The sequence below is a fragment of the Schistocerca nitens genome, chromosome 1 (assembly GCF_023898315.1).
Source record: "Schistocerca nitens isolate TAMUIC-IGC-003100 chromosome 1, iqSchNite1.1, whole genome shotgun sequence".
Lineage (NCBI taxonomy): Eukaryota > Metazoa > Arthropoda > Insecta > Orthoptera > Acrididae > Schistocerca > Schistocerca nitens.
The window spans coordinates 1,165,483,837-1,165,555,925 of NC_064614.1; positions in this window are offsets into that span (position 1 = coordinate 1,165,483,837).

A 72,089-nucleotide genomic window follows, 5' to 3' on the forward strand; every position below is an offset into this window, starting at 1 on the left:
AATATAAAGATTACAAATTATTACAAATCAACATTTAAGCACAGCTCTCCAGCATCAAATAACACAAATAACAACAGCTATAGATGGATATGAAGGTGTTTTACGTATTTTATAACATCACTCGTCGCTGTGAGGAAATCTTCGAAAGGGCCCTTACAGGCACGTTCGGGACATGTCGGCACAACATGAGCAACTGTCTGTTGTTCCGCACCAGTCACAGGAAGGTGACGGGGACTTGCCCCAGTTGTAGAGAGTGTCTCCGTATTGTCCATGGTCCGTTCCGATGCGGCTCAAGATAGTCGAATTTTCCCGAGGCTGGTCGAATCCTGGGGGTTTCTTCTGGATGCAGTGCAGCTTCAGGCATTGCGAGGAACAATTTTGTTGCCAGCAGCGTTTCCTTTCGTCGATGGGATTGAATTCAGTTTGGCTGTGATAAGAGTGGAATGTCTTGATCTTAGTCTATTTCGATCCGCAGGGAATGCGTCGTCCACTACTGGAGGGTCGGTGTTTCAGCGATCTTCTTGTATTCATGCAGTAGAGCGCTCTCCCGTCTGGCATCAGGAGGTGGAATGTGGCTCAAGACAGGTATCCGGTATGTGGGAATAGATCATATTGATCCACTAATGATGCACATGGCCTCGTTTAAGTTCAACGTCTATCTTTTTTACTTGTGAACTATTTAGCCACACTGGCTCACATTACTGGTGAATCTACCAAACCGAATGCTGATATTCGGAGAGTGTCTGCTGACGATCCGCAACGAGAGCCACAGAGTTTCTGGAGAATGTTCTTTCTGGTTTTGAGCTTATCAGATGTTCGTGTCAAGTTCTCCGTAAAAGAAAGTGTCCTATCTAACGTGATCCCAAGGTATTTTGGGTGCATATTATGTTGAAGTTTGTCTCCTACAAAATCTGTGTGCTAATCTATTAGACAAATTAAAACGAGAAACTTCTGTTTTACTTGAGTTTGGTTGTAACATCCATTTGGGTAAATAGTCGCTTAAATCAGAAGTTAGGATTTCTTCAGTTCTTTCAAAAGTTTTGGGTTGGGTAGCTATTGCCCAGTCGTCTGCATAGCCACACATTCTGGACTGTGTTGGAGGGATATCAGATATGCGAGGCGCGACAATAAAGTAATGAGACTGATTTTCTTTGCAAGATGTGGCAACCCTGCAGGCTTACGTACGCACAATATCTATGATCTCGGTTTATAATCTGCTTCTAGTCCAAGCAGCACACCGATGCAATGTCTCAGTCGTGAAATGTGCTGCAATAAGTTAACATGTGCTTGTGTCTCTCGTCACGGAAATGGAACCGCATAATATTGCGCAACGGTATGCCATTTCCTTTTGCGTTAAATTGGGTGAAAACGCGACTACAACTTACAGTAAGCTTCAGAAGGCTTTTTGAGAGAAGGTTACGTCATGAGCTCAAGTTTTTCGTTGGCATAAAATGTTTAGTGAAGGCAGAATGAATGTTGAATATGAAGACCGAGGTGGACGAGCATCAACCTCACGGACGGATGTAAACTTGGCCAGGGCGCGTGAACTCGTACCATCTGATCGAAGATTGTCCGTAAACATAATTGCAGAAGAACTGAACATCAATCGAGAAACGGTTCGTCTAGTAATAACTGAAGATCTTGGTATGAGAAAGATTTGCGCAAAAATTGTTATCAAAAATCTCACACCACAACATCGAGAAATACGGAAAAATGTGGCAGCCGATCTGTTAGAGCAAACGGAAATCAATCCAGAATTGTTGAATCGTGTTATCACTGGTGATGGAAGTTGGTTTCTTCAGTACGATCCAGAGACAAAACGCCTAAGTTTGGAATGGTGCTCAAAGACCCAGACCAAAAAATCCTCGCATGTCAAAGTCAAAAGTGAAATGCATGCTCGTGCGCTTCTTTGATTCCAAGGGAATTGTTCATAAAGAGTGGGTGCCTCCTGGACAAACATTTAACCAATATTATTACAAAGATATTTTAGAAAGACTCCGCAGAAGAGTGCGTGCTGATATTGCTGATAATAGGATTCTGCATCACGATAATGCACCATCCCATACTGCTCTGTCGGTACAGCAATTTTTAGCCTCAAAACAAATGTCAGTGCTACCACAGCCACCTTATGCACCAGATATCACTCCGTGTGACTTTTTTCTATTTCCAAGAGTTAAAACGGCGGTCAAGGGACACCATTTGCAAACAACACAAGATGTCCAAAAAGTTGGAGACATTACAGAAATTAAGTTCCAGAAATGTTACCATCAATGGCAGAAGCGCTGCAAAAAGTGTGTGCAATCACGAGGGAACTACTTTGAAGGAGACAACACTAAACTTGAGTAAAACGGTAAGCAACATTTTTTTTCACATCAACCTCATTACTGTATTGTCGCACCTCGTATATAAATTAAACAAGAGAGGAGTAAGGATGAATCCCTGTGGTAAGCCACATTCAGTTCTTTTGGACAGCTAGTGCCTTTTTCTGCAGTTACTGGAAATGTCCTTATGTAAGACTTGGCATTAGGATTTACTGATGCCTTCAATGTTAATGTGACATATCCTGATGACTGGTCAAAAGTTAATAGCTGGAGCGTCCTGAAACGTTTGAGTACATGTCTTGTGACAGATTCATTTTAGCCAGGAGAATATCTGGCTACCTCTGCTTATTGGCTTTAGATATTTTCCTTTAATTCTGCTGACATTTTTGTTCCCAACAGGATAACCACTGTGGTGATACATCTGATAAGTGTGTCTGGCTGTTGAAAGAATAAGCAAATATTCGCACTTCTAAAATGAAAGAAATATGTTGAGTGCACATTCTGATCAGGCATGGTAGATACAGCCTTCAAGTAGTTTTTTTCAACATTAGAGTTACAAATCTTCATTTACAGAACGTTATTTAATTTGAAGTCTCCACCGCACCATCTGATTTACCTATTAGTTTTATTATCTCTTTTAAAAAATGAAATCATTAGCCTTTTCTGAGTTTGTTCGGCAGTGTAGTTTTTGTGTTGCTATCAAGCATATCTGTCGGTATTATAGAGGCTCTTCTTCGCATCCTCAAAGGTTTTCCAGCTTACAAGCTGTATATGAGGCAGCAGGCTTTTTAGTACCCTAATTTTGTTTTATGGTGACAAAATGTATAATAACCAACAGAAAATTCCAGTTTTGTTTGGTACCGGTAAACTACCTTGTACAAAAATTATAAGTCTCGAACTATGTATCTCAGAATTATATAATTTTGCAGTGGGGTGTGTGGAAGAATATAATCTGCTTAGTCCTCAAATACTGCATGATTATAGTCCGAATAATTTGTGTGCTGTGAATTACGCTGTTTAAATATGAATTTGTAGTTACCAATTGAATAACCTGGCTTATCGTGTTAAACATTTAAAAGTAGATTATGACTGCTTTTTAAATTTTTAAATTCGGCATATAACTGTGCGAAACATTGAAAATCAAATTATGTTGCCCCTGGAAGTGATTAGATAGCCAACCTGCACTTTCAGGTATGCCGGGGTTGGCCTTTTGTTGATGTGGATGTGAATCATGTTCTACCACAAGCAATGGAAGAGATCATGACTGCGATTGCTATCATCGTACGATCTGCCGTCTGTTAACAATACCTTAATAATGGTGTCCTTCAGATATTTCCAGGCACTACAGCCTTCCTTCAGTTTCGATTAAAACTAAAATTCATCAGTTGCTTCCATTACTTAATTTTTAAATTGTATTATTTTATTTTCGGTATGTTGATTATACATAACTTCAGTGTATCATAACTGATTTTCGTGCCTTATTTAAAGTTGCTCTATTAAGGTCTCCCATTAATATTTGAAGTTTATATGTGCTAGATACAAACATAACAATGTCATCGGCATAGCAAAGACTGTTCAAGGGAATTCTTTTAAGGCGTTTTCCTCTACCTTTTTCCCGTTTTGTAGAGGTGAAAACTTCCGCTGCGGGATTTCAGAATAGTTTGCTGCGTAATCCTCTTGCTTGAATCCTCTGTCGGCTCTGAGTAAGTCACAAATACGATTAATCTGAATAAAACATAAGAGCTGCTGTCTGTATTCCTGAGTACACTGTGCACTGTCACACCGTCTTGTTATGCCTCAGCGACTCGCAAACTAAAAGCACACGCACACGCACACACACACACACACACACACACACACACACACTTGGCAGCGGGTGGTCTACCTTCTGGTTTGCCAGGACAGGCACCTTAAATCCAAAAACCTACTCTGTCTCGCCTCACTATCAGTAATCCGTCCTATCGACAATCAAACAGGCCGATTTGTTTGTTGTCCACTGAATTTCTGGCAGCCGTCACGAGAGGCACCTCATGCGCCACCAGCAGAGTGCACATTCACGGTTGCAGTGCTGCAATCGTGGACACAGCTTTCATCCGCATTATCACCTGCCCCCAACCGGACATCGAACTAATTCAAGTCGGGGCCCTTTGTGCAGTTATGCCGACCGCTGCCACGATTCCTCAATGAGTCCCTCTTTGAAGCGTGCTGCAGTTTCCACGCCGACCTCAGACTTAGTTGCATTCCACGTTTAACCTGCCCATGATTGCGTGGTAGCCTGACAGTGATGCGCCCAACACAAGTTTTGTAAACGACTTTTGTTTGCTTACCCGTCTTCCCGCTGTGCTACGCTACGTAGCAGTCTATTCTGTACACTTTCATTGCAGTGTTATGCGTAGGGTTGCGAAGTTGTTGAAAAGTCTTTTTTTTTTTTTTTTTTTTTACCAGAATATCACAAGATGAGACTCATCGAAATATCTATTAATTTTTGGTGATTGTAGGCAGAAGTGATGGATTTCGTCTGTTCTTTATTTCCTTTTCGCCGTATTCCGCGCTTGTTCATTTGTTTCGACATGAAAGTTTTTCTCAGCAAATCCACCCTATTTCATCTCGTACTACCTATTCTCAATTCGAACCATCATCAGAACACCTCCAAAACATGTTTTCTGTAGTAAGCAGAATCATCTTTTGCATGCCCTACTAAAGTGGGGTATTGGAAGTCCAGTTTCTGTAACCTTAGTCTGTTCGAGGCAAATATGATCACAGTTATAGCAGTTTTAACTACTTTTTCCACGATCCTATTGCGAGTTCGCTGAATTCATTCTAACTGATCAAACTAGTTCTTTCTAAATTCCCCAAAGGCATATTAACAAACACGAAGTTCTCCTTCCATATTACATTAATCTAAGAAGTATATGTTTCAAAGACGAAGCTTTTTCTTCCATGCTAAGCTTTCTTCACACGACGTTGCATATCACCTGAATGTGGTTTTTAATATCCACTGAGCCATGATGTTCTTATTTTAGTCAATGTGTGCCCCAAATTTAGAAAGCCTATATACTGCTAAATGGCCTCAAGTCCTTAATTTACCTCTCTACACACAAGTCAGCCACTAAGTATTTGTCCCCTTTAAAAATATTTATCGAGTGATGAAACTGATGGTCAGATTTAGAAACATGACGTAACATACTCGAGCTTCCCGATTGAGTATTTAGTAACTTTTTAGACAGTTTGCATTGCGAGATACCTATCGCTTTCTTTGATGTTGCGTCTCAAATAGACGACAACTTTTCCTTTGGTTGACTAGGCAACCCTTTCATGGCTAGCATAGATTCGTGTTCTTAATTCCGCCTCAGCATCGTTTAAATCTGGTTTGTTCATTTTTCTCCTCTCATCGTATGCTAAATGAGCTGCAGTGAGACTACCTACCGTTTCGCAAACATATATCTGGGCGTTCTGTAGTTATATCGCATTGACAGCGCTACTTGTCGGATGCAGCGAGCTGAATGAGTACCGTGAAACCCACCAGGCTTGCAGAAACCCAACTTGGCCTGCTTTTACCTCAGTGCTTGAGTACACATGAACCCTTGTATGTTCGATGCGGCAAGTTGACCTGCTTTAATGAATATGGAGGACAATGGGGCAGACGAGCTGGAAGGAGAATTTGTACACCTCGGATTGCAGCCAGCACACCGACCTCGGAGAGCATTCTGCATAGTTACTTTTAGCCATCACCCTTCTCGTTATCACAATGCAGAACTGGCTTCCACTATTGGGTAACCCAGACGAGGTATTATGGACAACTGTGTTGTTCTTCGGACTCAGACATTCTGCTAATTTTCCTTGAAGCTGATATTCATTAAGACACATTATTATTTACCTGAAAAGGTGTGTCTGTCGGCTAGAAGTTATCGTTAGTTTCAGGTGTTTGTAACACCGCAATCGATTGTGAGCAATCGGTACAGTGCAACTTTATTTAAGAAGTGTCTACTCGTCACTAGTTAAGTTCTTTGGATCATTGGAGGGAGGTGGTACTTTAAGATGTATAATTTGTTTAACGTAATAGTGTGCTTAAATAATAGAATTTTATTAAATATGTTCGTTTATGCATGAGGAAGTGCAATGTAAAAACTGGTTCATAATTAGGGATTTTTGTATTGTGTGATATAAAAGACAGTATTTCCCCTCTGCTACGGAACTGGTTTGGCGCGCAAAGAAAACGTGAAAGTGGCGGTCAGGCTGAGCAGGAAGTGAGAGAGCACAGCAGAAAGTCAGTGACCAGCAGTTTTGGAGTCAACATTGCAGGTGCAGAGCGAGGCATTCGGTATCCTCGTCTATGATGGAACGGCCTCGGATGTGGTTACTGCTATAAAAGGCTGCTCTCGCATTGGGAGTGGCTCCAAAATTAATATTTACGTAACCAAGAAGAAATGAAATAGAGATATATACCCTGCCTGAGGAGAGACCAGGTAGCCGCCACGTGCTCACCACTGCTATTGCGCCACTGCTCCAACAACTTCACGAGGTTAGAACTGTATATCAGAGTGAACCAGTGTGTTTGTGTGTGTTTAATTTTGCAATAACAGTTCTGGTGTTGCAAAAACTGGTATTTGAACCATGAAATTTTCCTCTTCAATCAACCAAGCAGGGTCCTTTCCTCAAAGTACTTAAGTCCGAGTATCCTGTTTGTGAAAAACTGGTGTTAATATATTTTATTTTACGTAGAATTTATGGAAAGCTCCAATTTCGTTTGAATAGCATCTAATTTTCAAGTGTCATTGTTTAATGCGTAGGAAAATGTAGACTGCCAGTGAAAACTACTAGCTTCACGAGTAACATAAGGGGCACATAATATTTAACAGATGAAAAGTTTTTAATTTACTATGAAATATTTCAATAGGAACGTGCCAAATGCTTTGTAGTAAAATGTGATTGGTTAAAATAACTTACTTCACAAGTGATGAAGGAGATAGAAAAATTTGAAACCTCTTGAATATTTACTTTAATTTGAACCTCTCTTACCAACCTAGATAAAAATATTGCTAGTGTATATTGTTTTCAAGCTTTAAGGGCTAAATGATCTTCATGCGAGGATTTTCTGTAAAGTGTGCTTATTTGTGGGTAAAGGAGTGATTAGTTTGTAGGATTCCACTATAATATTTAATAAGAGAATAAGTCAAATTGATAGTAGGTTTCTGTTAATGCACCTGAAACACTGACGAAGTGGAATGCATGTGAAATGTGAGTATTGCGAATTTTATTGCATTTGTGATATGTATAAGTGTGTTAACCTAAATTGAACTCTGGTCAGATGCTAATTAGTCTCGTTATAGTCTTTGAGAACATATTTTGTGCTGAATTATTTAAAGACTGAAGTAATTGTAGTCAGCACGGAGAAAGCCTTTATTTTGGTTCCGTGAATGTCAGTCTTTGCAATTGAGTACTACTGCTACCCACTGTATAGCATCGTCTCGTTATTGTAGGTGCTCATTGCACTTTTCTGAGAAAGAATCTATGAATGTCACTTTTGCAGGAGTTTATGCAAATCCATTGAAAATAATGTTTTCACATTATTATGCCTAATTAGGCAGGCGAACGTTTATTATTTCATTTACGTTAAATCTGTTACTGTAATTTCTTACCAAATTTTAGTCTTTCTCTTGTCTACCAACTGCTACCCTTACGAATTTCAAGTTCACACACAGTGAAATTAAAAAATCCTCCCTGAGGGTAACACTGTACTGTGCAGGTTTAAACCATTTTTGTTAATTACTAATCCGCGGTAGTGTTACACTTGGATTTCCTGTGACAGGACTAAAAGTTCAATTACTAAGAACCAGGTAGCACGCACCGCCAGCAGTGTTACGTGTTCAACCCTCCTTCTTCATGACTGAAAGAATTGTGAAGTTTGTTTATTTAATGATAATAAAACTCTTGGTTCTGTCTACTGGGGAGCATATTCTTTCTGGTACGCACCGTCAACGGCCATTTCAGATATCTAGTATCATTAGGTTGAAACTGACAAGGGTTCCTCCATACTGTACATCACGGATTTTGATGCGATTCAAATATGTTGTACAGGTACTTTCTCTGAGTACCTGGCTATCCGGTTTTTTAGCGACGGGCCTTGGTTTTTGAGAAAATCGATTTTGAAGATCATTGCGTGCTTTGTATACCCGTAACATTACGTATATTTCGACCAAGTCAGTGTAGTACAGCGGTAAAGGTTAACGGAGACCGCGCTGGAGGTTCCGTGTTCGAATCCTGTTCGTGTACTTTTTTTTTAAATAGACCGAATTTTTCAGTTTTATTTCAAATAATATCAGCAAACATTGTAAAGTTTGCGAAATTATAAAGATATATTCAGTTATTAATTTTTTTTTCAAATGTTCATTTCGTTTGTGGTTCACATCATATTCTTCCAGTTCATCTTCTTCGTTGGAATCTATCAATTCATAATTAATAATCATCTGTCTTTCGGCGATACACATCTCATCGCCAATTGCAATGGAATTGGCAGATATCACGCTACGTGGTTTCGAGAGTCTAATCGCGGAGTAGATTTTCGGCGTATTTAATGGCATTTGTGATTTCGCCTTTTGATTCTTCGTTCGACTCTTCTACTTGTGGATCTTCTGCAGAAACATTTGGTTCTTCCATTTCACAGAATTTTTCTAACTCACGGCACTAGAGACGACAGATTTCAACGAAGAAGATGAATTGGGAGAACATGATGTGAACCACAAACGAAATGAATATTTGAAAAAATTAATAACTGAATATATCTTTATAATTTCGCACACCTTACACTGTTTGTTGATATTATTTGAAATGAAATTGAAAAAATCGGTCGACTTTGAAAGAAAAAAAGTACACGAACAGGATTCGGACACGGTAGTTGTGAACCTTTACCGCTGCGCTACGCTGTCTTGCTCGAAATGCGTGTAATGTTACGGGTATACAAAGCACTCAATGAACTTCAAAATCGGTTTCCTCAAAAACCAAGGTCCATAGCTGAAGGACCGGATAGCCAGGTACTCAGGGTGAGTGCCTCTACAACATATTTGAAGCACATCAAAATCCGTGATTTACTCTGTGGAGGGTCTCCTTGTGAGTCAAAACTTATCTCGCATTTTAAAACTGGGCAAAATGAAGTACGAGACAGGACTTTAGAAGCAAAGCGAAAGCCGTGCTCTTGGCGTCGTTTTCTTGCGAAGCTGTCGGTCCTCAAGTGCCGATCTTTGCAAGGCGATAACGCGGTCGTGAAGCACCAGCCGCGGCTTCTCTTGAGCATGATTGAGCGGTGCTGCCGGCAGCTGTGAGTCAAGCTCATTGTTAACATATAAACCAGTGGTCGCCAAAATTTTGACGCTCCTCAGCGACCATACAATTTTCAAATCGTACTCCTGAGCTACCAGAATAAACAACGAGAGAAATATGAATTTTTTAAAAAATCTTACATTTGTTTAATCCGTTACACTAACGCTTCTAATAAACATGAAATGAATTTTAATTACACTGTATATAAAGAAAAGAAATTTAATTTCACGTAAGAAAACTACAAATATAAGGAAGATTTTTCCTATTTCGTAATTATCAAACACCATTCTTGGAATAACAGGCAACTGAGCTATAACGACTTTATCAGTTAGGTCGTCAGGTTGTGGGGGAAAATAATTGGAGCGATTAAAGTCTGTTTTTATTTGTGAAACAACATCGGAACTCGTAACTTCAACCTTTCTTTTTACTGTAATTGCATAAATCCGTACAGATTTAGCAGCAAATATTAATGCAATTGTATTTTTAAACTATCAAATAATGAATCTGCAGCTTCTAAAATGCAGTTTTGTTTAATTCAGTGCAGTGATTTTTGCTATTCAGACTGACGCCTCAGTTGCTGCTCTGTTACCGTCTATTGGTTTGAAATAAGTTCATTGTTGAGCATTAAGTACCGATTTTGGCTGCGTTACTTTTTCTTTCCTTTGAGCAGACCCCAGTGGCAAATCGTCCTCAGCCCCTGAATGGACGATTTTGAATTAATGTTCGACGTTCCCTTTCTTGTCAAATGGTACACCTGCACAGCACAGTGAACAAATTTGTTCTTTACCTGGGTAAAGAAGTAATCGATTTCTCATTCTAAATGGAGGTGGTAAGCTCTTTGCTTGCCCAAGTCATCATTAGAAACAAACCTAATTTAGCATCAGTACGTAAATCAATCTGTCCTCATTAGCGTATGTCTGATACAAACACGAAAAACATGACGTGCACAACCTCATGCAGATAGTCTACTATGAGGATGAAAATGTAGTATTATTGAGTGACAACGGCAGTTTGGCGGCAGAAGCGAGCAGCTGTGAGCGCGGTCTGAGATAGCGAATGTCAGCGTTACATTGATCTACCGTAAATGTCCCCGCGAGGCACTAGTGGGTCACGTTCGAGGATTTGGCGATCACTGATACTAGTGGTCTACGTTTCCTCTTAGAACTCCGACCTCGCCGGTCTTGTTTACCTTCCGCTCGCCATAGCGTTTCGAGTCGTAGCAATTTGTTGTCTACGTAGCGTTGTGACATTTGTGAGTGGTTATTTGTAGTTGTACCGTCTTTTTTGCTAGTTTTAACTATGTATTGCTAGCGATTCCGTGCGCTTCGTTGACAAGATGTCCAAGTTGATCCCATGTAAAGGTACTGTTACTTTCGAAAAGTCTACCCGTCATGTGCAGACAGGTTCCCTCGAAATTCGACATTGGTTAGTGGAAACGTTTGATGTTACTTCAGATCAGATTTGCAGCGCGTATTTTGACTCTGAGCTTCATGTTTTCTTTACAAAATTCGTGAACCCCCTCCAAGTAGACAGGTTGTTACTTGAACATGGCAATCAGGTTTCTTCCCGTCACAGAGATGGGTGAGTTAGTGTTTTACTCCTTGCCAATGCTGATGTTCAATGTACCAATTTGCGGTGTAGCAACAACACCGTTTAGGATACAGAAAGTTAATTTTGTGCAATATTCTCAGCACAAGTTACAGCCACGTGTAGGCCCGATTGCAGTGAGTTACGCATACCAAAAGTTGCGAAGGCAAATAGAGGCCACAGGGGCGTATATATCCCAGAGAAGCCACACATGGCAGTTTGCATGATGCAAGTCACAGGCAGAAGGGGCCGATTGGCCAACATAGCGTGTTATGGGCACGTGACGCGAATCAGCATGCTTGGCAAAACAGAGGTGCACAGCTCAGTGTAAATAGGTGCCGTTTTCCAACGAGATTCATTCCAGTGTGGCAGCTCTCTTGGATGGCGGGGCGTGTCACACCACCGGGCTACACGCAGCAATGAATGGTGAGCCAGTGTCCCAGTCCACGGCGTTTCTTTGGTTCGACGCTCTGAGGCCAAAGCGTGGTCCACAGCCAGCCAGCGGCAGGCCACTCTGCGACCTGCTGCCGTGGGCAGTCGTCTCGGCTCCCGACACACGGTGGAGACATCCCGAGGCGAGGGCCGCGGATACGGACGCCAGATCACAGGCGCTCGTTGTCACCGCGTTCTTAGCCCCGCCTGCGAGGAGGGCGCAGCTGGCCGCCTGCAACTCACACTGAGCAGTGCTGAGTCGGCAGGCACGCAGACTGCCAAGTCCACTGCGACATCCTGATGATGACACAACTCCGCTGGCGTACAAAGCTGGCTCGACACAGCATTGCATTACTTGTGGGAACACATTTTTGTTATCACAGTAAGTGTTAGTATATTTGGGGCAGTAAGATTTATTATTTTTATGGCATTTAATTACTTTTGTATTGGATTGTGTATGATGTTACTGAGTATGATAATACGGAGCTGTAGGATGTCAGGTTATTCTTGTACTTAGTTGTTTTGTTTATGGATTGACTGGGAACGAAAGCAACAGAATGGCAGAGTCTAGGACACAAGGTGTGTTGGAATCAGAAGTAGTACAGAGTTTGTTGGAAAAGGTAACACAATTGACAGCAGACAATACACAGTTGAGAAATGAATTAACATCTAGAAGTGAGCGGGAAACTGCATTGGATGAGTCATAGTTGCCTAGAGTGAAGGAAATTGATCCAGCTGCTGCGAGTTTGATTATTCCGTATTCTGGGGAGGCATCTCAGGATGTGCGTTCGTTTGTGGAGGACTTGGAAATTTCTGCTGTGATGAATTGTTGGTCTGATGGACAGTTGTTACATGTAGCCAAGATTAGATTAACGGGTGAAGCGAAGACATATGTTAGGAGTTCTGAGGCCTTAAGGGAGGCAGGACAGTTTAAGTAGTTAAAGGTAGGGCTTTTACAAAGGTACAAGAAACAGAAAAGCGCTCGGTACTTTAGAAAGAGGTTAAGTACAATGACAAAGAGGCAGGGGGAGACGAAGGGGAAATTTGTGGACAGGATAAGGGAAATTTATTACTATTCTTACGAGTTGGGTCAGAGCGATCAAGCGAATAGTCTTCTGTTGCAGGAGGCTGAGCAAAGAGCACTTGATGTATTTTTGAGAGGGTTACCGGCGCATATGTCACGGAAAGTGCGTGAAGGGACTCTGAAAGATTTGTATTGGGCCATTCAGTTGGAAATCCAATTTGAGGAAATAGACGTGGCACGAGGGTACATGATATTCAAACAGAGTTTACAGCGGGTATAATATGTTACAAGTGTGGTCGTACGGGACATGTGCAGAGGCAATGTACCCAGTCACCGAAGAATAGAGGAAGGGGAGCACAGCCGTTGGCGCGATTGTTACGGAAGTGTGTGAAATTTGAGTGGACAGAAGAGTGTCAGAAAGCGTTTGACAAACTGAAAGAAGTGTTAACATCAAGTCCGGTTCTTATGTTTCCAGATTTTGAAAAGGAGTATATACTACCATGCGATGCATCGAATCAAGTATTACGGTGTGTTCTTAGTCAGCAAATTGACGGGAAAGAACATCCTGTAGCCTGTGCGTCTAGGCAGTCGAATGCAGCAGAGAGGAATTACTCAACAACAGAGACGGAGATGCTTAGCGTAACTATGAATCACATATTTTAAATGTTATTTATATGGAAGCAGAATTCGGGTATTGGCAGATCGTGCTGCGTTGAAGTGGTTGTTGGGGTTGAACTACAAGTCCACTAGACTCGCTATATGGGCTGTGAGGCTTAGTGAATTCAACTACGAGGTGGTGCACAAGCCTGGGAAGAAGCACGGTAATGCGGATGCACTAAGTAGGAAGGTGGAAAAAGTAGAAGTCTAAGGTTCTGACCTAGCGGTTTGGTAGGAATTACGGAACGCTGAGAACGGTTGTAAATTGTATTGGACACAGCCACAGTTTAATGTGTACGACGGTCTTCTGCAAGGAAACGTAGTAGCGCCAGCGAAACTGAGGGACGAGGTTTTAAAGGAAGCACATGATCACTTCTTATCTGGTCATGGAGGCTGTAGAGCGACGGATAGGAGAGTGGCGGAGAGGTATTGGTGGAGAGGTAGGAAAGGAGATGTGGATCATTATGTCAAGAATCGTATACCATGTGCGCAGAGAGCAGGTTTGAGTCGGAAACAGATACAGCTGGAACGATTACCGGAAGCAACATGTCCATTCTTTTTGCTAGGGATTGATGTCTTAGGAACTTTTAGGCGAACACCATCGGGGAACAGATTCGTTATCATAATAATAGCTCATTTTTCGAGGTACGTTGAGATGGTGGCTATGCCAAACCAACAGGCAGCAATGGTCGCGCAAGCGTTAGGAAACAACTGGATTTTGAAGTTTGGTGTACTGGAGACAATAATTGCTGAGCAAGGGACCAACTTCATGTCGAATCTAATGACGAAACTGTGGTAATTGTTGAACGTAAAGAAGTTGAGGACGAGCGCGTTGCATCCGCAGCCGAACGGAAGGACAGAACGGGTACACAGAACAATCGGGAAGATTCTGAGTTTTAATGTGGATTCTCATCACCTTTAGTGGGACGAATATTTGAGGCATATTGAAAGCGCAGACAATACAAACGTCCATAAAAATACCGGTTTGTCTCCATATGAGGTAGTGTACGGGCGAAAAATGCCGTCACCGTTTGATTTAGTGAAGCTACAGAAAGGAAGAACCAGTGAATCGGTACGTTAGTTTGCGAGAACAGTTCGGGATGTTTGGAAACCGGTACAAATGGCGAATACAAAGGCTCTGAAAAGGCAGGAAGACGCTATGAAGCGGAAAGGAAGTTTACCGCAGTATAGTGTGGGGCAATGGGTAGTTCTATCCAGCCCCTACACGCAAAAAGGGAAAACGAAGGAAAGGAATATTTAGAAAACACTGACAAGAAGAAGATAAAGGATTACTATGCATCCCTTAAGCTATCAACTAATAACTTCATAGTACTAGAGGGTGCTGTAGAGAGTAAAAATGGTAGAGGGAAACAGAGATTAGGATACATCCAGCAAATAATTGAGGATGTATTTGGAATTGCTACTCTGAGACGAAAAGATTGCCACAGGAATGAAATTCGTGGCGGGCCGCATCAAACCAGTCATAATACTGATGGCTCAGTCTATATATGTGTTTAAATAAACATAAACACACACACTGATGATCCAGAACATTATGACCACTTGCATAATAATTTGTTTCTCTGTCTTTGCAACGAAATACAGCACTGATTCTGCGTGTCAGGGATTCGACAGTCCGTTGGTAGGTTTTTGGAGGTATGCTGCATTAGTTGCCTACGCTCAAGTCATGTAATTCGCGCAAATAACCAGCCGCCGATTTCTGTGCGTGGTGATGGAACCCGATAGCGACACAGACTTTTTCCATAGGATTTACATCAGGGGTTATTGGTCACCGAGACCAACGTGAGTTCACTATAATTCTCGTCAAACCGTTGCAGCACGGTTCTGGCTCCGAGACACGAACAGTTATACTACTAAAAGATGACATTACCATCGGGGAAGACATCAATCATGAAGGGATGCAGATAGTTCGCTGCTGTCAGCGTGTCTCCGATCAGTACCACAGATCCCATGCAAGCGCAGGAGAATGTCTCCCTTAGCATAATGCTTCTCCCAAGAGCTTCTCCTTGGCGTGTTGTACTTTTCGAGTCGCCGTTCACCTTGATGACAGCTTTTGTGGAAAAGACCATCGGCCGTGTTTAGCAAAAATGTGATTGATTCGAAGAGCCGATACGTTTCCATTGATGGACGGTCGAGTTCCGATGGCCCCATGCCAACTGAAATCGTAACTGACGTTGTCCTCGGGTCAACATGTGAAAACGCAGGGGTGTTCTGATGCGGAGCTGCATCTTCAACAATGTACGATAAACGGTGTGTCCCAAGCACTTGTGCTTGCATGAGCATTGTGCTCTTTTGGTAGAGGTGCCACAGATCACCATCTGTCCCGCTTTACAAAGCAGACAAGCTTCCGAACACCACGTTCTGTGAAGAGTGGTACACGTCTCACCATTTAGCGCCTGGTGGTAGCTTCACTATCCTACTAGCTCACGACAGTAGCATGTGGATATTTGTCGAGCTTCGCCGTTTTCGGAATACTCGTTCCCAAGTTCCGCATAGTAATAACCTGCCTTTGGTCAAAGTCACTTATCCCAATGGATTTCCCCATTTTCAGCCCATATCTTTGATAGGGTGATTCCCCGCCCGTGTCTGCTCCGCTTACGTTCTTTGGTACCGTGTCACATGCCACCAGGCCGCATCCAACGTCGCGATGAGCGGTGGTCATAATGTTTTGGCTTTTTAGAGTATAAACCATATTAGCATTATGCCTGTGCTTGGTAATCGTTTATCTTCTATGGTTCATATGTCAGTATCACTACGACAACAATGTACGTTTATTCTGGAGCCAAGGTAGGTGCTTGTCTGTGGAAGTTACAGACGTAGTAAAACTAGAGATGGGAGAGCTGACGGATCCCTCCCTGGCACTGTTAAAAGTTATTGTTCTGATCGCACTAAAATGGACAACTTTTGGCTATTTGTAACAGCGAAATCTAACTGAAAATGAAGTAGACTCATCTTAAATCAGTGACAAGTATTTGCGTAAGCAACACTATTGCAAATATGATGATAGGTATTTATTAACTGGCTTTAAATAAACACCGACGGTGACGGTGAGGTGTAACAGTGTGTGTTGTGTCTGCAAGTTTTAACAGCAGACCGTATGCTTCAAACTAAGTTATAAACCAACGTAGAAGCTAAACAATGAAACTTTGTCTGCAAATCTCGTATATTCTTTCCGAGCAGCTAAATCAGTTTATACGACAAGGAACTTTTCCTAAGCTATTTTCAATAGCAAATTATGTCTTGCTAATAACGTTTGCGGTTGCACGCTGTACCGTCAACTGTAACTGGCGAATATTTCGATTACCGAATCGGCGGGGAATGTCGTTTTAAAATCTTTGTCTGACAATACAGTCAGTCACAGAACTGAGCGTATGACAGACGATAGTAACACAGGATTAACCGAAAGTTAATAGGGTGTGCTTTTGGGTTGGAGCCTGATGAATCTACAGTCAACAATTAGATTGCACACTTTATTATTTTACGAATGATTCTTTGATAGTAATTTCATTTAGGAGGACGAATTTTCTTCGTAAAAAGTATAATTGCAAGCAGAAAGTAGATTGACCTCATTTACTAATGTATCATCACATCAAGAGCTTTTACCCCCTGTCAGCTCGAAACTATGTGTACATCAACAAATGACACAAATTGTACATCCATCTGCATATTTTCCCGGGTTCGATTCCCGGCGGGGTCAGGGATTTTCTCTGCCTCGTGATTGCTGGGTGTTGTGTGCTGTCCTTAGGTTAGTTAGGTTTAAGTAGTTCTAAGTTCTAGGGGACTGATGACCATAGATGTTAAGTCCCATAGTGCTCAGAACCATCTGCATATTTTAAAGCATTAACCAATGTATTATGCCAAAATTTGGCTGTTAGTACATATAACAGATATATTCTGAAGAAACCTCTGCTTTGGAAAGTTTGCTCTCTTCCAATCACTCCTTCCACCGTCTGTTTCCCTCTCACCCTCTCTTTCTCTTCCTTTCCTTTTGCCTACAGCCTTTCATTTCTATTTGTGAGTCCCAACCAAAATAATTAGTGTATAATTTTTCCACTGTAGCCATCAGAATTATTGTACACAAAGTTAGTAATATGTCATCCGATTATATAAACGAGTATGAAGATTAAGCTTTATTAACTTGACCAAATCGTATTTATATACCACCTGAAATATTAATTCCAACTCAAAACTAAAGATCTCCTAAATCATTTAAAATTTTTTGTCTAATAATGTTGTGAAGATGTATATTCTTTGTATTTTGTGGTAATTTTTCTCTTCTGCTATTTGATCCTTGCACGTAATAGTTTCGAGACACTATACATATTTACAAAATATGACAGTGTACATGTGCTGTGTTACGCCACTGAAAGGAAGCTGTGAAGGTGCTCTATTTTACTTAATTTATTTTTGCCGTTACATATACGTTTAGTTATTTGTCAAAAGAAACTCAAAACCATGATCTGAAATAGTGTCTTGTTTCTCTACTAGACAGTGGCACAACTGCCTCCAAAACAATCGTAACATAACGCACACGCATAAATGTCATACTGACTATTGTAAATCCTCCTCATGATGGAGGTTTAAACCTTTGAAACGCGTCGTGGAGATAAATGAAGTGACTTGTAACAGTAGACTTATTGTTTCATTTAAAGAAAGAATTTAGACTTCTTCAAGATCACTCGCTTGTAGTAATGTACTGCCTCGTACTGCCACAACGAAACGATTGCTTGAAGATGGATGTACAAGTGTCCGAAACACTTTGTGGAATCAGATCTTTCAACTATCCTTTCAGTTAACCTACCTTACTTTCCCTGAGTCTTTGTAAGGCTGTAAGTGTTGAAATTATCCATGTGAGATTTTAACATGGTTATTTGAGATTTCAGAAAAAAATAGTCCAGAAAAGAAAAATTATGGAAAATAGTATCAATGACGTGTGCAATAGAGTTGGAGTCAGTAGCATTAGATTCTTGAGTTGATTCTCTTCAGCCGTCCAGAGATAAAGGACAGAGGCCTCGATGTCCTAGTTTGTGGTTTTCTTTGCTAAGATGTACCCACACATTTTGTACAAAATGGATGCCAACAGCTACATTTTCTCTCATTCCTAATAGATCTTTTATTCCAGTGGCTTTGTTGGAGTATAAAATTTCACAACAATTGTTATATTACATACAGCAGGGACTTATACATTTTTTGAGTGGTATTACATAAGGCGGCAACGTTGGTCAGTGTATCCAGTCCATATTTGTCCATCACCATTTGTAGCTATTATGAGCAGCTCCTTTCGTATCCAAACGCCAAAACATTCTCTCTTGCATAAAATGCTTTAAGCTAATTTGTGGTTTATTTTTGAGGATGTTCTGTAAAATATTTTTTTTTATTTTGGTATGGTCGGGATACGTGTATTCCATGTTAATTTTATTTTGTGTACCAGTCCACATGTTTGTTCAGAAATTTTAATAGAAATATATGGATTTCCTCATCGTACTCTTTTGTAATGAATATTAGAGATTGAATCATTATATTGAACACAGGATTTCTGCGTAATAATTTTCTTCACTGGTTGGCGAATGTCATGAGCGCCACATCTACTGTATAAATACAGGTAAGATAAATAGTTGTGTAAAATTTATTTTGGGCACATGAATGAGTTCTCTGGAATCATGTTAACATCTGCTCACTGTCCAACGCTAGAAACAACCTTATGCTTATACTAGGCACTGATTATTATTTAATAAATTTATTAACTTTTTAATGCAATATTTCCCCTTCAGAACATTCTGAAGCAGGAATTCTAAGTCTATATTTATGGTGATTTCCAGTTTCATCAAGGTTTGTTCTCCGAGTTGAAACCAAGTGGAGTGCAATTCCCTTGTGTGGATCAGGTGTGAAACATAGTTGAAGTGTGCGTATACGAGGTCGTGCTGAAAGCTAATGTCTCTTAAATTTTCGTGTAAAAAATCGTAAAGCTTTTTCGAATAAAACAAACGTTATTAGCATTTTACATCTTTCTTATTCATATCTACATATTTATTCCCCAACATAGTCATCCTGGTGACGATCACATTTCTGCCAACGAGATACTAGATTGTTGATGCCGTCGCTGAAGAATTCTTGACTTTCTTGACGCAGCTACACCCTCACCTCTTCTTATACCACTTCATTGCCATCAAAGTGTGTTACTCGCTGGTGTTCTTTAAGTTTCGGAAAGAGATTAAAATCGGATGTGGAAAAGTCGGGACTGTATGGCGGATGCTCGATGACAGTGAACTCAAGGTGTCAGATCGTTGCAGATTTTGACGGGTTTGTCTGCGGTATAGCACTGTTATACTGAAGATGAGGGTGCTCCGTGCGTGGATGAACTCGCCAAGTTCGTACTTTCAGTGTTCTGAGGTCTCGTAATACCTTTCAGAGTTTATGGTGGGATCTTTAGGCATGAATTCTAAGTTCACCACGCGTTATACAACTCCACTGATACTCACGTGTTTTCGGGGTGACAATTATGAACCCAGCTCTCATCACCTGTCATAATCATTCCAGAATAAGTTTTCACTCTGCAGCGGAGTGTGTGCTGCTACGTAACTTCCTGGCAGATTAAAACTGTACCGCACGAGACTCGAACTCGGGATCTTTGCCATTCGTGGGCAAGTGTTCCAGCGATCGGGTACAAGCACAACTCACGACCCATGCTCACTTCTCTACTTCCGCCAGTACCTCGTCTGGAAGGTAGGAAACGAGATACTGGCAGAACTACAGCTGTGTGGATTTGTGATGAGTGTCTCTTGGCTAGCTGAGTTGGTAGAATAATTGCCCACGAAGGGCAAATGCCCTGAGTTCGAGTATCAGTCTGGCACACAGTTTTAATCTGCCATAAAAATTCAAGTCCTGGTATTGTTAAGGCACATGGTGGCAGGACACTGGCAGCAGTATAGGAGTGCGACCGGCTGTACTTTCCTAGTTATGATATGCTGTCCCCAGTGCTGGAGTCAGGTTGCAGCTGAAGTGAACCTGGAAATGGATCACCAGGAGAAAGGTGTCAGGTCAAGAGAGGAGGACTTACTGTCAGATTATAGTGTGGCAGCGGCGGACGCCCAAATTCATGGTGGTTGTTTGCTGACACATATCATCCCATTGCCTAGTGTAGTGCTATTGTGACAGTAGGTACTGCCAGGCTGCAAATACTTTTGTTAAGATTGATTTATGTCGTTTAGGCGCTCAAGTTTTGGTCTTGCGTGCTGCTCCCAGCCACTGTACTCTGTACTCTGCAAAGTTACTTGTCCTGAACTTGCATTAATTTCTTATTGTGTGTTTTATTATAACAAACATTCCTCCACTTCGTTTTCCTTTTTTGCAATTTGATTGGCCAGTCCGATCTTTTCCAGTTTTACGTGAATCATTTACAAATACTCTCACAATTGTTTTATATTTTATTATCTTGATACTAATCTGTTTCAGAAATTTTCTGCATTGGAGCTTGTTACTTTTGGTGTTTTGTATGTTATGTTTTAGCAACTACAATTTTTGTTAATATATACTTCGTTATTTACAAGCCATTAACAGGAGCAAGTCCTTTCATTTCGTATTTTAATCACTTTTATTAGCAGCTTAGGTAGTGGAGAATGTTATTAAATTCTTCCAGTTCACAGTCACGCTGACTAAAGCTTCTGTTAACAGTTCCGAAACCATGGCAGATTCCTTTGTTATTTGATCTTATTTAATCGTTTAGATTTACTTTTTCAGCTGTGATACTTGTTTTTAGTCCTACCTAACAATTGAACGAAGATTCTAATCTGACCCTTTTCTTTCTGCTCTCCAGTTTATTTTGGCTTCCAGTTCGGTAGAATAGTGTGAACTAAAGCATTTTAGTGGTTCAATCTATGTAAATTCCTAAGAATGTGCATCTTAAGCATGGCATTGTATAGTGGTGATCACTGACTGTGAAAAAACCGGAAAAAAGAGCTCAGATATTTGTGATGTAATCGTACAGAAGAATACTGACAGTTAGGTGGACTCGTAACATAATGCACATTGTACATGTACTACATAAAAATACACATTGATCTCGTCACAAGCTGAGAAGCAATTTCTTGTTTTGTAGCCACTCTGGGTCCTCAGCTTAGTATTCTGTTCCTCAGAAGTCCCTAACGGTGCTCTATAGATTGCATATGCTGTTGCAACGCGCTTTCCATGTTCATTTTAATCCCTCTATCACATGGTTGGTTGGTTGTTTGGAGAAGGAGACCAGACAGCGTGGTCATCGGTCTCATCGGAGTAGGGAAGGATGGGGAAGGAAGCCGGCCGTGCCCTTTCAGAGGAACCATCCCAGCATGTGCCTGGATTTAGGGAAATCACGGAAAACCTAAATCAGGATGGCCGGACACGGGATTGAACCGTCGTCCTCCCGAATGCGAGTCCAGTGTCTAACCACTGCGCCACCTCGCTCGGACTATCACATGGATTGTCCCTAAGATTACCATCAAATTTCTACAGAACGGTATTGCCGTTTCCTGCATAAAAATTATCATCATCTACTCTGTCTCTGACCCCACATTTTGGAATATTATGCAGCTGTTCGAAGACATTGTTCTCATTTTCATTTACTTGCACTACTACAAGGTTCCTAAGCAACTCACATTTTTCGTTTTCAGACTCCATTTTTTAAACTAATTAATGTAATAATTGTCTTACAAATTATCCACTATGACTCATCTCCGTCAGTGGCTTGTTGCCATGCTATTCTCTGAAGGCCCATCCAAATGCCAAAATACGTCTGCGCACATCGGTCTGCGTAGACGGATCGTTCGGTATGGACGTTTAAGGAAAAGTCGAGCCTCATGTGTTTCACGTACTGACAAAAACACAAAGTCACACTCAATACGTGTCACACGGTATTTTTCTGTGGCATGATCAATCAACGTTTTTAAAAACCTTATATCGTTAGTTAGGACGTTGAAATGATAATTTTCCATAATTGCCAAATTTTTTGATGCTAGTAAGTGTTCTACGTAATTACATATCGAGAGGATGAAGATATTATTAATTGTTATTTGTCGTTTTGGAACCGGGTATGTTAATCAGAATGGAAATTTCAATTTCGCTAAACCATATGAATTCGTAAGGCAAATGCTGTTAAAATTGTCAGTTTTCCACTTTTATTCTGCTGATTTCGTTGTACGCCCTTAATCCTAGTGACAGATATTCATTTACAGTAAGTGAATGAACACGTACACATTATCGTTGCATTGTCTTTTGAAAATTGATAGTTATTAGCAATTAATGATTTCCACCAGAGCCGACAAGCTTCCAGAAAATGGCTGCCGCAGCTTCAACAATCGATGTCCCATGATAGACGTTTCCGTGGAAACACATATTCTAATACTCTGTCAAGATGGAAGACGTTGTGACGTACGTGATGCTTCCATTGATCGTGATCGGAGCTGTACCGTTCCAAGGGTAAGTAACACTGCGGTATTTATACGTTGTGACTCCAGGGACATAGGAAAATGTATGTGCTTAATCAAGTAGCCAATCGTTAGAGTCAGTATTAAAAAATCCAAACAACAGTTTTATGACAGTACCATTTGACGCTATCCCAAGCTAACACGTGGTTTTTGAAACAAAATGAAAATGAAATGTCTATTTCGGTCGAAACCAAGATTGTCAAAACTTTTATATTGGCTCCTTGTAACTGAGAGAAATTTTAAATGCCAAGAAGCCACTCAGCTGCTGTTCTAGAGAGAGGTATGATTCAATCTCTGGTACTCATTGAAGGTTTCTGTCTGGTGTCTTTCGATCTAGTTGCTGCAACATATTCGTCGTCGCTTTTTGTCTCGTAATGTATTGTAACTAGGTCTGTGGTTCTTTCATTCTTGCTAGAAAACGCTTGTGTGACTGACTGTGAAAAACTCACTTAGAGTATTCATCTATTATGCTGATATTTACGTCCATAATTTCGATGTCACCAGACATTATTTTTGCGCTAACATTCGAAAATCTGTAAGAGCGCATCTTTGTAATAGAATTTTGTTTTCGCCAATTGGATGATGTTTCTGATCGATGTAAGAGTTTTGTAACGGACGGCAGCAAATACTTTCGCCCTTCCTAATCGGAAATTAATCCCGGAGATACTTCTAAAAGAAGTTTCTGTTTTGTCTATCAACAGACAGTTCTGACAGCCTTAGCTTGGCCTACTCGTTTGTTAATTTTATTTATTTCTTTGGCAATAGGCATTTGTCTTGGTAGTCCTGGCTACAGCTACTTTCTATTGATAGCTACATGTAGGCACATAGGTATATATCGACAATAAAAGTGCTCTAGCTGTATACGGAAACCAATAGTCTCCAAATAGCCTATTTTCTTATTTCCTGACGTCAATAGACACTGAAGTCATTTATAACCAGTCATTAAGACTGTTGATTACATACACCCTAGGTCCACAAATATTAAGAGAATGTCCACGCTGTGTTTCCTTGTATTAGGAAGTACACACGACATTTTTCAATCTCTTCTTCCTACTGAAAAAAGCATTTTGGTGAATAAGACCAACCAATCTGAAAGTTGTCTACTGACCGTAAGGTTGTCTTTACTCCCTATTGTATGTAGAAAGTAAATACAATGGCACTGTATTTGATGTCTCTCCAGTTTCCTGTTACGCGTTTTTTGAAGTGTCCAGTATTTCATCAATTTCCTTTGTCGCAACCGATGCCGTCTGAAAAAGCTTGCGTAGCCCAGCTAGCTGTTTGATCAAGTAATAGGTTCATGAAGGGAGCCAAGTTTAGTATACCATACCATACATGTAGAATACTATCATTTACTAATTTCAGAGTAGTTAATAATTAACTACGCTAGGGCATGATCAGGTTTCACGATTCTTACTAAAGATCTCATCATTTCTGAAGATATTTCTGTCATGATAACTTTTTACCCATATAATGCTAAATGGCTAAGTTGTCCTGAACATGGCATCAATACAGACATCATCTGTGACATTTTTCAAATCTTAGTAAATCTTACGATCTGTCTGCTTCGATCCCTAAATATGACTAACTGCTGAAAGGGATGATAAGTTTTAAGACACTTTTTTGATAGGAATTCAAGTAAGATCTGAGTTACGCACCATGCGCACTGACGGTGGTTATTCTCCGTATTAAGAGGTTAAATTAATTACTGCTACGGTAGCTCTCATATCTTTCTCATCGTATATTACATTTGTTGCTTATCCTAAGGTGTCCATGTACTCTGGGTTTAGCAGTGAACTCTAGACGCAAACGGTTAGTAACGAATGTGCTACGTATCACTATTTCGAGGCTACTTGAATTTCCTTTATTTCTGAAAGACAACTAAACGTACGGCACACGATATCCATCAATCATCGCATCTACTCGTATGTAATGCAGAATCGTGACAAAATTATGCAGCTCGATGAAGAGCTATATTATTTGGCGTTGCTGTTTTGGACGTTGTTATGACATGTTCGACCCTGTGGCTTTGATACCTGCTGTAGTCATGAAGTATATTTTTCTTAATATTTTAATTCCTGATGAAAAATTACATTCAGGTACTATTACTATGGGCATTAGCGTGTTATCATACTGGTTGATTGCAGATACGTCCGACAATAGTATGTCAGTGGCTGAATCATTTCACGTCATCATAAACTTATTTTTCAACAAACAGCACTATGGAAGTGGTAGCCCAAAATTCTTATGTGGTAGCAAAATGAGCCATTCTTAGATAACGACAATACGATTTGTTGGTGAAGGTGGATGTCTATACTCACCGATTGTTCAAAAAGATCGTTATGATGAAGTGACAAGCTGTTTGATCGGCCTACTACGAACTTCCTTATTGAACAGAAACGCTGTACGGAATGTACCAGGAAGAATGGTCAAAATTCAGACGTTTGCAAGAACAATTATTCGAAGCAAAAATATGTAGCAAACTTGGACTGTGAAATGCGTTACTTAGCAAATATGAGCAATTATTGATCTTTGATACTGTGAAACTAATCTCTTCTATTGCTAGCGCTTTGGTTTTCATATTTTTTGTGAAGGTAATACGGAAAAAATTAGTAAAAAAGTCCTGGAACAATGGGCTCTAAAATGCATGCCTGAAGACCAATGAGAACTTATTCACCTCCTATACTGTAAAACACATCTCGTTTGCTGGACAAGTGCCCATATTCACCTTACAGCCGATGTTTATTGGGCAGTTTTGAATAATCGTTCCTGTCATATCACCGAATACTGACCATCTCTCCTGGGACACAATGATCAAACTCCAAATCTGAAAGACCTCCAGTCGACATTAGACTTTTGCGAGCTGCTCAAATTCACTACACTTTGTTATCAAGAACTTCCGATGTAGAGGAAAATGTCAATACTTTTTTGGGGAATCAATATTTTGACACTGAACAGACCTCCTGACCAAAATGTGTTAAAAATTTTTGGAAAACTGTTATCCTTATGGTGAGAATAAATGTGCCTCACACCTGTGTAAATTATATATTCATGTCAGTTTTGCACAGTTCATTTTGTGAATTAATTTTTCTCCCAAAACTTTAATAATTCTAAAAATATTACATATCTCTATGACTGTAAAGTCTGAAGGTCTTTATCACATCATCCGAAATAGTGCTAAACGCGTCCTCTGAAAATTATTTCGAGCAGTTAGTTCATGAGCCCAGGCAAATAGTAAACGGCTATCAAAACACCCTTGACCTCTTAGCTACATATAATCCTGAGTTAATAACGAGCATCGAAAACGATTAAGGGATTAGTGAACACAGGGTTGTCGAGCGAGATTGAATACTGTAATCCCCAAAGACTCGAAAGATAAGCGAAAAATATACCTTTTCAAAAAAAGCCGTTAAAAATTCACCTGACGCCTTCCTGAAAGACAATGTCCACTCATTCTAACATAATAATGTAAGAGTAGACCAGCTGTGGCTTACATTCAAAGAAATAGCATCGGCAGCAATTGAGAGATTTATACCAAATAAATTAAGAAACGACGGAGCTGATCCTTCTTGGTACACAAAACGGGTTAGAACACTGTTTCAGAAACAAAGAAACAAGCATCCTAAATTTAAAGAGGCGCAAAATCCCCAAGATTTGCGATCTTTTACAAAAGCTCCAAATTTGGCGCGGACTTCAATGCGAGATGCTTATAACAGTTTCCACAACGAAACTTTGTCTCGAACCCTAACAGTAAATCCAAAGAAATACTGGTCGTATGTGAAGTATGTTAGCGGCAAGATACAATCAATGCCTTCTCTGCGCGTTAGCAATGGAGATACTATCGAAGACAGTGCTGCCAAAGCAGAGTTAGTAAACACAGCCTTCCGAAATGCCTTCACAAAAGAAGACGAAGTAAATATTGTAGAAATCGAATCGAAAACAGCTGCCAACATGAGTAACGTAGAAGTAAATATCCTCGGAGTAGTGAAGCAAATTAAATCAGTTAATGAAAGCAAATCTTCTGGTCCAGACTGTACACCAATTAGGTTCATTTCTGTGTATGCTGAAGCATTAGCTCCATACTTAACAATCATATACAACCGTTCGCTCGACGAAATATCGGTACCCAAAGACTGAAAAGTTGCACAGGTCACACCAATATTCAAGAAAGGTAGTAGGAGTAATCCACTAAATTACAGTCCCATATCGTTAACGTCGATATACAGCAGGATTTTGGAACATACACATTATGAATTACCTCGAAGAAAACTGTCTATTGACGCACAGTCAACATGGGTTTAGAAAACATCGAAACTCTGAAACACAACTTACGCTTTATTCACATGACGTGTTGAGTACTATTGAAGAGGGATTTAAGATCGATTCCGTATTTCTGGATTTCCAGAAAGCTTTTGACACCACACAAGCGGCTGATAGTGAAATTGTGTGCTTATGGAATATCGTCTCAGTTATGTGACTGGATTTTTTATTGCTTGTCAGAGAGGTCACAGTTCGTAGTAATTGACGGAAAGCCATCGAGTAAAACAGAAGATTTCTAGCATTCCTCAAGGTAATGTTATCGGTCCTTTGCTTTTCCTTATCAATATAAACGATTTGAGAAATAATCTGAGAAGCCGTCTTCGGTTGTTTGCAGATGACGGTTTCGTTTATCGACTAATAAAGTCATCAGAAGATCAAAACAAACTGCGTAACGATTTAGAAAAGATATCTGAATGGTGTGAAAAGTGGCACTTGACCCTAAATAACGAAAAGTATGAAGTCATCAATATCGGAGCTAAAAGGAATTCGTTAAACTTCGGTTACACGATAAATCAGTTTAATCTAAAAAGTTGAAACAAAAGCAGCACGTTTTCTATTATCGCGAAATGTGGGAGAGTGTGTCACCGAAACTGATATAGGATTCGGGCTGCACATCATTAAAAGAAAGGCGTTTTTCGTTGCGACGGAAATTTCTCATGGAACTCCAATCACCAACTTTCTCCTCCGAATGCGAAAATATTGGGGGAGGAACGATCACCACGATAAATAAGTGAAATCAGAGCTCGTACGGAAATATACAGGTGTTCATTCTTTCCGCGCGCTATACGAGATTGGAAAAATAGAGATTTGTGAAGGTGGTTCGATGAACCCTGTGACAGGCACATAAATGTGATTTGCAGAGTATCCATGTAGATGTAGATGTAGATGTACCGTGCTCTATTTGGTGTATAACACATTTATTCAAAAAAAGTTTGTATTGAACCGAATTGTTTCAGGCGCTCATATTCCAACCTACTTAGTTTGTTAATGTCAATTTGAATCACTCCATTTAGGAAAGTGTATATTTCCACAAAAATTACGATTTGTATGTATTAATACAGTATGTTGATTGTCTAATAATACGAGCCCCTGAGAACCAATCCATTCTGTGAAAACAGTAAGCACATGAATAGCTCTTTCCATTTCCGCAATATTTTCGGTAAAGTTGTGGGTGATCAACCCTGAATATATAAAAAACCAAAGGCAAAAATATAATATTAATAAATTATATTTTTTAAATGAATATAGATGCATGGAGAGTCAATTAGACACTATACATTTGTCTTTGCACAGCAAAAAATTATTTACGAATATTATATTTTAACATTTATTGACCTCCATGTGTCTTCAATTCTATAACAATATATTGTTTATAAATGCTATATTTTGCCATTTGTTTTATGACGTAAAAAATATCCTGCCATTACAAAACGTTCTCCTGGAACATGGTATCTAACCGAATCGATCATAGAATGAAAAATAAACTGTACACCACCTTCCCCTTTTGCAATATTTCAGTTTTCCTCAGTTGCGTTACAATGTGGCATGGATACTGCTGCTCACTATGCGTCGATGCCCTTTTTCGTTACTTTCTCATCCATTCCAGTGTTTCGTTCAATGGTTTCTGTCCACTTTCTTAGCGTCTGTGGGGTTGCGTTCAATGATCTTTGTCTGTTTTCTTAGCCGTTGAATTGTGTCGTTCAATTATCTGTTATTAGAACCTCCCCTTAATGATCGGTGAAGCCCTTTCCATTGTCAATTGTTGCTGTCTGACACGTTCTATTGATAATCGGTTACGACCACAGTCATACAGCTATAATACGGTTACTTTTGGTCACCCTTGTGTCGTATCGTGTCTTACCATCTTCAGAAACTTCCTCAGAATTCTACAAAATTTCAGTTATAAAATACTAATCCGTCACCTCATGGAACAGTACTTCTGTTTACCTATCCCTTCTGATAATTCAAGCTACTCGTTCGTTTACTGTTGTGATGTCTGCAGGGTGTGTCACTAACTATTGCCACCTAGAATAACTCAGAAAGTATGATAGCAGCTGAAGAGTTTGTGGGACAAATGTTGCATGGGATAACGGGGGCCATAATATGGCGATGGTTTTTTGTTGCTAGGTGGGGTCGTGTCAGAAATATGGAGGTGTAATTTATTTTAATAAATAGGATGCTGTATTTTGGTACTTATTTTCTGATAGAGGCTATCGAGACGTATCAAATGATGTGTAACTGTAATGTCTTTGAAGGTCAACGTAGGTAAAAAAGTTGAAATGTATGTCTATTTACAGAAGGTGTTCGAAGTTATGACCACTGGTATCAATGCAGTGCTGCAGTCTTACTGGAAGGTAAGCTTTATTTACTAAAAATGGAGTTCTAATTAATTCTTGCCGTGTAAAGTTTTATAGGAGAGACAGCAATATTGTTGAGGTTATGAAGTTATGTCTCAACAGCGGACGGTGTTGATGGAGCTTCAAACATCCAGTCAGTCATAACACGAAATAAAGCAATTTTATGTCTGTAGGGAAGTAGAAAGAAGCATGGACGATATTATCAGTCGCAGTGGGTTTTCAGTAGATATCAAAGCTTATTTTACCATAATTTACCCGCAATTTCAGGTCAAGGACGCCTACTTCGTGACAGCGATTTTCCATTTCGTACGTGAGAAGATATTGAAGAAATGTATTATGAAATAAAAGAAATTATTCGGATTGTGAAGAGAGACGAAAATTTAATAGTCATGGGTGTCTGGAATTCGGCAGTAGGAAAAGGGAGAGAAGGAAACGTAGTAGGTGTATATGTATTGGGGGTAAGAAATGAAAGAGGAAGCCGCCTGGTAGAATTTTGCACAGAGCACAAATTAATCATAGCTAACACTTGGTTCAAGAATCATGAAAGAAGGTGGTATACATGGAAGAACCCTGGAGATACTAAAAGGTAGCAAATAGATTATGTAAAGGAAAGACAGAGATTTAGGAACCAGGTTTTAAGTTGTGAGACATTACCAGGGGCAGATGTGGATTCTGACCACAATCTATTGGTTATGACCTGTAGATTAAAACTGAAGAAACTGCAAAAAGGTGGGAATTTAAGAAGATGGGACCTGGATAAACTGACTAAACCAGACGTTGTACAGAGTTTCTGGGAGAGCATAAGGGAACAATTGACAGGAATGGGGGAAAGAAATACAATAGAAGAAGAATGGGTAGCTTTGCGAAATGAAGAAGTGAAGGCGTTTGAGGATCAAGTAGGTAAAAAGACGAGGGCTAGTAGAAATCCTTGAGTGACAGAAGAGATAGTGAATTTAATTGATGAAAGGAGAAAATACAAAAATGCAGTAAATGAAGCAGGCAAAAAGGAAAACAACCGTCTCAAAAATGAGATCGACAGGAAGTGCAAAATGGCTAAGCAGGGATGGCTGGAGGACAAATGTAAGGATGGCTTATCTCACTAGGGTTAAGATAGATACAGCCTACAGGAAAATTAAAGAGACCTTTGGAGAAAAGAGAGCCACTTGTATGAATATCAAAAGCTCAGATGGAAACCCAGTTCTAAGCACAGAAGGGAAAGCTGAAAGGTGGAAGGAGTATATAGAGGGTCTATACAAGGGCGATGTACTTGAGGACAATATTATGGCAATGGAAGAGGACGTTGATGAAGATGAAATGGGAGATATAATACTGCGTGAAGAGTTTGACAAAGCACTGAAAGACCTGAGTCGAAACAAGGCCTTGGGAGTAGAACTACTGACAGCCTTCAGAGAGCCAGTCCTGACGGAAGTTTACCATCTGGCGAGCAAGATGTATGAAACAGGCGAAATACCCTCAGATTTCAAGAAGAATATAATAATTCCAATCCCAAACAAAGCAGGTGTTGTAAATGTGAAAATTACCGAACTATCAGTTTAATAAGTCACGGCTGCAAAATACTAACGCGGATTCTTTACAGACGAATGGAAAAATTGTAGAAGCCGACCTAAGGGAAGATCAGTTTGGATTCCGTAGAAACACTGGAACACGTGAGGCAATACTGACCTTATGACTTATCTTAGAAGAAAGATTAAGGAAAGGCAAACCTACGTTTCTAGCATTTGTAGACTTAGAGAAAGCTTTTGACAATGTTGACTGGAATACTCTCTTTCAAATTCTAAAGGTGGCAGGGGTAAAATACAGGGAGCGAAAGGCTATTTACAGTTTGTGCCGAAACCAGATGGCAGTTATAAGAGTCGAGGGACATGAAAGGGAAGCAGTGGTTGGGAGGGGAGTGAGACAGGGTTGTAGTCTCTCCCCGATGTTATTCAATCTGTATTTGAGCAAGCAGTGAAGGAAACAAAAGAAAAATTCGGAGTAGCTACTAAAATTCATGGAGAAGAAATAAAAACTTTGAGGTTCGCCGATGGCATTGTAATTCTGTCAGAGACAGCAAAGGACTTGGAAGAGCAGTTGAATGGAATGGATGGTGTCTTGAAAGGAGGGTATAAGATGAACATCAACAAAAGCAAAACGAGGATAACGGAATGTAGTCGAATTAAGTCGGGTGATGCTGAGGGAATTAGATTAGGAAATGAGACACTTAAAGTAGTAAAGGAGTTTTGCTATTTGGGGAGCAAAATAACTGATGATGGTCGAAGTAGAGAGGATATAGAATGTAGATTGGCAATGGCAAGGAAAGCGTTTCTGAAGAAGAGAAATTTGTTGACATCGAGTATAGATTTAAGTGTCAGGAAGTCATTTCTGAAAGTATTTGTATGGAGTGTAGCTTTGTATGGAAGTGAAACATAGACGATAAATAGTTTGGACAAGAGGAGAATAGAAGCTTTCGAAATGTGGTGCTACAGAAGAATGCTGAAGATTAGATGGGTAGATCACATAACTAATGGGGAAGTACTGAATAGGATTGGGGAGAAAAGAAGTTTGTGGCACAACTTGACTAGAAGAAGGGATCGGTTGGTAGGACATGTTCTGAGGCATCAAGGGATCACCAATTTAGTATTGGAGGGCAGCGTGGAGGGTAAAAATCGTAGAGGGAGACCAAGAGATGAATACACTAAGCAGATTCAGAAGGATGTAGGTTGCAGTAAGTACTGGGAGATGAAGAAGCTTGCACAGGATAGAGTAGCATGGAGAGCTGCATCAAACCAGTCTCAGGACTAAAGACCACATGAATGAATGACGTGAGATCAGTTTTCGAGAAGAAGCGATTTATGAACTCATCGACTTCACCTCTGAACAACTTTTAAGTGGGCATGACGTATATCCGTCCATGCTCTGCTATTGCACAGTGGGTTGGACGGATATAACCGTCCACTGCGTTCTGTGCCTAGTAGCGAGTGGGAATGTCCAGTTATCGGCCTGCCGTTGACACTGTGGTATTACTTGAGCTTCGTCCACAGGATGGCAGCTCTTATCACGCAACACAGCGTGTTCTAGGCTAGTTGTAACATTGTCCACTGTGACGGTACGTCAGATAAATATTGACATTTTTAGCGGTTGTACATCGTAGTTTACGTGTTTTATGAATATAATTAGTGTAACAGACATAGTTAATGTTCTTGAAACAACTGATATGCAGCGATAGCATCTTTATTTAATGTCTATGAAAATAAAAAAGGATCGAAAGAGACGCGATTGTACGGCCGAGGAGGAGGGACGTATTTTGTGGGACACACACTGTTTTGTTTCGCTATACGGAAGGCAGCCATTGAGCGGCTACACATAATTTGTGTAAGTTGTTCGTATTTTGGCTTAAATAAACCTGTTATTATTATAAAATGAATTTCTTTGTAATTCTTGTCACTTCAAATGCTTGCAGTGGTTAATTATTCTTAATAAGCATTTTTCACTAATTTGCCCTGCTAGAAGCTCATCTTCCGATGCAGCCTCTGGTCGGGCATTACGCGCCGAAGTATTAATTTATTTTTCAGTGTTAACAGTAACTGTAAATGCGAGAGATTTTGTTATAAGAACCTTTTTAAATTGCAAAAGATAATTAATTTACATTAAAGTTCATGTTTTTAAACTATACAGATTCCATGAGTTCAGTAAGTTTCAACTTGGTTGCAATCAGTAAATACAAATTAACAAAATTACATTCATTTCAGTTAACGGCAACTATATTTTACTCATCACGTTAAAATCTAAAGTCGGTACATGAATAACTGAGGCTCTTCAAGAACCAGTTTCATATTTACTTATGCACGTAAATAAAAGTGATAAGAAAATACAATATCCCTGAAAGAAAGACTCATGCTGATAAATTAAAAATAAGAATATATAAAATATATATGTAATAATTTACTTTGCATTTGACGTCACGAATGCCAACGACGTCACAAGTGACGTATATATGTAATTTCCTTTGTATATAACGAATAACTTGTGACACCGGACGTCACAATTGGTGCCCAACAATGTGGAGGCCCAAAATTCTATGTACCAATATTAAATACACAGAAATGACTGACATATGGTTGTCCGTCTAGAAAACTATATTTAAAAGAAAAATTTTTATGTATGTTATTATATGTATGTGTAATTAATGCCATATATGTAATCTATTTTCATGTACCAAAAATACAAAACTTGTATGAGATGCAACCAGTGAAGATAAATGGACATGAAGCTGATTAGTTGCGTACCATTGTCTCGAATGAGATAAAGACAACACCAAGCAACAATAACTAATAAAGGTAAGGGTGTATATGGATGCGCTTCTGTGCTGGAAACTAAAGGGAGAAAGGATCCTGGGGCCATGCACTGTGTTTATCTTCTTGAGTTAAAATTTGTCAAAAGTGTTTATGCAATTTGTTTTAACATTAGTGGATAGTGAGACAGATTCATTTACTACTACTGAACAAAAATCAGTGTCAGAATTCTGAGACAGCGATTAGTGTTCTGGATTTGAGGTCACACAATCAGCTGTCTGAATCAAATAAATGCTAGTGTAGCTGATTGCCAAAGTAATATTTTTGCAGAAGTAAAATTTTTCACAGTGCAACGGAAATATAGCGAGTACGAAAGTGTAACTGTTAGTTTCAGTAATAATAGTAGTAGGTAGCTTCTTTGCTTTACTTGATTTTAGTGTATTGTATGTGCTTTGTGTAGTTAGTATATTTTGTGCGTGTGTAATTTTTGGGGGAAATAGATTTTGTGTGTACTCGTGTCTTACCAGTCAGGATTAATACTAGTCAAAATGGTGAAGACACGCAAGGACAAACGGTTAGAGGGGGAAGATCTGTCAGGCTATGACACAGACGAAAATATACAAGAGTTTCCAGTGAGGAACCCACCCACAATGACAGGTTCTCAACTTCCAAAATCGGAAGCTGAGCAACCTGAAACGGACAAAATATTAGGCACTGATCAGGATCAAGCTGAATTGAGCAAAGAAATCCACTCGATTACTGACACAGGGAAGGAGGATGCTACTGCGTCAACAGCGCATGTTGTACAAGTACTTGTACCAACGACCGATTTTCTAACGGTGCTGATGGCACAATTAGACATGAGAGACAAGCAACGGGAGGAGGCATTAATCAACCAAGTTAAGGACATTTTGGCGGAAGAACGTCTCGAACGTGAGGAAAAGGAAAGACAGGAACGCCTTGAACGCGAACGCAGGGAACAGGAGCGTGATGCTCAGTTCCTGCCAAAAATGAATGAAATGTTTGAACAACATGACAGGGCGCTAGTGTCATATTTGTCACAGGAGATCGATGTAGTAAAACAGTAGTGGTGGGCAGGAAATCGCGTATCTGTTAGAAATCACAGTGACTGAGAAGTCACAGATATCACAGAAGCAACTTTACAGAATCTACCTGCGATTTCAGTCACAGTTAGCAGTCGCAAGTAGTATTTCACATTCAAAGACGTGAGCCATCTATTGGTCAAATTTAGCACTGCGTTCTGCGATTTCAGTGACAAGTCGCAACTAAGAGTCGCAAGTAGCAACTAAAAAGCGTGGTTAACAGTGGCATCTGTTGGCCAAAGTTCGTACTACGTCCATCTCTGCGGTACGCTATGGAGTCCAACTGCGATTTCCGTGACAAGTCGCAACTAAGAGTCGCAAGTAGTAACTAAAAAGCGCAGTTAACAGTGCCATCTGTTGGCCAAAGTTCGTACTACGTCAATCTCTGCGATACGGTATCGAGTCTAACTGCGATTTCCGTGACAAGTCGCAACTAACAGTCGCAAGCAGCAACTAGAAAGCGCGGTTAACAGTGCCATCTGTGGATCAAAGTTCGTACTACGCCCATCTCTGCGATACACTATTGAGTCCAACTGCGATTTCCGTGATAAGTCGCAACTAATAGTCGCAAGTAGCAACTAAAAAGCGCAGTTAGCACTGCCATCTGTTGAGCCAAGTTCTTACTACGCTATTCGCTACCGAGTCAAACTGCGATTTCTGTGACAAATCGCAACTAAGAGTCGCAAGTAGCAACTAAAAAGCGCAGTTAACATACTTTTCTTAGTGTCATCTGTTGACCGACGTACGTACTTCGTTATGAGAGCCTTGTGCCTCACGAGATCGATGTGCTGTGTGTGCATAGGAAGGGTACAAGTCCATTATTGTTCATTTTGAGATACAGAGTCGTAAAGTTAAATGAGCGCTGAAAAATCTGCAGTTGAGATACCAGAAATATTCAAGCATATGGCTTCTTGCTAGAGATGAACCTTTATTTATGTTTGTTTGGATCACTAATTTCAAAAGCATTATAGATCGAAAAGTGGAGGTAATGGACTTGTACCACTATTGAAATAAGCCCTTCATATTATATGACGACATGCACATTCAGCATCAGTTATGGTTGGTCAAATACTGCTGTGACTCTGAATGTATTATATTAATAAGAAGCAACATTGCCTTTTTCTCCTGAAAATATCAAGTAACGTAACAAATGTGTTTGATTCTGCTTCCAATATGACAGTTTTGGTTAATACTCCACATGCCTACAGGACTTTGCAGTGTTAACACAGCAGAACTCAGACATCTGTACAAGTGTAGAGAAATGAAAACAGACATATGAATGCCTCACTTTTGTTCCGACACAGTTCAAGACTCGGGAGAAAAGTTTTACACCTGGTGTTCTACATGGCAACTTCACACACAAGAACTTTTTGCCGACACTACTACCACCTACAAAAGTAAGCTTCTCCTGTGTTACTTTCAAGTAATGCACTTAAGCTATTCCTGATTTAACTGGAAGATCTGTACTTCCCACTTTCATATCAACAGCCTCAAAATGCATATTGTAGACTTCGGGATATGTTACAGGTCAGTGTCACACCAAGATTGTGGAGAAAGGGGGGGGGGGGGGGGGGCGGCGGCATGTCACTCTCCAACAAGTGTTTACCAATAAGTAAGTGGCGGAAAATTATGGGTATAGGACGGCTTAAACATGTGGAAAATGAGATTTTTATTATTCACTCACTGTATTTGACATTTATTATTCCTTTAAAATCGCACAACTTCAATAAAACACAGTTTAATCATTCACACACTTATTTCACAATTATTTCACTTTTAAACTGCAAATCCTCTAAGAACTGTCTTGAATCTTCACGAGTCTCTCTCAACAGCCTTTATGTGGATAGATACCTACAGCAACCAATAATCAGAGTCAGAACTATGTCTGCAAAAACACAAGGATTATTAAACAATTTTTGCTGTCATTAATTACTAGCAATGAAATTGATAGAGTAGATTGCTAATATTTGCTATAATGAATATCAGATTTGCAGGAACCATCGCACTGAAGTAATTAAGTCCATCGAAACGCTTAGAAACTAACCTCTCATCTGACGAAAACGGTCTAAAGACGCAGTGGCAATTTCTTCAGATCTGTTGACAATGATATTTTGAGTTATCGCTTTACTGAGTGACTGAAATGTAGTTCAGGTACCTGTGAACATAACAATATGTTAGAATTCATTTTCTAAATACGAACTATTACGGTACTGTACGGCTACTTAAATATTAATTACACTATTAATATTTTCACAGTTGTTTCTTTAATACAAAATTAAAGCCAACGGAAGAAAAAACGTAAAACATACTTGCCAATGACAGGTTTGTTGAGATGCAATTTTCTGTGTTGACAGATGTAACTTTTTCATACGGTGGTAAGTCGCAGAAATCACAGAAATCGCAGAAGTAGCAGTAGTCACAGAAGTAGCAGAAGTCACAGATATCGCAGAAGTAGCAGAAATCGCGGAAGTAGCAGAAATCGCAGAAATAGCAGTGGCGGAGGGATACACGACCTATGTTCCTTAACTGCGACAAATCACAGTTAAGAATAACAGATACTGAAAAGCAGCATTCACAGAAATCACTGATATTGGAAAATCGCAGTTTAGCCCATCACTATAAAACAGCAAGTGGCTGACTTGGTAGGCCAGAACAAATGCATTCCACAAAAGGTCACGCAACTGGACCAACGCGTAGATCAATTAGACAAATCGCATAGCGTATTAGAAACTCAAGTGAAAGATTTTGTTAAAACGGTGGACGAAATTTCAAACAATTTGGTTGAAAAGGTCGATTACTGTGTCACACAGGTCCTAGCTCGTTTAGAGCGGGTCAAGCAATCATCGACCCCCGCGTTACATATCAACACACAGAATGGAAATGTGCCGATAAATGTATGCCGAGTGGAAAAAGCTGACTGCGAGAAAGTGCAACCGTATTCGCCAGTCAATTGTTCAGGCGTTGTCGCCGCGAACGGAGAGGTAGCGCTACCAACTGTAGCGCAAGTAAAGCACGAGGAATCACTATTAAAACACAGGCAGTTCCAGACGTTTAATGATGAGAAAAAGAATGTCCATCCGGTAATATTTATTAAAAGTTTCCGGAATGTACTAACAGCATCGAGGTCTGAGCACCAAAAGGTTCAGTTTGTGATCTCTTTCATCACAGGCGACGCGGCACTGTGGGCGATGGAAATCGCGGAGCAGTGTCCGTCGTTGTCTGAATTCGGAAGTAAATTTCTTGCCAGATACTGGTCCACGTCTGTTCAGGAGCGACTCCGGAAACAAGTGTATAACCCGGAACTATTCAATCCCCGTTGACGTAATTTGAGAAAATATTTTGAAAGATGCCTGAACAAAACCAGATACTGGGACGAACCCATGCCTGCCAGGGACGTTCTAAGAATTTTGAAGGGTAAACTGCCTATAACGATAAGAGAGAAACTCGTACACGTCCCTGACACGGACTTGGAGTTGTTTATGGCAACCATAGACTCCCTCGATTTAATACACGAGGATGCCAGGCAGGGAGATCAGGGGAGTACAAACAACGGACAAGCGAACGGTAAAGGAAAAAACCTATCCAATAATAGCCCTCGTAAGAACGGATATTCAATGAGTGACGCATATTCGCAATGGGAAAACTTAACTAAGAAAGGAAACACTATGAATAGTGTGCCACTGTGGATGGTCACTGGCACAGCACTGGATACAATACGCACCAGCATGGCCAGTCAAACTCGTCTTCACCAAAAAGAGGTGGAGAAAACTATAGTCGAAAGAGACGAGGAGAAGGGCGAGGAAACTCCAACTTCGGCAATAAAAATATGAGAACTAACAATGAGCAGTGGCAACGGGCAGGGCCAGCAAACTGGCAGCCACATCAAGACATGCCGTCAGGTCATGTGCCTGTTAATCACATCAATGTCATCCCGATGCCACCGCCTCCACCTCAGCCTCCGAATAATCAGTCACACGTGTACGCACCGCAGTGCACGTCACCAATTGTGACTGATAATGTTCCAATAACCGATGTGTCTGATCACGTGTCGGAAGGGTGCGACAGGCCGTCAAACTCTGGCCAACCTCTGTAGGCCCTTCCCAGACAGTCGGCAAGATGAAAGAGGGGGGCAGATATAATGTGGGGGTGAATACGCTCCGCTACAATGACGGATGCGAGATGAAAGATGAACTGACAGTTGATCCGCGACCTGCGGACCAACAAGAAATAGAATATGTGCAGGCTGCCTTTGTGGCAAAGATAAATGGGGTCGAAGTAATAATAATATTGGATACAGGGGCGAGTGCTTGTTGTATTGATGAGCAGTTATTCAAGTGCGTGGAGAATGTGAAAAAGTTATCGAGCCTGCCAGTAGAAAATTGTAGAATAGTAGGTGCCCTACGGGGCAGGGTGCAGCTAATAAAGAATCAGGTGCAGGCAGAGATTGCCCTGGAAAACGAAGCCATACGGTGCTCATTCCTGGTGGTCAAAAATCTCGCAGTAACTTGCATCCTGGGCCTTGACGCGCTTAGGGAATTGAAGGCAAAAATTGACCATTCCCGAGCCAGATGCACCTTAACCTATCTAAACCGACAAATTGATCTGGCATTAATGAGAACTTCGGACGCGTATGTGAACTACTGCCGGAACGTCCGGGTAACTTTACAGGATCCTGACGTGTTGAATCACAACAACTGTGTTGTAAATCAAGACAGCAGCAAACCGAAACCCGGTTGCGAACGGGAAAATGCTATTGTTAAGCAATGTATTGAATCAAAAGTAGCCGAATATTCCTACGTGAGCCTGTCACAGCAATCTGATTTGAGCCAAGTGCTGAACCAATTTGTACAAGTGTTTTCAGAAAAAACCGGGTTTCGCTTCTCGTAAAACTCTTTTCTATTATTTGCTTTGTTTTATTATCGTGATTATTATTTGCGTAACAACGCATATACGAAAAGAGCCGCGAAATACCTTTTAGTAATGCTGTGCCTTGAATTTCTTTATAATCATTAATTTTTTAACAAAACAGAATATATTGGGTTCTTATTGTTCTGTATCTGGCTTTCTATTAAAGGAACATTTTCCGTTACTGTAATTCACTATAAAAGTCAACATATCTTCCCTACTTTATAGTTATTGAAAATGAAAATTACTTTGTTGTGAATACTGATGTTACAGTTCACGAAGGTTGTTCACAACAAAATTTTGCAGTGGATTTTTGTTAAAAGTAAAACACCAATAATTACCACGGCTAGCACAAGAACATGAGACTATTGTCGGAGAAAAATACGTTTTTACTATAAGGTTTGCCAGACAAAAACTAAGCACAGCTCTGCACCACGGATAATATTTAAATAACTGAAAATGTCTTAAAAGGATGGGATAATCTTCCAAGCAAGCTACTACAAATAATAATGCAAGGATTCATTAAATAACTCTATTCAAAACATTCAAATATGTTAACTAATACACACCTTTTACAATGAGTACGTAATGGCGTACATCTATCGACCATGACAAAAGATGACTACGTTAGTATTTACTGCAACGTCACAGGCTATCTTACTCGTACAACTCCAAGAAGAAGACAGAGAAATTAATGTTCGTTCTGTATTATTTATACTAGTGGTATATTCTTATCTTTGTATGATATTTATCGTCTGTGCGGTTTCAGTACTCGCCGACACAGATATTATCTAAAATAAATAATAATAAAAAAACATAATTCCATACAATAACAGAATATGATGCACACTGTTTTCTCTTTACTACAAAATATGTCCTTTGCTAAGGGACGTTACACGGGGATAATAAAAGAGTATGAGTTCGACATGCAAGTAAAACCTCACCAAACTTTCTGCCGTTCCTCCTATTCAATGCCATTGTCGAAAAGACAAACCCTGGGAAGAGAAATACAGAGAATGCTGCGGTGGCAAATAATAAAACCATTTATATCCAGGGATACTTAAGGGTTTAAGTCTAAGATGTGTAGTGTGTAAAGGTAGATGTAAGTTGTATGCCTAGTTAGTAAGATTTATTTAATGTTTATTTGATTTTATACTCGTGTGTGTTAGATATAGAGTAGTTGCTAAGTGTATGTATGAGTGAGTTGTGACAGAAGGAGAATACTGCACTTAAACAAGTGCCGTGACAGAAATGAGATTAGCAAATGGATCTGCGTAAGGACGCTCTGCACAGGATAAACCTTGAAAAGGGAAGAAGCATTGTGCATGGTCGTCGGACGCGAAAATTAACAGCGAATCACTGTACGAACGCGAGAATTCGCGTAATAAATACTTTTAAACAGAATAATATCTCTGAACTTCCACACTGATTCCAGCTTGAAGGCGCTTGCAGGTACACCCGCGCGCAAGCAAGGCAGCTGCAAACGCAACAATGACAAAAGTTTCTGAATCGGTGTTGAATGAATAAATAATACACATGTCATAAAACCTACGGAACTCACGGGTCCAGTATGACCAACTGGTCAACACTTTAAATAAGAGGTGACAACTAGGTCAATCACTGAATACTAAGTGATAAACGGACCTAGAAGGAACTCTAACTGTACCATATCTATGTATATACATAATATTAACATGTAAAATGGAAAGAAAATTTATTATTTAATTCTAGTAAAATGCTATAAACCATGTTCCAATTCAAAAGTGACTATCCGAACGCTCATATAGTGAAGAAAAAGATGAACTGAACTACGAACTGGAACGACATAAAAGTGTGACAGTTAACTGTGCAAGATCACAACATGTGTGACTGTTTTTAACAGTGGAAGACTGTTCTGAAAGTATAGTGAACAAAGGAATGAAAATTAATAGCTCAAATGGTGTGCCTTTCCCAGAAAACAATTTAGATGCCAAACATGATAGACATTCACAGTGTGGATAAATGTTTCGGCAAAGAAGTGAGACTTCTGATAAACGGAGCCATAGCAGTGGACTGTGAAAATACGCTATGGGTAGCGCACAGCGAACTGTGGTTTCCGGACCGGCAGATGCACGCTAGAAGCGACGCAGGCCAAGTGATTTGAAGCGAAAAGTGTCATCGCGACGTATTCAACTGAACACTCACCATAGTGACAGTGCGTACTGCGATCAAGTGAACACTTAGCTTAAAACTACAGTTATGTTAAATCAGTGTAAAATGTGTGAGTTCGTACCAGCACTTATTTAAAGACCTGGAACTCTTTCATTCGTACATTCTTACATTGCATTCCGTAAACAGTGAACATCAGTGACTGTGGAGTGTTTGGGAAACTAATGAATTTTCTTCCAACACTTGTAGCAGGTATATTTACTTTATTATCCTAATGAACTGATACTCGGTGAAATGTTTACATGTTGCGCGACGCTGCGGGCGATCGGCGGTTGTACTGTCCGGGCAGCGGACGCCGCGCCACGCCCACCGATCGGCAGCTGTTCGCGGCTACGTCACCGCTTGGGCCAACGAACCAGCGCCGGCTGCTACAATCGCTCACATACGCTATCGTCTACGCCAGCAGCGACACGCCGCCAGACCAACAACAAACCGCCGTCGGCAACGTTTACTTCGATCAGATCCAAAAATGTAGTCGACGATGAACTGATGTACTATGTAAAATTGTAACAGTCAAAAACACAAAGCCTAAAACAAGTATCTGTACCAAAAAAAGGACTGTTCTACGTTATGTAATTTCATGTTTTAGTGATGATTTTTTGTAATGTAAATGTATATGTATATATTTGTCTGTTAATTTGTGTGCAGGTGCTACAAATTCAATGTAAATCAAAATTAACCGTAATAACAACAATCCGAAGGCTCCGGGCGGGGTTTCTTTGGCCCGTTTTTTTCCCTTACGCCTGTAACCCGAATGGGGGAGCGTAAGTCAAAGTGCCTCGGGTCTGTAAGATACCGGATTGTTCCTATTCATAATAAAACAGAAAGACAGATGGGACTGATAGTCGCACTCACCTGTAGTTGTGAATTATGTATGACACCCATAATTGTGTAATGAACAGAGTATTGAACAGTGAATTGAAATAGGTGGGCCAAACATAAACTTTTGGCCACCCACAAAACTGAACTAAATATAAAACCGTAGTGAGTCTGTACATAAACAGTGGACTTTATTACGTACACCCTCACTAGGGGGCCCATGTGACAGTACGTCACATAAATATTGACATTTTTAGCGGTTGTAAATCGTAGTTTACGTGTTTTATGAATATAATTAGTGTAAAAGATATAGTTAATGTTCTTGAAACAACCGATATGCAGCGATAGCATCTTTACTTAATGTCTATGAAAATAAAAAAGAATCGAAAGAGACGCGATTGTACGGGCGAGGAGGGAGGACATATTTTTTGGGACACACACTATTCTTGTTTCGCTATACGGAAGGCAGCCATTGAGCGGCTACACATATTTTATGTAGGCTATTCTTATTTCGACTTAAATAAACCTGTTATTATTATTAGAAAATGAATTTCTTAGTAATAGTTGTCACTTCAAATGCTCGCAGTGGCTAATTATTCTTAATAAGCATTTTTCAGTAATTTGCCCTGCGAGAAGCTCATCTTCCGATGCAGCTTCTGGTCGGCCATTACGCGCCGAAGTATTAACTTATTTTTCAGATTTTTATAAATTTATTTTTATTTATTTATTTTTATTTATTTATTATTTTTATTATTTTATTATTTATTATTTTATTATTTTTATTTATTTATTTTTATTTATTTTTTTAAATTTATTTTTATTAATTTATTTTTCAGATTTCGTTATAAGAACCTTTTTAAGTTGCAACAGATAATTAATTTACATTAGAGTTCATTTTTTTAAACTATACAGATTCCATGAGTTCAGTAAGTTTCATCGTAGCCGCTCCACGGCAACAATCGAAATTCTCTCAAGCCTTGCTTTGCAATCAATAAATAGAAATTAACAAAATTACATTAAATTCAGTTAACAGCAACTATATTTTAGTCATCACGTTAAAATCTAAAGTTGGTACATGAATAACTGAGGCCCTTCAAGAACCCGTTTCATATTTACTTATGCACGTAAATAAAATTGATAAGAAAAGACATTATCCCTGAGAGAAAGACTCATGCTGATAAATTAAAAATAAGAATATATAAAATATATGTAATAATTTTTTTGTATACGACGTCTTAATCCCAGACGGACGTCACACCACCCGAGCGCTCGTCGAGAAAATACGTCCTGCGAAGCAGCCGCAAAAGCGCGCCTTTTTCGTCTGTGTTAACCGCAGCGTTAGTGAGTGATCTTTTGCAATGACGAAAAGAAGTCGTTTATCAGATTCGGAGATTGAGAAGCTGCTTTTAGGAAGTGACGATAATTTCAGTGGCAGTTCTGAAAGTTTTAGAGATACAGATGTTGAGGCTAGTGAAAATGACTTCGATTCAGAAACATCTGACGAAGAGATACTACTGCAGCAGACGGTACCTAGTGAATTTGTGAGTGCTAGTTCAGTTCGTACTCAATATTTGTTCAGTGGTAATAGTGGTACTGTTGTGCCTCTAAAGCTAAACGATGTGATGAGTTGTTTTATGTGTTTTGTGTATGATGCTTTGTGCACAATGATAGCTCAAAAGACGAACTTATATCCAGAACAGTTCATAGCTTCTCATCCCAATTTAGCAGCACGCTCCAGGGTTCACAGTTGGCCGAATACTACACGCGACGAGGTAAAAACACTTATTGGAATGCTTGTACTTCAAGGAATTCTTCACAAACCAGACCACAAAATGTACCTTTCAAAGAGGGAATAAGTTGACACACCTTTCTTCTAGAAAGTGATGAGTGAAAAGCGGTTTCATCTTCTATTGAAATTCCTCCACTTTGCTGACAATACCTCATATGATCCACTAGGCACTATCAGCAGAAAACTATTCAAAATTCACCCCATTATTGAGCATCTGCGGCGTAAATTTAGATCAGTGTACGTGCCAGAAAGGAACATACCGTTGACGAATCGTTATTGCTGTGGAAAGGACGGCTTGGATGGAAGCAATATATTCCATCAAAGCCTAGCAGATTTGGCATCAAATTGTATGATTTTGTGAAAGCAGCTCCGGGTATGTGTGGAACTTTTTTGTTTACACTGGAAAGGACACTCAATTATGCTAGCCACTATCCAGACGAAAAAATAACCTCTCGAATTGTTTTGGAGCAAGCACACGATCTATTCGGGAAAGGCCACTGTATTTACCTTGACAACTGGTACACCAGTACAAATTTGGTGGACAAACTAACCAGCAATAACACCAATGTTGTCGGCACGATGCGGTAAAACAGGAAGGGGTTCCCTGACTTCGTAAAAAAGGAAAAACTGGAAAGTGGAGTAGATAACAGGGTACAAAGGCAAGCAGATGGTAACGAAATGGAAAGACAAATGAGACGTTGTTACGGTCAGCACCTTCCATGACGATACATTTGTAAATGTAAACTCGAAGAAGGGAATCGGTCAAAAGCCACAAGTTGTCGTTGACTACAACAAGAATAGGGGGAGGGGGGGGGGGGGCGTGGATAGGTGCGATTTTCAGTTACAAAGCTACCATATGGCCAGAAGTAGGCTGAAAAAATACTATCAGAAGCTTTTCCGCCACTTGTTGGACGTTGCATGCTACAATGCATACATTCTGTACAAGAAGCATGGTGGCGAACAAACTAGTATGAGCTTCCTGATTAGTCTTCGTGAACAGTTGACCATATCTTCACCACATCAAGGGACATCAGTAGGACGCCCATCTCGAACACCAAAACCAACACACCTTACAGACAGGCATTTTCCAGACCACAAGGAAGAAAAGACCAACAAGGAGGTGTGTGGTGTGTACGAGAAAAGGCCTTCGCAAAGAGATTTCATACTGGGGCGCAGAATGCGAAGTTTCCTTGTGTGCAACACCTTGTTTTAAAACGTTTCACACTGAAAACGATATTTAATATTGTGAAAATACAGTTCAATATATTTTATTCATTTCCACCCAATATCAATTTAAATTCTACAATGAAATCGCGAAGGAAAACGTGAAAGAAGTGCGCAGCACCACCGCAAACGGTCGCGCTGGCGTATATTACCCACTGTGGAAGAGGCGTGCGCGCGCAAACTACCCACTTAACTTGATACAAAACATCTGAGCAATTAACTGTGCCGTGCTCTCCAAAGCTGTATATGTGGGGCAAATATTACCAATACCTAAGGCAATATCAAACAAAATCATGAAAATTATTTGCAAATTCATCTGGCAAGGCGAGATTTTCAGGGTGGCTGTGGGTAATGTCACCCTAAAACTTGAAGGGGGAGGGCTAGGGTAGATCAACATACGTTGCAAGAACACAGCACTATTTGTTGAACGAATACTTGAGCTGATAGAGAGCAATTACAATAGTATCATATCCCAAATATTCAAGATACTCCAATGGGAAAGTTTAAAACTAGTATATATTATCATTATACATGAGGTGAAAAGTGATTCGCCGGGTGCGGTGGCCGAGCGGTTCTAGGCGCTTCAGTCACGAACCGCGCGGCTGCTTCAGTCACAGGTTGGAATCCTACCTCGAGCATGGACGTTTGTGATCTCCTTAGGTTAGGTAGGCTTAATTAGTTCAAGGTCTAGGGGACTGATGAATTAAGCAATTTGGTCATATAGTTCTTAGAGCTATATTTTGACCTTTCACGTAAATTTTCTTTACACAAACGGCCGTATCTTTAGATTGCGTTGACATAGAAGCTCACTTTTTTACACCACCAAGGGACCGTATAGAGCAGGAAGTGCGATACATTTCCGATAATTATGTCTACCCGTACTCGAAGTAAACGGGTTTTGAGGGTTGGGTAAACAGATAGACGGTCAAGAAAGTGAGAATAGCAGGGTTCCATTTTTACCGATGTAGGTGACGAAATCCTAACAACGAAAATAACTACGACAGTTACTGAAGATGAGGGCCGCATAAATAATTCCCCCTACTCTTTATTCTAAATATTGTAGTTGCAATCGATACATCAGCATCTTAATCGTAGCAACGCTTTCGATCCTAATCACGTTTACAGGAATCCAAATAAAATCCATTTGCCTATACACATGGTAATTCAGATCCCAGTATTAATGCCACCGCGTTTTAGAAGTGTGAGCATTTCCATTGGTAGCTAGCTTAAGAAACACTTCGGCCTGTGGCGAGTCTAATGGAGAATTCGAAATATTGTAGAATACATTTGGCAGCTGTGTCGCCGTTTATTTCCTGGGGTAGTGCAAAATAATCCTACTACATTTACTCGCTAATAACAGGATTTTGTTATTTCGATGAACATCCCGAGTGATTGTCACATAAGCGGTGACATAGAGGTAGAACAATGTTTTTGAGTCAAGAAAGCTCTATGCAACAGAAACTGCAGATCATTTGGCCATTTTCATTGCGAAATTGCCGGCTTATTCATGTCTGGGGTAATAATAGAGGGCTGTTTGCCAGGGTTGTCAGCTAGCGTAGCGAAATGTGTTTGCTACTGCAGGGGAGGTCTGGTTTGTTTTCGGTTCTAATCTCGATGGAGGCAGATAGCTATCAGTAAAGCAATTTTAATAAATTCTCGCGCCCCCAATACGTTTTATTGCTACCTTTATTCTGTACTGGTGCCCTGTGGATGCCAATATGAAACTCTTGTAGAATTTCATACTTGTTACTGCCTACTTTTTCCGCTTCTGTCAATAATTGAATTAAGTGTGGCATTGAATGATTTTTAACTGAATTTAGTATTGAATCTTCATGCATTGCTAAGTTTTCACACTTTCATGATAGGTCAGCATCGTTAATCCAGTATGACTGGTCTGAACGTTGACACAGAGCGTTTGGCGGCCGAATGCGCATAATATTTTGCTAATTCGTAACGATCTGGGGTACTTTGTCTTACTAAAAGTTATGGTATCTCGATAAGCTTAAATTAATTTTTATTAGTACAGGTCATACTAATTAGAGTTTCTTCTTTCATTTATATCTTATATTTACGTGCTGTGTTTAACACTAATCAGGATTGGCCTAGCCGGCTATGCTGTGTAGCAGACTTTAAAGCTGTGCGGATCAGCATAACGAAAAGGCGAGGGGTCTCGCTCGTTTTGTCCATGGCTGTACAGATGGTTTTAAACTGTCCCATTGGAGTATCTTGAATAGTTGGGATATGATACTACTGTGATTGTTCTCTATCAGCTCAAGTATTCGTTCAACAAATAGTGCTGTGTTCTTGCGACGTATGTTGATATACCCTAACCCTCCCTCTTCAGGTTTTAGGGTGACATTACCCACAGCCACCATGAAAATCTCGCCTTGCCAGATGAATTTGTAAATAATTTTCATGATGTTGTTTGATATTGTCTTAGGTATTTGTAATATTTGCCCAACATATACAGCTTTGTTAAAAACTAAAAACCCGCCTCGATTGCGAAAAATCACCTAGTGTTAACCTAGGTTTCGGCGTAGATAACTACACCTTCTTCAGACCAATAAAACCCACAAGTGCCTAAGAAGACCTTTATCTCATCACATCGTTTTGTTTTAGGGCACAACTGTACCACTATTACCAGTGAACAAATATTGAATGCGAACTGAACTAGCACGCACAAATTCACTAGGTACCGTCTGCTGCTGTAGTGTCTTGTCGTCAGATGTTTCTGAATCGAAGTCACTTTCACTAGCCTCAACATCTCTTATCTTGAAAACTTTCAGAACTGTCACTGAAATTATCGTCACTTTCTAAAAGCTGCTTCTCAATCTCCGAATCTGTTAAACGACGTCTTTTCGCCATTCAAAAGATTACTCACTAACGCTGCGGTAAACACAGACGAAAAAGGCGCGCTTTTGCGGCTGCTCCACAGGACGCATTTTCTCGACGCGCGCTAGGGTGGACAATGTTATAACTAGCCTAGAACACGCTGTGTGGCGTGACAAGAGCTCCCATCTAGTGGGCGAAGCTCAACTAATACCACAGTGTCAACGGCAGGCCGATAACCCGTCATTCCCACTAGCTACTAGGCACAGAACGCAGTGGACGGTTATATCCGTCCAACTCACTGTGCAATAGCAGAGCATGGACGGATATATGCGTCATGCCCACTTAAAAGGTTGTTCAGAGGTGAAGTCGATGAGTTCATGAATCACTTCTTCTCGAAAACTGATCTCACGTACGAAATGGAAAATCGCTCTCACGATGTAAGTGTCCTTGACCTGAAATTGCGGGTAAATTATGGTAAAATAAGGTCTGATATCTATTGAAAACCCACTGCGACTGATAATATCGTCCATGCTTGTATCTGTCTTCCCTACTGCGGGTAAATTATGGTAAAATAAGGTCTGATATCTATTGAGAACCCACTGCGACTGATAATATCGTCCATGCTTCTTTCTGTATTCCCTACAGGCATAAAATTGCATTCATTCGTGTTATGACTGACTGGATGTTTGAAGCCCCTTCAACACCGTCCGATGTTGAGACATAACTTCATAACCTCAACAATATTGCTGTCTCTCCTGCAAAAACTTTACACGGCAAGAATTAATAAGAACTCCATTTTTACTAAATAAAGCTTACCTTCCAGTAAGACTGCAGCACTGCATTGATACCAGTGGTCATAACTTCGAACACCTTCTGTAAATAAACGTTCATTTCACCTTTTTGACCTTCGTTGACCTTCAAAGACATTACAGTTACACATCATTTGATTCGTCTCGATAGCCGCTATCAGAATATAAGTACCAAAATACAGCATCCTATTTATTAAAACAAATTTGACCACCATATCTCTGACACGACCCCACCTAGCAACAAAAAGCCATCGTCATATTATGGCCCCCGTTATCCCATACAACATTTGTCCCACAAACTCTTCAGCTACTATCATACTTTCCGAGTTATTCTAGGTGGCAATAGTTAGTGACACACCCTTTAGACATCACAACAGTAAACGAATGAGTAGCTTGAATTATCAGAAGGGATAGGTAAACAGAAGTACTGTTTCATGAGGTGACGGATTAGTATTTTATAACTGAAATTTTGTAGAATTCTGAGGAAGTTTCTGAAGATGGTAAGACACGATACGACACAAGGGTGACCAAAAGGAACCGTATTATAGTTGTATGACTGTGGTCGTAACCGATTAACAATAGAACGTGTCAGACAGCAACAAGTGACAACGCAAAGGGCTTCACCGATCATTAAGGGGAGGTTCTAATAACAGATAATTGAACGAAACATCTCAAGGGGTAAGAAAACAGACAAAGATCATTGAAGGAAACCATACAGACGCTAAGAAAGTGGACAGAAATCATTGAACGAAACACTTGAAAGGCTGAGAAAGTAACGAAAAAGGGCATCGATGCATAGCGGGCAGCAGCATCCATGCCACATTGTAACGCAACTGAGAAAAATTGAAATATTGCAACAGGGGAAGGTGGTGTACAGTTTATTTTTCATTCTATGATCGGTTTCGGTCAGATACCCTGTTCCAGGAGAACGTTTTGTAAGAGCAGGATATTTTTTTACGTCATAAAACAAATACCAAAATATAGCATTTATAAACAATATATTGTTATAGAATTGAAGAAACATGGAGGTCAATAAATGTTAAAATATAGTATTTGTAAATAATTTTTTGCTGTGCAAATACAGATGTATAGTGTATAATTGACTCTACATGCATCCATATTTATATAAAAAATATAATTTATTAATATTATATTTTTGCCTTTGTTTTGTTATACAGGGTGAGTCACCTAACATTACCGCTGGATATATTTCGTAAACCACATCAATCGATTCCACAGACCGAACGTGAGGAGAGGGGCTAGTGTAATTGGTTAATACAAACCATAAAAAAATGCACGGAAGTATGTCTTTTAACACAAACCTACGTTTTTTTAAATGGAACCACGTTAGTTTTGTTAGCACATCTGAACATATTAACAAATACGTAATCAGTGCCGTTTGTTGCATTGTAAAATGTTAATTACATCCGTAGATATTGTAACCAAAAGTTGACTCTTGAGTACCACTACTCCGCTGTTCTATCGTGTGTATCGGAGAGCACCGAATTACGTAGGGATCCAAAGGGAACGGTGATGGACCTTAGGTACAGAAGAGACTGGAACAGCACATTACGTCCACATGCTAACACCTTTTTATTGGTCTTTTTCACTGACGCGCATGTACATTACCATGAGGGGTGAGGTACACGGACACACGTGGTTTCCATTTTCAATTACGGAGTGGAATAGAGTGTGTCCCGACATGTCAGGCCAATAGATGTTCGATGTGGTGGCCATCATTTGCTGCTCACAATTGCAATCCCTGGCGTAATGAATGTCGTACACGCCGCAGTACATCTGGCGTAATGTTGCCGCAGGCTGCCACAATACGTTGTTTCATATCCTCTGTGGTTGTAGGCACATCAGGGTACACATTCTCCTTTAACGTACCCCACAGAAATAAGTCCAGAGGTGTAAGATCAGGAGAACGGGTTGGCCAATTTATGCGTCCTCCACGTCCTGTGAAACGCCCGTCCAACATCCTGTCAAGGGTCAGCCTAGTGTTAATTGCGGAATGTGCAGGTGCACCATCATGCTGATACAACATACGTCAACGCGTTTCCAGTGGGACATTTTCGAGCAAAGTTGGCAGATCATTCTGTAGAAACGCGATGTATGTTGCAGCTGTTTGGGCCCCTACAATGAAATGGGGACCAATGAGGTGGTCGCCAATGATTCCGCAACATACATTTACAGTCCACTGTCGCTGTCGCTCTACCTGTCTGAGCCAGCGAGGATTGTCCACGGACCAATAATGCATGTTCGTAGATTCACTGCCCCGTGGTTTGTGAAACCCGCTTCATCGGTAAACAGGTAGAACTGCAGCGCATTCTCTGTTAATGCCCATTGACAGAATTGCAGTCGATGATTAAAGTCATCACCATGTAATTGCTGATGTAGCGACACATGAAACGGGTGAAAGCGGTGACGATGCAGTATGCGCATGACACTACTTTGACTCAGTCCACCGGCTCTCGTAATGTCCCGTGTACTCATGTGTGGGTTCATGGCAACAGCAGCTACCACACCAACTGCACCCGCTTCTCCTGTGACGGGTCTGTTACGGACCCGTTTCCGTGCTACGACCATACCTGTTGCATACAGTTGGCGGTAGATGTTTTGCAATGTGCGGCACATTGGATGCTCTCCGCCCGGGTACCGCTCTGCATACACCCTGCAGGCTTCAGCTGCATTTCGTCGACACTCGCCATAGATGAGTAACATCTCCGCCTTTTCAGAGTTCGAATACAAATGGTTCAAATGGCTCTGAGCACTATGGGACTTAACTTCTAAGTTCATCAGTCCCTTAGAACTTAGAACTACTTAAACCTAACTAACCTAGGGACATCACACACATCCATGCCCGAGGCAGGATTCGAACCTGCGACCGTAGCGGTCTCGCGGTTCCAGACTGTAGCGCCTAGAACTGCTCGGCCACCCCGGCCGGCCAGTTCGAATACACCATGGTCACAGTTCCTACAACACTACACTATCACAGACATCTGGTAACACGGTGTACTACAGTTGGTCTGCGTGCGGAGACGAATGCAGAATAACAATAGCAGCAAGCGCTACATGCGGACACTGCGACAGCTAGACCAAACCACAAAAGTGAACTACAGCCACACTCGTAAACACGGTCGTCATCGTAAACATGTCCCTGCAGATGCTGCTCGCCGACCGTGGCCCGTGTTTGTTACAACACGCAACAGAACGTCGGAGGTTTCAAGCGTCAACTTTAGGTTACAATATCTCCGGATGTAATTAACATTTTACAATGCAACAAACGGCACTTATTACGTAATTGTTTATATGTGCAGATGTGCTAACAAAACGAACGTGGTTCCATTTAAAAAAAACGTATGTTTGTGTTAAAAAACATACTTCCGTGCATTTTTGTATGGTTTGTATTAAACAATTACACTAGCCCCTCTCCTCATCTTCGGTCTGTGGAATCGGTTCGTCAGTATTTGATGTGCTTTACGAAATACATCCAGCGGTAACGTTAGGTGACTCACCCTGTACATACAGGGTTGATCACCCACAACTTGAACCGAAAATATTGCGGAAATGGAAAGAGCTATTCAAGTGCTTGCTGTTTCCACAGAATGGATTGCATCTCAGGGGCTCGTATTATTAGCCAATTATTAATACATACTGTATTAAAACTTAGAAATAGTAATTTTTGTGGAAATATACACTTTCTTAAATGGAGTGATTCCATTTTACATTAACAAACTAAAAGTAGGTTGGAATATCAGCGCCTGAAACAATTCAGTTCAATATAAACTTCTTTTTGAATAAATGTATTATACACCAAATAAAGCACGGTACATCTACATCTACATCTACATGGATACTCTGCATATCACATTTAAGTGCCTGGCAGAGGGTTCATCGAACCACCTTCACAAATCTCTAGTTTTCGAATCTCGTATAGCGCGCGGAAAGAATGAACACCTATATCTTTCCGTACGAGCTCTGATTTCCCTTTTTTTATCGTGGTGATCGTTCCTCCATATGTAGATCGGTGTCAACAAAATATTTTCGCATTGGGAGGAGAATGTTGGTGATTGGAGTTCCATGAGGAATTTCCGTCGCAACGAAAAACGCCTTTCTTTTAATGATGTCTAGCTCGAATCCTGTATCATTTCTGTGACACACTCTCCCACATTTCGCGATACTAGAAAACGTGCTGCATTTGTTTGAACTTTTTAGATTAAACTGATTTATCGAGTAACCGCAGTTTAACGAATTCCTTTTAGCTCCGATGTGGATGACCTCACACTTTTCGTTATTTAGGGACCAGTGCCACTTTTCACACCATTCAGATATCTTTTCTAAATCGTTTTGCAGTTTGATTTGATCTTCTGATGACTTTATTAGTCGATAAACGACAGCGTCATCTGCAAACAACCGAAGACAGCTTCTCAGATTGTTTCCCAAATCGTTTGTATAGATAAGAAAAAGCAAATGGCCTATAACATTACCTTTGGGAACGCTAGAAATCTTCTTTATTACTCGATGGCTTTCCGTCAATTACTACGAACTGTGACCTCTCTGACAGGCAATCAAAAATCCAGCCACATAACGGAGACGATATTCCATAAGCACACAATTTCACTATCAGCCGCTTGTGTGGTAAGTGTCAAAAGCCTTCTGGAAATCCAGAAATACGGAATCGATCTTAAATCCCTTGTCAATAGTACTCAACACTTCATGTGAATAAAAGAGTAAGTTGTGTTTCAGAGGTACGATGTTTTCAAAACCCATGTTGACTGTGCGTCAATAGACAGTTTTCTTCGAGGTAATTCATAATGTATATGTTCCAAAATCCTGCTGCATATCGACGTTAACGATATGGGACTATAATTTAGTGGATTACTCCTACTACCTTTCTTGAATATTGGTGTGACCTGTGCAACTTTGCAGTCTTTGGGTACGGATCTTTCGTCGAGCGAACGGTTGTATATGATTGTTAAGTATGGAGGTAATGCATCAGCATACACAGAAAGGAACCTAATTGGTATACAGTGTGGACCAGAAGATTTGCTTTCATTAACTGATTTAATTTGCTTCACTACTCCGAGGATATTTACTTCTACGTTACTCATGTTGGCAGCTGTTTTCGATTCGATTTCTACAATATTTACTTCGTCTTCTTTTGTGAAGGCATTTCGGAAGGCTGTGTTTACTAACTCTGCTTTGGCAGCACTGTCTTCGATAGTATCTCCATTGCTAACGCGCAGATAAGGCATTGCCTGCTTCTCGCCGCTATATTACTTCACATACGACCAGTATATCTTTGGATTTACTGTCGGGTTTCGAGACAAAGTTTCGTTGTGGAAACTGTTATAAGCATCTCGCATTGAAGTCCGCGCTACATTTGCAGCTTCTGTAAAAGATCGCCAATCTTGGGGATTTTGCGCCTGTTTAAATTTAGCATGCTTGTTTCGTTGTTTCTGCAGCAGTGTTCTAACCCGTTTTGTGTACCAATAAGGATCAGCTCCGTCGTTTCTTAATTTATTTGGTATAAATCTCTCAATTGCTGCCGATGCTATTTCTTTGATTGTAAGCGACAGCTGGTCTACACTTACATTATTATGTTAGAATAAGTGGACATTGTCTCTCAGGAAGGCGTCAGGTGAATTTTTAACTGCTTTTTTGAACAGGTATATTTTTCGCTTATCTTTCGAGTATTTGGGGATTACAGTATTCAATCTCGCTCGACAACCCTGTGTTCACTAATCCCTGAATCGTTGTCGATGCTCGTTATTAACTCAGGATTATATGTAGCTAAGAGGTCAAGTGTGCTTTCACAGCCGTTTACTATTTGCCTGGGCTCATGAACTAACTGCTCGAAATAATTTTCAGAGGACGCGTTTAGCACTATTTCGGATGGTGTGATAAAGACCTTCAGACTTTACATAGAGATATGTAATATTTTCAGAATTGTTAAATTTTTGGCAGTAAAATTGTTTCACAAAATTAACTGTGCAAAACTGACATGAATATATAACTTACACAGGTGTGAGGCACATTTACTCTCACCATAAGAATTACAGTTTTCCAAAAATGTTAAACACATTTTGGACAGGAGGTCTGTTCAGTGTCAAAATATTGATTCCCCAAAAAACTATTGACATTTTCCTCTACATCGGAAATTCATGATAACAAAGTGTAGTGAATTCGAGCAGCTCTCAAAAGTCCAATGTCGACTGGAGGTCTTTCAGATTTAGAGTTTGAGCATTGTGTCCCAGGAGAGATGGTCAGTATCCGGTGATATGACAGGATCAATTATTCAAAACTGCCAATAAAGATGGGCTGTAAAGTGAATATTTTAAGAGTTATGGGCACTTGTCCAGCAAAAGAGATGTGTTTTACAGTAAAGGAGGTGGATAAGTTATCATAGGTCTTCAGGCATGCATTTTAAAGCCCATTGTTCCAGGACTTTTTAATAATTTTTGTAGGTACTACCATCACAAAAAATATGAAAACCAAAGCGCTAGCAATAGAAGAGACTTGTTTCACAGTATCAAAGATCAATAATTGCTCATAATTGCTATGTAACGCATTTCACACCCCAGTTTGCTACATATTTTTGCTTCGAATAATCGTTCTTGCATACGTCTGAATTTTGACCATTCTTCCTGGTACATTCCGTACAGCGTTTCTGTTCAATAAGGAAATTCATAGTAGGTCGATCAAACAGCTTGTCACTTCTTCATAACGATCTTTTGGAAGAATCGGTGAGTATAGACATCCACCGTCACCAACAAATCGTATTGTCGTTACCTAAGAATGGCTCATTATGCTACCACATAAGAATTTTGGTCTACCACTTCCATAGTGCTGTTTGTTGAAAAATAAGTTAATGAAGAATTGAAATGATTCAGCCACTGACCTACTATTGTCGGACATATCTGTATCAAACAGTGTGATATGACGCAAATGCCCATAGTAATAGTACCTGAATGTAATTTTTCGTCAGGAATTAAAATACGAAGAAAAATATACCTCATGACTCCAGCAGGTATCAAAGTCATAGGGTAGAACATGTCATAACAACGTCCAAAACAGCATCGGCAAATAATATAGCTGTTCACCGAGCTGCATAATTTTGTCACGATGCTGCATAACATACGAGTACATGCGATGATTGATGGATATCGTGTGCGGTACATTTAGTTGTCTTTCAGAAATAAAAGAAATTCAAGAGGCCTCGAAATAGTGATACGTAGCACATTCGTTACTAAGCGTTTGCACTGCTAAACCCAAAGTACATGGAAACCTTAGGATAAGCAACAAATGTAATATACGATGAGAAAGATATGAGAGCTACCATAGCAGTAATTAATTTAACCTATTAATACGGAAAATAACCACAGTCAGTGCGCATGGTGCGTAACTCAGATATTACTTGTATTCCTATCAAAAAAGTGTCTTAAAACTTATCATCCCTTTCAGCAGTTAGTCTTATTTAGGGACAGAAGCAGACATACCGTAAGATTTATTAAGATCTGAAAAATGTCACAGATGATGTCGATATTGATGCCATGTTCAGGACAACTTAGCCTTTTAGCATTATGTGGGTAAAAGGTATCATGACAGAAATATCTCAGAAATGATGAGACCTTTAGTACGAATCGTGAAACCTGATCATGCCCTAACGTAGTTAATTATTAACTACTCTGAAATTAGTAAATGATAGTATTCTACATGTATGGTATGGTATACTAACCTTGGCTCCCTTCATGAACCTATTACTTGATCAAACAGCTAGCTGGGCTACGCAAACTTCTTCAGACGGCATCGGTTGCGACAAAGGAAATTGATGAAATACTGGACACTTCAAAATACGCGCAGGAGGAAACTAGAGAGACATCAAATGCATTCCCTTGGTTTTTACTTACTACATACAATAGGGAGTAAAGACACCGTTACGGTCAGTAGACAACTTTCAGCTTGGTGTGTCTGATACACCAAAATGCTTTTATAGGTAGGAGAAAATAAATGTCGTGTTTACTTCCTAATACAAGGAAACACAGCGTGGACATTCTCTTAATATTTGTGGACCTAGGCTGTATATAAGCAGCAGTCTTGATGACTGGTTATAAATAACTTCAGTGTCTATGGATGTCAAGAAATAAGACAGTTGGCTATTTGAAGAACGATGGGTTCCGTATACAGCTAGAGCAATTTTATTGTCGATATATACGTATGTACCTACATGTAGCTATCAGTATAAAGTAGCTGTAGCCAGGACTACCAAGACAAATGCTTATTGGCAAATAAATAAATAAATAAAATTATCAAACGAGTAGGCCTAGCTAAGGCTGTCAGAACTTTCTGTTGACAGACAAAACAGAAACTTCTTTTATAAGTGTCTCTGGGATTAATTTCCGATTAGGAAAGACGAAAGTATTCGCTGCTGTCCGTTATAAATCTCTTACATCGATCAGAAACATCATCCAACAGGCGAAAACAAAATTCTATTACAAAGATGCGCCCTTACAGATTTTCGAGTGTTAGCCCAAAAATAATGTCTGGTGACATCGAAATTATGGACGTAAATATCAGCATAATAGATGAATACTATAAGTGAGTTTTCCACAGTCAGTAACACAAGCGTTTTCTAGCAATAATGAAAGAACCACAGACTTCATTACAATACATGACGAGACAAAAAGCGACGACGAATATGTTGCAGCAACTAGATAGAATGACACCAGACAGAAACCTACAATGAGTACCGGAGATTGAATAATACCTCTCTGCAGAACAGCAGCTGAGTGGCTTCTTGGCATTTAAAATTTCTTTCAGTTATAAGTAGCCAATATAAAAGTTTTGACAGTCTTGATTTCGACCGAAATAGACATTTCATTTTTAGTTTCTTTCAAAAACCGCGAGTTAGCTTAAGATAGCGTCAAATGGTACACCCATAAAACAGTCGTTTGGATTTTTTAATGTTGATTCTAATGATTTGCTTCTTGATTAAGTTCATGCATTTTCCTACGTCCCTGGAGTCACAATGTATAAATACCGCGGTGTTACTTACCCTTGGAACAGTACAGCTCCGATCACTATCTACTGAAGCACCACGTACGTCACAACGTCTTCCATCTTGACAGAGTATTAGAATATGTGTTTCCGCGGAAAAATCTACCATGGGACATCGATTGTTGGAGCTGCGGCAGCCATTTTCTCGAAGCTTGTCGGCTCTGGCGGGAATCATAGAATGCTAATAAGTATCAATTTTCAAAAGACAATGGAACGCGACTGTGTACGTGTTCGTTCACTTACTGTAAATGAATATCTGTCTCTAGGATTAAGGGCGTAAGACGAATTCAGCAGAATAAAACTGGAAAACTGACAATTTTAGCAGCATTTGTCCTACGAGTTGATATGGTTTAGAGAAATTGTGAAATTCCCATTCTGATTAACACACCTGGTTCGAAAACGGCAAACAACAACTAATAATTTGTTCATCCTCTCGATATGTAACTACGCAGAACTCTTATTAACATCAGAAAATTTGGCATTTATGGAAAATTATCATTTCAACGTCCTAACTAACGAGATCAAGTTTTTAAAACGTCGATAGGTCATGCCACTGCAAAATACCGTGTGAAATGTATTGAGTGTGACTTTGTGTTTTTGTCAATACGTGAAACGCATGAGGCTCGACTTATCCTTAAACGTCTATACCGAACTATCCGCCTACGCAGATCGATATGTGCAGACATATTTTTGCATTTGGATGGGCCTTCAGAGAATAGCATGGCAACAAGCAACTGACGGAGATGCGTCAATTGGATGGTTTGTATGACAACTATTTTATTAATTAGTTTTAAAAAAATGGAGTCTGAAACCGAAAAATGTGGGTTGCTTAGGAAACGTGTAGTAGTGCAAGTAAATGATAATGAAATAATGTCTTCAAACAAGTTGCAAAATATTCCAAAATGTGAGATTAGAGACAGTATAAGTGAGGATAATATTTCTGCAGAAAACGTCAATTACATCCTATAGAAATTTGATGGTAATCTAAGGACTAATCCATATGATAACGGGATTAAAATGAACATGAAAAGCGCGTTGCATCATCGTATGCAAACTATAGAGCAGCCATAGGGACCCCTGGGGAACATAATACTAAGCTGAGGACCCAGAGTGGCTACAAAAGAAAAAATTGCTTCTCAGGTTGTGACGAGACCAATGTGTAGTTTTATGTACTAAGTGTACAACGTGCATTATGCTATCAGTCCACCTAACTGTCAGTATTCTTCTGTACAATTACATCACAAATATCTGAGCTCTCTTTTCCGGTTTCTCCACAGTCAGTGATCACCACCATAAAATGCCACGTTTCAGGTGACATTCTTAGGAATTTACATAGACTTAACCACTAAAATACTTTAACAGACAATATTCTATTGAACTGAAGAGAAGCCAAAATAAAATAGGGGAGCAGAAAGAAAAGGTCACATTAGAATCTTCGTAGAATTGTTAGGTAGAACTAAAAACAAGTATCGCAGCGGAAAAAGTAGATCTAAACACTTCATAAGATCAAATAACAAAGGAATCTGCCATGGTTTCGAAACTGTTAACAGAGGCTTTAGTCAGCGTGGCTCTGAACTGGAAGGATTTAATAACACAATCCAGTGCCTAAGGTACTAATGGAATTGATTAAAATACGAAATGAATGGACTTACTCCTGTTAATAGCTTGTAAATAACGAAGTATATATTAACAAATTTGACGTGGTAACAAAAAAAGCCTGAAAATAAATTGTAGTTGCAGAGCCGTAACATGCAAAACACCAAAAGCAAGATGATGAAATGGAGAAAATTTCTGAAACAGATTAGTATTAAGATAAGAAATAACAATACAATTGTGAGAACATTTGTAAGGGATTCACATAAAACTGGAAAAGTTAAGACTGGCCAATCACTTTCCAAAAAAGGAAAATGAAATGGAGGAATATTTGGTATCATAAAACACACAAGAAAAAATTTATCCAAGTTCAGGACAAGTGACTTCACAGAGTACAGTAATGCCTTCAAGTTACACCACTTTTCCACCAGAGATGACATGAACCACGCTGCTTTCATTAGAAGGGCTGAAGTTATTATCCTTGAATGCTGGGCAGAACAACAAAAAATGAAATGAATTGCCATTAGATTTGAGAGGGATGCAATTTCTTGCAGAAAGGCAACAATATCCAAATGCAGTATTAACCAAGAGAAACCATTAGAACTGCATGCCGAAATACCATGGCGTTTGCCCGCATGAGAACAGACAATAACCAAGGAATTTATAACTTTTTGATTTAAAGAAATATTGAAATTAGACATCTCAGGGGTTTGGCAGCTTTGCTAACTGTGTGCTTGTAGTGCGCAAAAGTCCAAGACATTAACCACATTTCTTCCAGTTTTATTTGTGGAGCGAAATTCAACGACATCTGTCCTGAAATTTTCAAGTAGTATAACAGATACTCAATTTAGACAAATTTTGGTGTCCTCACAAAGGGAGATTTTAATTGCTTTGAGTATATGAAAACTTCCCATGCATCTCAATAATGTTTAGATATAGTGAAGAAAGTGAAGGTTTGGTAGATTTTCATTTACGAAGCAATCTGAGATGCACATCACACTGGTTTTGTACTGAAAAAAGCATCAAACTCTAGGACATACAGCACGAGAACTATTTGTTTATATAGGTGCGATCAGTCGCGAAATGGAAACCATAGTCAAAATCAAAAATGTTTTCTTTGTAATAGTTACCTACATATTACAATTACTTCATTACGTAGTGACCACTCCGACTTAGACATTTGTTGTAACGCTGTGCAAACTTTACATTTAAGGCAGCTGCCTTTGTTTTCTGTCAATTCCTGACGCTGTTCTGCAGCTCGTTGTCTGTGCCCAAACGTACTCACAGCCAGCGGATCACGCGAGTAGAGACGAAAATCAGGGGGAACCAAGTTCAGGCTGCATGGTGGGTGATCAAACACTTCCCATGGGAAACACCGCAGGAGTACCTTCATTTCCCCTGCAGTGTGTGGCCGAGTTCTCATGAAGAAGGAAATGCATGACAGTTATGTTATCTGGGCTGCATGAAATCAGGCGAAATCCCTCAGCAGGCACTCACACTTGGCGGGAGATAGTATTTCCTAGGCTCTTTACTTGGCCACTGTGTGTTCAAAACTGAAATGAGTGACATGCTGCAATCGATGGGCATACTAGAGACACTGACCAACAAATATGTGTAGAACTTCACCGGATTTTCCCTGTGGTTTACGTTTCAGATCTTAATAAACGAGCAGCCCTTAATATTCTCAAATGGCTGTCTTGGAAATTTTATCGACTATATTAGCATAGGGTGTCAAGAAAAAGGTGGATAATGTGTGTAATTAAATGATAACAGCGAGCGATATTTTCTTTAAAGTGTTATTTATTAGACTGCTCAAATAGTATGCACTAATAGTATGTGTTCTATATAATTTGCCTTCATATAGTAGTTTACAATATAGTTTTTGTTTGTGTTTGCATTAAACTTGGTAAGGCAAAATATTCTGGTTTTGCTAGAATGTATCTTGTAATTACACATCGATTGCTACAAATTACTTACTGCCATAAACAACATATCGTTGAAAGCTCAAGCTCAGCAAGGAATTTCATTGTGAATATGTGACACCAACTGTACGCTTCAAGCAATAAATATACACAATTACGTGAGCATATGTACACAATAGCGTAAGTATTTAAGGGAAGAATTTTTGATTGAAGGAGTGTAAGTAGATTTTATAACTTGTTTTTTTGCATTTATGATATGTGCTTATAACTCACCTCTCAAAATAAGTACTTGTGATATGTAACAAACCAATTTAAAAGTACTGGGTGATCAAAAAGTCAGTATAAATTTGGAAACTTAATAAACCACGGAATAATGTAGATAGAGAGGTAAAAATTGACACACATGATTAGAATGTCTTGAAGTTTTATTACAACCCAAAGAAAAACAACAAAGTATTGCTAGACACGTGAAAGATCTCTTGCGCACGTCGTTTGGTGATGATCGTGTGCTCAGCCGCCACTTTCGTCATGCTTGACCTCCCAGGTCCCCAGACCTCAGTCCGTGCGATTATTGGCTTTGGGGTTACGTGAAGTCGCAAATATATCGTGATCGACCGACATCCCTAGGGATGCTGAAAGACAACATCCGACGCCAATGCCTCACCATAACTCCGAACATGCTTTACAGTGCTGTTCACAACATTATTCCTCGACTACAGCTATTGTTGACGAATGATGGTGGACATATTGATCATTTCCTGTAAGGAACATCATCTTTGCTATGTTTTACTTTGTTATGCTAATTATTGCTATTCTGATTAGATGAAGCGCCATCTGTCGGACATTTTTTGAACGTTTGTATTTTTTTCGTTCTAATAAAACCTCCTGTCATTCCAAGCATGTGTGTCAATTTGTACTTCTCTATCTACATTTTTCCGTGAATTATTCATCTTTCAAATTTATACTGACTTTTTGATCACCCTGTATATTCAGTTGCAGCAAATTGTGTTATTTCGTTTAAGTTATCATTACCCTGGAGATAGTTGTTTGATTACTACAAAGTACGCTAAGGCAGCGGTTACCACTGATCCAAAGAACTGTAGGTCAATGACGAAAAAGCCACAGACCGAGGAACGCAACTCGTGGAGTGGGACATCAAAGACATCAGATCCGTTACACTTGCGTAACAACACCCGCAACTTCGCCATTGAATGTCCCACTTTAACGGCTCGTTCTTCTGCAGAAGAACACGCCCAGCATGCGACCAAAAGGTGAGTGAGTACCAGTGCCAGGCAGAGACACAGAGACAGCTGAACCGTTATTATCACTTCTGGCAGTATGGTGGTTGCTTCTCCCACCACTACAGACGCGTACACCAAGCAGACTATGACGACAGCGTTGTGTAGTACAGCGAGCAGCAGTGCGGGTCCAAAGTGCTGCGAGCAGAGGCGGCCAGTCCTGTGCAGCAGCATCCTGGCATGCTGCAGCCTCCACAGGCTGACCCCCACTGGTGCGGCCACAGCAGGTGGTGCTGCACGCGTCACTGCTTCATCGAGGTCGGCCTCCGAGGTGACAGGCGGCTGTACACTCCGCCACATCAACACGTTGACGGCACCCAGCTGGGCTCTCACAGTCAGCACTACTCCGAGGAACTGCACGTGCCACAGCAGGGAGTAGGCTCTCAGGCAGACATAAACCATAGCTGTAGGATGCATAAGAACTCCAGCTGCACTACATACTGCGGGCACTGTCACGAAAACTATAATTGCTCCTAATAAAACCATTGTCACAATCTGTGTTTTTTTGTAAAATCCTCTCATGTGTTCACAGCTGATACGAGCTAACAAAGAGTCCACCAGCTCCAAAAATTGGATGATGTCATTCAGATACCGCTTTCCGGTTAGTACAGACCAAAACAGCATTGTACCAGGCTCTAGCAAATTAAGCCACTTGATTGCCATATATAAATGGTAGGTCCTGGCAGGTTATGTTTTTTTGAAGATAGCCAGTTTTCATTATCAGTGCACTGAATACCAACAATCGTGGCTGCTATTAACCAAGATAAAGAAATGGAGAAGTTGACAACATTTCTAAGTCGCACTTTGGAAGGAAATTCAGCAGGTATGGTGCTGCAGCAAGTAACTGGTGCAATACCGCAAATTTGGCTTACAACATACAGAGGTCTGATAGCATGTCTAAAGGTGTGTTCATTCCTTGTCATCCTAGTAGTACACATAATTTTCAAAAGAACTGTAGCAAGACCACTAATATGAAACAGAAGGTAGACCACACCTACTGTGTCACAGGAAAGCTGCAGCCTCACCTCAACAGATTGTGTTCTTCGACGAATAAACGCAACCTGTCACTTGATCTTCTGTTGTTGAGAAACCTAAGAATATTCACATGAAAGGCCCATGCATGAAAAAGTGTATTTGGAGTGTTTATGCACTGCCTTTAAGAAACAAGTGTGGGTAACACAATACCAGCAACTAAAGTGTGCCAGATGCTTACATCAGCTATACTGCTGTGGAGCAATTGTATTCTGTGCTGCTGCAATTTCCTTAATGCGGTACCGATCGAACGCCACTAATTTCAGTTAAGGAAATTAATATTCTGCCATCAGATAATGATAAACACCGCGTAATTGCATTCAAACGTTATTATCGCATCCTATCGAAGAGTTTGTATTACCTCTTGCAGTCTTTGTGTGTTTGTGTACGTTTGTGTGTGTGTGAGTAAGTGTGTGGGCACGTGTGTGTGTGTGTGTGTGTGTGTGTGTGTCACACAGAAACAGCACCCGAACGGTCGACATTGCATTCTTATTCCAACCAGAAAACTTTTTCATGATTACACACCTAACTTACACATTCTTTCGAAACAATGTCTACAGCTGTCATGCATACTGCTGCATGCAGAGCAACAACGAATTGTATTTAAAAGTTAGGCAAGTTGGAATGGTACTTGAATCACTTTTCTTTCTTTTGTCACTATGATCCTTGACGTACTTGTAACTCTGATTTTTGGGCGCGTAAGCGGTTATTAGAGAGTCAAGTCTTGGTCGTCATGTTGAAAAGACGCAAATTGTAGTCAGTTTATAAAATGTGAACTTTAACAGTGAGGAAGATATTTTGAAGTATGTTTTATATTGTGAAGTGATCTTGTGTGAGTTGCATGATATTGCAACAAAAGTAATAAAAAAGAAGTCTAACTTAAATTCGGAGTGCTGATTACTTTTTTACATTACGATTGCGCTAACTTGCAAAAGTTTAATCTTCAAGAATGGTTTATGAAACACATCTATAAAACTCTTGAATATCGCAGAATAGCACCTAGGCCTCTTTGCATCCGAGCTTGGAATCACCACCACCTAGATTTTCGACGATTGAGCCATGAGTTCACAACGAGACCAGCGTGCGAAACACGATGAGTGCCTAGTTTATCCATTATTTCGTGAAATGACTTTATTAACTGTGCTCTAATGACACCTGTCAAATAATGTAACTTTGTTGTTGCCTGAAAATGCAATATTTAGCAGCGTGAGCAACACCACAATCATAATTAATTTTTGACCATTGTTTTGGTATGGTTGTTAAAAGTACACCGAGAGAAGAGTGAGACGAGAATTTCCGTCTAAACGTCCTCTCAATGGATCAAACCAGAATGTAAATTATTAACCATCCAGGATTTGTAAATACCTACGGCCTTTAGCAATTAATAGCTTCTATAGGCCTTGAGCGATTTTAACAAACCAATGGATAGCGCTAGAGAAGCTCTATCGACATACTGTTCCAGAGTGCCTATGAATGTTGTAAGCTTTGAATTCTGAGCTGGAATGGCCATTCTGAGAATTGAAAACGTATTTTAACGCAAAATAAACTGCAGTTAGGTGAAATAAGCGGCCGTGTCTGAAAGTACGGTACAGCAGCTAACCATAGTCTTGTGGATTTCATTATGTTGGATAAGAATTAATAGAAAGATAGGATGAATGAATCATGTGACAGTTAAAAATATAAATACTTCAAAAACGAACTACACCAATTAAGGCCGATGTGGGGAAGATGGTGAAATTCTGTATATGTATATTATGTATGATAGCTATAATTAAAAGTTTCTGAAGTGGCTGATGGAGTCGAAGGTCAGTACCCTTCCTGTCCTGGCACAGCCGGCTTTGATTTTGAACAAGGCTGGCGGCATGTTTCTGCGAGTGGCATTTCGATCCAAAGTTGTAGGTGATCGAAGGCTTTTGGAGGACAGTTTCATGACTTTGCAAAAATTTCGCACAGAATTTCTCAGAAACTGAAAATATTTCGGCATGGATTTCATGGATATGTGAAATGTCGTGCAGATGTTTTGAAAACTAAGGAAAATTCTGATGGTTGGTCATGGACTCTGAATTCTAAGCAGAAGCGCTGAATTTGTAAAACTGAGAGTAGCCACAATTGTCTGGCCTGTAATGCTACAGTTCCATCCAGTTAGTCTTCTACATTTCTGCCACGGGAATCGCATATTTTGATAAATGAGTGTTGCTCAAAAGAAGTCTGTATCAGAAACCAGATAGATTACACTACAGAAATATAACAATATTATGCAGTAGCAAGAAAATTTCATTCTGAGTAACTGAGCTTTTAACCCTCCGTTACTCGCGCGAAAATTCGCGATATCGTCACTCGCGCGGGTGACTGGTGTCATCCTCAAAGCAAGCGGTCTATTTTTACACTTCTAACGGTCTTTATCGCTGGTTTTATGGTTTTTTTATTAAATCTAAATATAATACATTTAATGTTTGTACACAGTATAATATATTCTAAGGTTTGAAACAGTTTGACCATTCGAAGAACAATATCTTCAGCTGAATTACTGGCATTACATGGTCCCCCTTGTTGCTTTTCGACGTACGGTTCTAAATTCAAAGTGTAAGCTGTTTTTGCATCAGCCAAAGCAAACACTTTTAACCCATACTTTGCTGGTTTGCTAGGAATATATTGTCTGAACGGGCAGTTTCCTGTAAATACCAAAAGCTTTTCGTCAACAGTAAGATATTCACTAGGTGAAAAATATAATTGGCAATTGTTCGTGAATAGTTCAAGTACCTCTCTGATAGCTCTGATAGCAGCCAACTTGTCAATCTCGCTGCGAACACCTCTATCACGGATATTATCAAACCTCAGACTTCTCAACAGAAACCTGAACCGGTTTTCACTTATAAATAACATCATTCAAGTCCGTTTCCTTTTGAGATATCCCACAATTTAGATATACTCTTCCTAGAACATCTCAAAGATCCTCGTAGATTTAAGCAGACCAAATAAAGCTCTGATCTCTATCGCATCTGTTTCTTTAGCGTCCCTTTCCCTTGAGAAGTTACCAAGAACTTAATTGATGTACATATTAGTTTATTATTTTTTCATCCAAGAATAAATTCAGAATATCTATTACTGTGTTTTTTTTATATGGGCTTGATTTTTTGGTCCAGGCAAATGCGTACTGAAATTACAAGATGTGCTTTTCACACTTGTAAGATATCTATTTTTCCTGTGTTTAGTTATTCCATCTTTCCCTAAAAGAATGCATCCTCTTGAGTTACTTCTTCCTGTGATTGATAATCATCGTCTTCTGACACTTCTTGTTCTGTTCGTGAACTGTGACCGCCTTCATGAACAGAATCCTCAGCCTCTGAGCCAGCGCTATCACTGAGAGCATCTTCATCACTCAGCTCATTGAACCATCCCCACCACACATTAGGATTTCTACTAAACTCTGCCCGTGGTTTTTTGCCTTTGACATTTCTTCCACAATTTAAAAATAAAGAGAATACTAGATAACATGGATGGTAACTGCAATCAGTTTCAATACGTCTAAATTTACGCAGATGTAAGATCAATTGAATCTAGGAAAGCAATAAAGTAATACAGATTTACTTTGTTTCAGATTGTGGCATAAGAGCTCGCGCGGATGACAAGTGTCCTCCAGACTGTAATAATGTTTCATAAACAATGTACCTTTCGCAAATGAAAGACAACAATGATCGGGGCTAACAGCAGGACAGTTAACAGAAAGGCACTGAAAATGGCGCGAACTCAGTCCAGCCCTGTCAGACAAAATTGAGCGGGAAAGTCATGTGGATGACGAGTGTCACATTTAAACAGGAATGGATGCAGGCTCCAGAAGCACAAATTGTATCTGATCATACCTATATGGTGACAAGTAAACGTTCTTCTTTACCAAACGTCCACAATTAATAATTCTCGTATCTTCTGCGCTAAAACATTTTGCCTGATGACCACATCATAATAATTTTGGATTTTGTCTATTATAGATTCTGCGAGTCTACTATTAACCTCCATTCCTCTCCCATCATCCAATTTCTTACCAAAATACGCAGTTTTCAGTCGTCAAATCTCCATACCCATTCGCTTTTTTACATGGTCTGTGCATTCTGGTTTAGTGATAGTTACATTTTCTCCATGTCTTCCCTTTCCCAGCTGCTTTGAAAGCTTTTGAATCCGCATCTCCTAAATTATTGAATCTTACGTTCTTCCACTCTTCAGATTTTTTTTGAAAATGGGTGTGCCCGCACAGTGTTCTGTTGAAATAAATGAATAAACAAGAATAAAAACATATAATGATATGAATTCTGTTGATTAACATAAATGAAGAAAAAAAACAGAATCGCATATTTCAAGATTTCAACTCCTAGGAGCCCTACAAGAGACTCTTAACGTTTGTTAATGTTTTTGTAATCAACTTTTAGATGCTAAATGCATATTTTTGTAAAACACAGCCGAAAACCGCGGGTGACACTAATACACTACCGGCCATTAAAATTGCTACAATAAGAAGAAATGCAGATGATAAACTGGTAGCCATTGGACAAATATTTTATGCTAGAACTGACATTTGATTACATTTTCACCCAATTTGGGTGCATAGACCCTGAGCAATCAGTACCCAGAACAACCACCTCTGGCCGTAATAACGGCCTAATACGCCTGGGCATTGAGTCAAACAGAGCTTGGATGGCGTTTACAGGTACAGCTGCCCATGCAGCTGTAACACGATAGCACAGTTCATCAAGAGTAGTGACTGACGTATTCTGACGAGCCAGTTGCTCGGCCACCATTGACCAGACGTTTTCAATTGGTGAGAGATCTGGAGAATGTGCTGGTCAGGGCAGCAGCCGAACATTTTCTGTATCCAGAAAGGCCCGTACAGTACCTGCAACATGCGGTCGTGCATTATCCTACTGAAATGTAGGGTTTCGCCGCGATCGAATGAAGGGTAGAGCCACGGGTCGTAACACATCTGAAATGTAACGTCCACTGTTCAAAGTGCCGTCAATGCGAACAAGAGGTGACCGAGACGTGTAACCAACGGCACCCCATACCATCACGACGGATCTCGACCAACGCGAGCAGCAATGTCGCGGTACGATAAACCGCAATCGCGATAGGCTACAATCCGACCTTTATCAAAGTCGGATACGTGATGGTATGCATTTCTCCTCCTTACACGAGGCATCACAACATCGTTTCACCAGGCAACGCTGGACAACTGCTGTTTGTGTATGAGGAATCGGTTGGAAACTTTCCTCATATCAGCACGTTGTAGGTGTCGCCACCGGCGCCAACCTTGTGTGAATGCCCTGAAAAGCTAACCATTTGCATATCACAGCATCTTCTTCCTGACGTTTAAATTTCGCGTCTGTAGTACGTCATCTTCGTGGTGTAGCAATTTTAATGGCAAGTAGTGAACCTGTGCAAGCGACCTTCATGCTGCAGTTAGGCAACTACTGCTTTATCTTCTTAGGCAGACCCCAGTGACCATCTCATTACACAGGAACACATACAGTGGCTACAGGTCTACTGGCCCGAGTGGCCCCATGTCTGCAGTCGTGATACTCGGGACTCTCTGCTCTGTGCAGTTTGTTGTGCCCGTCGGCTCTTGGTGCGCCGCAGTTGACATTTTTGTAATTGTGAGAAACGCCATCTCTCATGTTATTTCACGCGCTTGGAGATTCAACAAGTATTATTACACTCCTGGAAATGGAAAAAAGAACACATTGACACCGGTGTGTCAGACCCACCATACTTGCTCCGGACACTGCGAGAGGGCTGTACAAGCAATGATCACACGCACGACACAGCGGACACACCAGGAACCGCGGTGTTGGCCGTCGAATGGCGCTAGCTGCGCAGCATTTGTGCACCGCCGCCGTCAGTGTCAGCCAGTTTGCCGTGGCATACGGAGCTCCATCGCAGTCTTTAACACTGGTAGCATGCCGCGACAGCGTGGACGTGAACCGTATGTGCAGTTGACGGACTTTGAGCGAGGGCGTATAGTGGGCATGCGGGAGGCCGGGTGGACGTACCGCCGAATTGCTCAACACGTGGGGCGTGAGGTCTCCACAGTACATCGATGTTGTCGCCAGTGGTCGGCGGAAGGTGCACGTGCCCGTCGACCTGGGACCGGACCGCAGCGACGCACGGATGCACGCCAAGACCGTAGGATCCTACGCAGTGCCGTAGGGGACCGCACCGCCACTTCCCAGCAAATTAGGGACACTGTTGCTCCTGGGGTATCGGCAAGGACCATTCGCAACCGTCTCCATGAAGCTGGGCTACGGTCCCGCACACCGTTAGGCCGTCTTCCGCTCACGCCCCAACATCGTGCAGCCCGCCTCCAGTGGTGTCGCGACAGGCGTGAATGGAGGGACGAATGGAGACGTGTCGTCTTCAGCGATGAGAGTCGCTTCTGCCTTGGTGCCAATGATGGTCGTATGCGTGTTTGGCGCCGTGCAGGTGAGCGCCACAATCAGGACTGCATACGACCGAGGCACACAGGGCCAACACCCGGCATCATGGTGTGGGGAGCGATCTCCTACACTGGCCGTACACCACTGGTGATCGTCGAGGGGACACTGAATAGTGCACGGTACATCCAAACCGTCATCGAACCCATCGTTCTACCATTCCTAGACCGGCAAGGGAACTTGCTGTTCCAACAGGACAATGCACGTCCGCATGTATCCCGTGCCACCCAACGTGCTCTAGAAGGTGTAAGTCAACTACCCTGGCCAGCAAGATCTCCGGATCTGTCCCCCATTGAGCATGTTTGGGACTGGATGAAGCGTCGTCTCACGCGGTCTGCACGTCCAGCACGAACGCTGGTCCAACTGAGGCGCCAGGTGGAAATGGCATGGCAAGCCGTTCCACAGGACTACATCCAGCATCTCTACGATCGTCTCCATGGGAGAATAGCAGCCTGCATTGCTGCGAAAGGTGGATATACACTGTACTAGTGCCGACATTGTGCATGCTCTATTGCCTGTGTCTATGTGCCTGTGGTTCTATCAGTGTGATCATGTGATGTATCTGACCCCAGGAATGTGTCAATAAAGTTTCCCCTTCCTGGGACAATGAATTCACGGTGTTCTTATTTCAATTTCCAGGAGTGTATTTTTAAAAATAATCCATCCGGTGTTTGGAACATTATGCATTTCCACTTCTGACCACAGTCTTGCCTGCAGTTGTTAATTACTAAGCAGTTAGTATTATTATTAATTTTTAAGCAGTTAGTACCAAAAAAATTGCTCAAATCGGTACGTGTATAATTCGGAAATCTGCCCAAACCGTACAAGTATTTCAGTCCCGACGCGTTCAGTGAACTTTCATTTGCTGACTTTTGTATAAAGCGGAACGTGCCTAACGCGGAAAGGAAAGCAAATCTTAGAACATACTTAATAATTCAAGGTATAATGCGAAAAAGAGCTTGTAAGCAGTACTGTATTACAGTACATTAGCTATTCACGACTCTACAAGGATGTTACTTTTAACATCTCTGTTAAGCGGCGCAAAATCAAGAAAAGAGATCCAGTGAAGCGCGGCGCTGTGGACCTAAAACCACGCCGCTCTCTGCAACAACGAATAAGTTACGCTCAGTGTCTGCATAGTACATCAAAGGAAACGGTTCGTTCGTCAGCGCTCTGTTTGACGGCTTTGTTGTTTTCCTCATTATTGACGAACGCCGGCACATACAGGACCAT